Source organism: Bidens hawaiensis, unplaced genomic scaffold (assembly GCF_021521415.1).
Source record: "Bidens hawaiensis isolate Kalapana, Puna unplaced genomic scaffold, B.hawaiensis_p1.1 tig00002343_1, whole genome shotgun sequence".
Taxonomy (NCBI): Eukaryota; Viridiplantae; Streptophyta; class Magnoliopsida; order Asterales; family Asteraceae; genus Bidens; species Bidens hawaiensis.
In genome coordinates this window covers 2,036,686-2,108,774 of record NW_027491127.1, presented here as the reverse complement: position 1 = coordinate 2,108,774, position 72,089 = coordinate 2,036,686, and the positions used below count along the sequence as shown (strand labels likewise).

At 37.7% G+C, this 72,089-nt stretch overlaps 2 protein-coding genes and 1 pseudogene across 5 annotated transcripts; 2 read left to right on the top strand and 1 right to left on the bottom strand.

Moving 5' to 3' along the window:
- Positions 1 to 13,548: 13,548 nt before the first annotated feature.
- On the bottom strand, positions 13,549 to 18,823 carry LOC143618884 (serine/threonine-protein kinase PCRK1-like). Of its 2 annotated transcripts, none has more exons than XM_077090940.1 (5): positions 18,723 to 18,823; positions 16,581 to 16,986; positions 15,554 to 15,817; positions 15,354 to 15,476; positions 13,549 to 14,134 (listed from the first exon to the last, which is right to left on the bottom strand). In XM_077090940.1, exons 2-5 carry the CDS (start codon positions 16,923 to 16,925, stop codon positions 13,769 to 13,771), a joined length of 1,098 nt encoding a protein of 365 aa, XP_076947055.1. In that variant the 5' UTR covers positions 16,926 to 16,986; positions 18,723 to 18,823; the 3' UTR covers positions 13,549 to 13,768. The 2 variants fall into 2 exon arrangements, with proteins under 2 accessions (XP_076947055.1, XP_076947056.1); XM_077090941.1 differs by lacking the exon at positions 18,723 to 18,823 and adding an exon at positions 17,106 to 17,179 and having other exon boundaries at positions 16,581 to 17,002.
- Positions 18,824 to 22,629: 3,806 nt separating this feature from the next.
- On the top strand, positions 22,630 to 46,924 carry LOC143618945 (increased DNA methylation 1-like). 3 transcript variants are annotated; one of them, XM_077090996.1, is made up of 21 exons: positions 22,630 to 22,752; positions 26,275 to 26,384; positions 28,316 to 28,487; positions 30,040 to 30,119; positions 30,886 to 30,959; positions 31,090 to 31,179; positions 31,269 to 31,340; positions 35,740 to 35,829; positions 35,937 to 36,018; positions 36,105 to 36,164; positions 36,232 to 36,284; positions 36,369 to 36,538; positions 36,621 to 37,017; positions 37,103 to 37,166; positions 37,254 to 37,310; positions 37,397 to 37,642; positions 37,759 to 37,823; positions 37,915 to 37,971; positions 38,059 to 38,152; positions 46,402 to 46,542; positions 46,631 to 46,924. In XM_077090996.1, exons 3-21 carry the CDS (start codon positions 28,397 to 28,399, stop codon positions 46,727 to 46,729), a joined length of 2,082 nt encoding a protein of 693 aa, XP_076947111.1. In that variant the 5' UTR covers positions 22,630 to 22,752; positions 26,275 to 26,384; positions 28,316 to 28,396; the 3' UTR covers positions 46,730 to 46,924. The 3 variants fall into 3 exon arrangements, with proteins under 3 accessions (XP_076947111.1, XP_076947113.1, XP_076947112.1); XM_077090997.1 differs by lacking the exons at positions 22,630 to 22,752; positions 26,275 to 26,384 and adding an exon at positions 27,385 to 27,990; XM_077090998.1 differs by lacking the exons at positions 26,275 to 26,384; positions 31,269 to 31,340; positions 35,740 to 35,829.
- Positions 46,925 to 52,270: 5,346 nt separating this feature from the next.
- LOC143618882 (UDP-glycosyltransferase 73C4 pseudogene) lies at positions 52,271 to 53,765 on the top strand (annotated as a pseudogene).
- The last annotated feature ends 18,324 nt before the right edge of the window (positions 53,766 to 72,089 follow it).

Genomic DNA, 72,089 nt, shown 5'->3' with positions numbered 1-72,089 from the left:
TGTGGATTCAGCAACAATTGCGCGACTATGGTCTGAATTTCTTACTCACTCCTATTTTAATTGATAACACTGCAGCCATCTCAGTAATTAACAATCCCGTGAAACATAGTAAAACCAAACATATTGACATTCGTCATCATTTCATACGGGATTGTGCTGAGAAGAAACAGATTAAGATCGAAAAAGTCGCTACGCTCGTATCTACCTACGCAGGGATTCCGCACCTGCGCAGATAGCGACATCCCGTGTACGATCCGTCCAGGAACCTACAATTGGTATCAAAGCGTTTGATAAATCCAGATTTCAAAACCTAATTGAGCTAAACGGGATGATCAATCCCTAGTAACCATGCTTTTCTTTTGTGTCTTAAAAAAAAAAAAAAAAAAAAACGTCAAGTCCCGTGTAGATTTTGACGATACGCTCGAGAATTTCGCTGATTTATTTACAAAAGCGTTTGATAAATCCAGATTTCAAAACCTAATTGAGCTAAACGGGATGATCAATCCCTAGTAACCATGCTTTTCTTTTGTGTCTTAAAAAAAAAAAAAAAAAAAAAAAAAAAAAAAAAAAAACGTCACTAATCGCTTAAAATTATGTCGGTTATCTCAGTTGGAAGGACATGTCTTAGGATATGTTTTGGTCCTCATCTTCTACTTGTAGATTTTGAGGATAGCCATTAACCAGATGACTGAAAGTGACCGGGGCGATTTATGATGTGTTTTCTTTCTATCGCTGAAAATTAGTCGTTCATACTTAGTTAGAAGAACACATACCTGTATGTGGTCGGTCCAGTTGATCCATTGGATCTTCAGGATTGCCGTTTACCTGAAAACTTTGACGTGAACGGGGCGATTGAAGTCAAAAATTTTTTAGGGAAATGAAATTACTTTTCAAGTCTATTACTTCGTATGAAGTAAATGTGCTATGTTTAACAGAAAGTTGATCCAACCTTGGAAAATGATATATATACTGATTGTGTGTGCTTAACTAGTGAAGTTATTAGGCTTAAAAGACTTTAGGACAGTCATTGTATGTCATGGTAATTTTTTATGGTGCGTAAAAGTGTATGTGATATTAACTTAAATTACTCGATTTTACGTGGAAACTCCTTAAGAGTTTTGAATGTCTTCATGCATTTCTTTCCGAATGATAGGCAGAAAAGCGACTACCCAGTCATACACGAGCCCGTAAGTGTTCTGATTCCCGTGAAGAAAGCATTTCAAGACACTGCAGTGATCCAGATTCGGGACTTGCAGTGGTTTAGTACTCCGAAGTCTATAAGTATGTGTGGATAAAAAAAAAAAAAAATTTAAAGTACTTATGAGTTATTGTAACAATCAAGACTTCTCAATTCTGTAGTAAGAAGAGAACGGGAAGCAGACAACGAGTATCTACAAGTTAATCAGACACTATGGGTCGAAGTCAATTCGGGGTGACTTGGGTATAGCCAAATACGCTTTGAGAATAGATAGAAGGCTTCATTATCTCTGAGTTGTTGCCCACTTAAATTTTGAGCTAAATTGAACCTTAATCCGTATCACAGAAACGATGAAAACCATTTAAGTTATTTACATGCTTACAACCTGTTTCTCTATGTCATAATACGGCTAAACACGGATCTATATGACAGTCACGTAGTGAGTATGATTCCTGTTAGGATCTTTTCTAAAAACATAGTGGTCCCTGACTAGACTGAAATTTGATCCCTTATTTCGTTAAATTTTTATAAGTTTTTCTATTTTTGTAGTTGTATTATTTTATATCTGGTTACTTAGACTTGATCATTTTTGTTTAACTCTTTATGAAACTTTCAGATGTTAATTGCAAAATGTTCAAACTTAAAGGGTTGATTCTGAAAATATAGGCGAAGTTGTTGAATCAGGCGAACTTGTGCTTAACTTCGCCTAGGCGAAGTTATCCTTAACTTCGCCTGACCAACACTGACCCTATATAAGGATTATTAAACAGTGATATCATTATTTTCACAACTCTCAGCGAACTTGAGCTCCGATTTTCCAGCGAACTTGATTTCTTTTCGTTTTCGATCTTTGCTTCTAGTTTCTATTATCATTGAGGGTATGTGTTGTCGATATCTCTCACAAACTTGTTCGTTCTTGATCGTTTTTACCCGGTTCGAGACCTCGGGTCGTCGGACCTTCAAAACCGAAATCTTAAAAACTTGTGTTAACGTGTGCATGGACATCCTTTTCAACTTCACATCCTTAATATCATGTGTATTGATGTCCTTGATCGTCGAACTTAGCCGAAAACACCGGATTTCCGGTGTTGGAATCCTAACAGTCGCCGATTAAGTTCAGGCGAAGTTAGGGTTTAGGCGAAGTTATCCACAACTTCGCCTGGGGCTTAATTTCGCCTAAGGCGAAGTTATCCACAACTTCGCCTGAAGCTTAATTTCGCCTAACACTTATCTTCGCCTGAGGCGATGTTGTGATAAGGCGAAGTTATCTTCAACTTCGCCTAAACCAATTTGTTTAACAGTTATTTAGACGAACTTACAGATGAAGCGAAGTTGTTCCCAACTTCGCCTCACCTTTAAGTTCGCCTATACAGTTTTAATCACAACTTCGCTCATGGTATAACGCGAACTTGTGAGTTGCTTAACAGTTATCTAACTTTGTTCGTTTAGTGCAGATATGGCTGCTGTTGGCGGTGCCGGTGGTGATGACGGTAATGATCAAAGACAGTTCTTTCCAGCGCATAACCAGTACATCATGTTAGACCCAGACGCAAGTGGCGTGGAGGACTACAAGGAATAATCACATTTCTCCTGCGCTCAAGGATCTTCCATGCGATCACGAATACCCTGCCTATTTCACTACCTAACATTGAAGACTTTTGGCAGTCGGTAGAGTATGATTGCCGGGTTGATCCCCCGGTGATGCGAGCAACCGTAAATGGTCATGTTGTGCAGTTCTCTTCAGAAGATATACGGTTGGCTTTGCAGTTTGGAGAAGAAACGAGGGATGACCCAACGGAGTTCGTCGCTCCTTTTCGTGATGGGGCATATCTCAGGATGGGTTATTCAGGTCCGTTGGGGGACACGCAGAGGAGAAAAGGATTTTTGTTAGATCAGTGGCGCTTCCTAATGCACGTCTTGATCGTGTGCATGTCTGGGAGGAAGGCAGGAACTGATGGAATGGGCGCGACGATGCAGTCTGCCATGACTGCCCTGACTTACAACAGAAGATATTCATTTAGTCAGCTGATATTTTACGAGATTGATCGTCAGAGGAGGGCTGTGGCGCGTGAGCGATTTATTATGTATCCTCGATTCTTACAAATGATTCTCAATCATGTGGCTCCGTTGCTACCTCAGAGACGCCCTATTAGATACGTTGAATGTGTGACGAAGCGTATCTTTGCTCAGTGTCGCACTTCTAGCGCACGAAGCAAGCCTGAGCTGCGTCCCAGGCATACTCCACTGTTCGGGTATCTTGTCAACCCGGAGTATGTTCCTGCTGGTGGGGACGAGTTCAGAGACCCAAGACCACAACAGGCGGCAGCACCTCATGCTGTATCAGCTGCGCCTGCTGTGCCTAATGCTGAAGACGTCGACCTTGATGCCGCTTTTAGCGGCCAAGGATTGTTTGATATGGATGTCTCGGGTTCTCAGGCCATGGATGTTACTAGAGCAGTTACTTCGGTAGCTGACTCCGATCTTGATGAGACATTTGCTGAAGCTAGACGATTGATGGTGTCTAGGGAGAGAACGATTGGGAAGAGGATGAGAACGGTTGACGACGATGACGAGGAAGATGATGAAGAAGAAGCAGTTCAGCTAGTGCTCAGACGTTCAAGAAGAGAACGGACAGGTATGGGTTCGGGAGCTGGAGAAACTTCAAGGCTGGTACGTTTTGCTCCACCTGCCTTGTCTGGTATGTCTCTTATTCCTTCTACAGCACAGGTTACTGCCGTCCAGACGTCGACTCCAACAATTGTGTCTCTACCACCTCAATCGCTTACTCCATCGGTGGTAGTAGCACGATTTGTTGAGTCCACGGTCACTACTACTGCAGGGTTACCAAGTGTACCACCTGCGGTCACTTCTGCTGCTGATGTCCCGCCAACTCCAACGCCTACTTCAGACTCCGAAAGGATAGCTTCACTAGAGCGGATCGTAGCTGAGCAGTCCAAGACAATTCAAAGCCTAGTGGAAGCAAACCAACTACAGGCCTCCCTCCTGGTCGAGCATGGGAAGATCATAGACGCTATGAAAGCGTTCTTGGCATCTCAGGGGGAGATGAGCTGTAGGGGAGATGAGTTGAGGACAAAACGGAGAGAAGATCATGACGATGATCCCAATGCACCGGAAGGTGCAGGTGGTGAGCTGCCAAGAACTTCTATAGCTCTTGGTACTTCCACAGCTGAGGGGGAGTCTACAAGCGCAGCTGGTGATGATGATGATGTTGATGATGTAATCGACGCGTTGAAAGAGCTAGATGATGATGATGATTTTATGCTTGAAGAAGATGTGCTGCCGAGTGATGAGATTGAGAAGATCGGTGAGCAAATTATTGTTGAAAATGTGATAGAAGAAGGGGAGATAGTAGATGAAGATATTGAACACGAGATTCCAGAGGTTGAGATGCCCGATATGGATGATGAGACAGTTGTGGAAGATACTGAATGGGAAGAGCAGCCGAATTGGAAGGAAGGTTGTGCTCAATGGTTCGTAAAGACGAAGAAACCGGCGGTCCCTAAAATGTTCAAAAAGAGTTACAATATTAAGGGATACGCTGAAGCAAAGAAAGGTATTATCTGCTGGATATATGATGAGCAGCTGCGGCTCTTCGTGATCAAAAGATATGACGGGATTCAGTACTTCAGGAGAACTTTGAGATCATTAAACACACTGCCTGAATGTGAGGTTAAAGACTTAGCCAGATTGGGGTTGATAAATCGAAGTGACAATAACATGGCTAGAGTCATCGGAAAGATCGTATGGAAAGAGAGCATTAAGGAGAAGAAGTTTGAGCTGCTGAAACCACAAAAGGGGAAACTTGTCGAAGACAAGGATAGAGGTTTGAGAGCTGATGGAAAGCCTTGGATGGTTATGAAGTATAAACCGATCCGGTGCCTTAAAGAAGTACCAATGAAGCTTATGCCCAAGGACGTGCTCAAAGACCTAAAATGGTGGTTCGTGGATTGTGAAACAGCGGAGGCGGTAATGGAAGATGAGGATGAACAAGAAGTGCTTAGGGTTTACGACCCGATGCATCTTGTTAATCTATCGCAAGCTGATCTGAAGATGCTCAACGAAAAGAAGATCTTCTACATTCCTGCTTGGAAGGATCAAGCAAGGAAATATCAAAGGGTGGTGTCGGTATGTGTTAGAGAAGGAGTGCACGCGTAAAGATACAAGATTACAAGACTCAAGCTTTGAAGATCAAGATATGAAGCTACTGCCAAGGGGGAGTCTGTTGGTACATGTATGTCAGTAGTTCATAGTCTAACGTTTGTAATCGAGTCTGTAATGTAATTATGTTTTTGATTATGTTTATGTTTATGTAACGAGCGAAGTTGTCAACAAGTTCGCTTAGGCGAACTTGTTGAACAAGCGAAGCTGTTAACAAGTTCGCTCAGGCGAACTTGTTGAACAAGCGAAGTTATGGACAACTTCGCCTGAGGCGAAGTTGTCGTGTTTATATATACTGTTCACCGTAACAGTTATAGAGAGTTCGCGAGGTTGGTTAGGTTTCGTTTCAGTGAGAGTTACGAGTTTACAAGTCAGAGTCTGTAATAGTGACCTCGTGTCACGTGTTCGGGTTATCAATATAACGTGTTTCGGTTATTGCTAGTGTGTTTGTTTTATACGTATTCTACGCTCGTATCTACCTACGCAGGGATTCCGCACCTGCGCAGATAGCGACATCCCGTGTACGATCCGTCCAGGAACCTACAACGGGACGACACTTTCGTCTTCCGTAGTAATGTTGGCTTCCTCTTCTTCTTCAAGATCTAGCAACTCCTTTAGTTGCTCGATGGCATCGTCCTTATCCGCATGATCCGATATATGAGCGGAAAGAGAAAACTTCAGATTATCAAAATGTTTGGTTTTCTCAATAAGGATAGACGCGGTATCTTTTCCAGCCAACACATATTCCTCCGGAAGCTTGCCTTCGGAAGCAAAATCATAACCTTCCTTAAAGCCAATTTCTTGGCCCGCCTGCTCGGAAGCACGAAGAAGTATTGCGACGCAATTCCCAAGATCATCACTATTCCGAACATCGACGATAACCTGTTAAGACAAAAGTTTATACGTAAGCATACATATAACCGGACTAATCATGTTAACTAATGACTTGATACCTTGGGAATCGCCGTCGATAAAAGCCACTTCTTATCCGCCTGAGCCCGGATAAGATCCATCTTATGGCCGGCACATTCCAAGGCTTGGTCCCGGCTCTTGGAATTCAGATATGACAAACGCTTGTCCTTAGCCGCTGAGTCAGCTTGAAGGGTTTTTACCAATTCAGCTTGTTCATCCAACTGCTTCTGGAGAACAGTCTTCGCTTCCTCAGCGGCAAGGCATTTGGCTTTCTCCACTTCCATGGCTCGATGGTTATCCTGAGCATCAGTTAGCACCTTGAGAGCCTCTTTCTTGGCATCCAACAAATTGCGCTCAGTCTCCTCCAACTCCCCGTTCATGGCCAACCAATCGCGAAGTATTTCCTGATTGGTGGATACAGCGTTCGCCATATGATAAGAGTTGGAGTTCAAAAGCTCTTGGCGAATGCGACGACGTTGTCGCTCCCTCTCAGCAGGAGGAAGACTTTCAAAAAGGTATTCTTGACAAACGTCCGCATCATTGAACACCGAATTCCGGCGCAATGACCAATGGGGATTATGGGGAGTAGTATCTTCCTCCGCTTGAGACGAAGAAGCCTGCCCTCCATATTTGAACGCACTAACCCCCCCACCCTTGATCCCGGAAGTGGTACTCGTGGCGAGGGGGAGATGTGGGAAGTTTCTCGAACTCATTAACCTCCTTCTCCTTCGGAGGAGAAGTGTCTGATAAATTGATAGGATCTTGAATAGTGTTTCGTGGTGAGGTCGGAGGAGTCAGAGGACGTGAATCCTTAAAACCTAAAAACCCCAAACAGAAAAACCTATTAAGTCCCCAGGAAGCAAAAAATCCAATTACAATCATAAAGGTTCAAAGCTTACCCTTGGAAACATCCCGGGCAGAAAGTTCTCAAAGGCACCTAGGTCCAGAACCTTGGTTTTCTTTTCCTTCTTCTTCTTCTTCTTCTTCTTCTTTTTAGGAGGCGCGGTGTCGGAAGGCTGCGCCTTTCTCTTGCCGATGGCCTTAGAGTCATCCGCCTCCGTTACCTGAGGTTCGCCCTCAACGGACTGAGGACCACCTTCCTCACCAGTTGTTGGGTCGGCGGTGGTCTTCAAATCTGGTTTGCGGGTCAAACCTGCAGAAGAGGGAGAAGGATTAGTAGCACTAAGTGACAACCCTCCTTCACAGAGTGACGACTCTTCGCTAGATGAAAAAAGTACGATCACTCCTCTTGAGGTAACGGAGGTTACAGGGCGGGGTTGAGAAATACCTTCGCACTTTTTGACAAATTCCTCACCTTGTGCATACATTGCCTCAGAGACAACGGGCTCCGGGGTGAGGGTGGTGGAAAACAGGAAGTTGTCCCGCGTGCGCTCTAAAAATGGCACGTCATGTTGGGCAAATGGGGCGGCGCACCATCATGCCTCCCACCTTGTCCAACAAAGTAGACAAAACTATGCCTTCACCTGCAACCAGTGGAAAAGTTTGAATAACAGAACGAAAAAGCTCCGATTTGTACAAGTAACAACTTAACTCTGGCAGTGTTCTCATAGTAGGGTTTCAAAGCAGGAAATGGCCACAACCGACTCATCCTCGCATAAACCATCGCCCCTTCATGAATAGGGCGCATGGGCGTCGGCGTCTTAGTCAAAGTGTCAAACCATTTATGACCCTCATATTCAATAGCCGGAATCTCAGGGGCCACATCCTCCGTCTTCCGCCGGGTCATGGCAAAGGGAATGGTGTCCTCGCGAACCCAAAAGAACTTGGACTTCCACCCGTGAAGGCTCCGGAGCCACTCAAAGCCAACGGAACCTTTACCGGTGGTAGAGAAACTATACCATCCTTCACGATAAGTCATTTTGTAGAAAATGGCGAACATATTGACGGATGGGTCATAGTTGTGAGATTGACAACAGAACTCGAAATGACGAATCCTCAACATCCCAAACGGGTGAATCTGAGACAGATGGAGCCCATAGGCCCTCATTACAGAGCGAACGAACTTTGTCACAGGCAATCGGAAGTTACCTGTGGTAAAATGGTCCACATAGACGGCCATTTTCTTCGCCGGGGGCGCCGTTGCAATAGCTCCCATTGACGGACGTTCGGCTTCCCATTCCGGAGGGAAGCCATACACGTTTTTAACGTCATCAAAATCTTTCTCTTTAATTCACATCCAACCTCATCAATAGCAGGAGGATTCTTCTTCTGGGCAGCCATGAGGATCAAATACAGATGATGGATGTATGAAAAGAAAAGTTCTTTGGTATGAGTAAAAGAGAGAAATATGTAAGCAATAAGAAAGGATTGAAGACATCAAGGCCTATTTATACTCATCGCAATTAATGCGACCGTCTGACTAACAGAGGCGAGAGAAAAATACGGACCATAGGATGATCGACACGTCACGCGGGAGATTCGAAAAAAGTGTTTACAGGCTGTCAAACAGGCGTGTAACACGTCTTGTCAGCCACCGCCTAAAATTCTCTCTCCGTCACGTCATCAGTACCATCTATCCAAACTTACACAAGTTCAAAGATTCAAGAAAAGATATTTCACAAAGATGTTATTAACAAAAAGTTCCCTTCATTAATATTCAAAAGTGATAATTACAAACACAAGGTAATTACAAAAGCCAAATCCTAAACCTATCTATAAGGTAGGGGCGGATGTGCCTTCCGGAGCATTTGGAGAATCATCTTCAGATTCATCATCCTCAGATTCATCATCGATATAGACTCTTAACTGCTTCACACCATCTTCAGTCGAAGCAAACTCCGGAAGCATGTGTTGCAGCGGGAAGGTCAGATCATCATACTCCTTCACCCGCATATCCAACTCCTGCTTCGCGTCAAGGCCATAGAGTGGATGACTCTCAATAGGTTGTCCGGATCGGGCAAATGCCAATCCTTCATCAAAACCTTTCACTCGGCCAAAACCTTCCGAAGCAGTGGTCAAATTTACGAAGCAATCAGTAAGCTTCGTACTCCTCTTGATATGGCGAATGACCTATGAATGAAACTCGTTAACATGATAAGATCGAGTACACAAAAAATAAAAAGTACACGAAGAACACTTACAGAATCAATGCCACGATCAAGGAAATATTGCTTTTCTCGTTCCGCACGCTACGCTCTGGCGCGAAGTTTTTGTAACTCGGCGGAGGCACTGTTGCTTGCTTCGGTGTGAGACTGCAGGAGGGAGTCATATGCAGACTGCATTTCCACAACAATCTTGTCTTTCAGCTCGGCCTGCTCCCCCTGCAACCTTAATGCTTCCTCGAGCTCTTGAATTCGAGCGTTCTGGCGAGACACCTCGTCCTGTTCCCTCGCCAACTCGTCCTTCTTCTTTTGAGTCTCAGCTCGAGAAGCCTCAAGAGTGGCATTAGACCTCTCACATGCCTCCTTCCAACTCTTGGCGGCAGTGGCACTTCGGTCTTGTTCTAGCTTAAGTGCAGCTTCGACATCGACCTGCTTCCATTTCGCCGCAACAGCTGCCCTACGATGTTTCTCAGCTTCCCTCTCCACAACCTTTACGGCCTCAGAAGCCGCACCAAGCTTCCCACCCATCGTTCGCCACTCCCACAAGATTTCCTGACTACATGCTAAACTGTTAGTCAAGGAAATAGCTAGATCAGTATGAAGTTCTTGACGGGAGCGAGTTTGTTGATGCGCTATTTCAGCGGGTGGCATACAGTGTTCAACAAAACTCATACAGGTCTTAGGGTTGGAAACCCGAGACCCGTTGACGATGTCCCAAGGCGGAACAAACAAGTCAAAGTCCCCTCCCAACTGTACATTCGTGAAAAATTGTGACCTTAAAGGTCCAAGGCGAACGGGAGTGGAAGAGGACTGCTGAGGACCGCCCTGTGAAGAACCTCCCCCAACCTCATGGGCGGACGGCTCAAAGAAAAATTCACCTTCCCCGCCCGATGTGAATGGCGAGGAAGTAAATTCATGAACCCTGAAGTCTTCAGCAGTAACTTCAAGGTTATCGTGCGGAAACCAGCGACATTTCCACCCTGAAAAAGATAATCTAGAGGCCCAGAAGCCACCGATTGAACGTTTGACCCCTCCACAATCGTCTCAACAGGAGGGGTAACAGGGTTATTCGCCTCCTTCTCCGTAGGAGGCGAAGGTTGCTTCTCAACACGCGGCGTCGGTGTTGGTAACTTACCAGCCACATGACCTTCAACAATGGAAGGATCCGCATAAGGAATTTATACTCAGATCATTTTATCAAGGAAAGTAAATGAATAAGCAAAACTTACCAGCTACCATCCCTAGACGTTCCGCAAGGCTGGGCGGTGGAGGCTTTCTCGAACGATGTGTCCAGCGTTTCTTAGTCTTTGGTCCCTTCTCGACGTCCGCAGCACTAGTGCCTGCGTTACTCGCCCGTGATACGTGGAAGGGCCTCTTCCGATAAAGTTCTGCCAACAAGTGAGAGACAGATGAAACTTCAGTGGCATCGTCTGAACTCTCCACCTTAAGGATGGCAGAATCGTCACTTAAAATGACGATTGTCCCGTCGGAGGTAAGCGCATTAAGAGGCGGAGGGTTTAAAATATACGCACCTGTTTCAAAAATAGCCTCCGAGACAACCGGTTCAGCACGAACTTTAACCGGAAAAAGGAAATACTGTGCAGTCTTCTCAAGGATAGGAGTATCTTTCACATCACAGATATTCCTACCCACACAGCCCTTATCATCATCAAGGACGTTCAGCATTGACCCAAAACCTGAATATGAATGCAAACGTCAAAATAACTCAAACATGGAAAGGTAGAGAAACAAGGTATTAAGACTCACGGCCGTCTAGCCCAATAAAAACGGGCTCCATGAAAGGAGAGGGCCACAAGCGGCTCATGCCCGCCCACATGAGGGCTTCTTCGGGAAGAACCCGCATAGGGGTTGGCGGAGTAGTAAGTTTACGATACCAATCACGCTTCTCATGAGCAGCGGGCGTGATGTCAATAAGAGCGTCATTCGGAGAACGACGAACCATGGCCCCCGGTACCACATCTTCGGAAATCCAGAAGAACTTTTTCTTCCAATCCTTGGAGGTCTCTTCAACAACGTCGCCGATAATTTGATCCGGCAAGCTATGGCAAGTATACCACCCATTCCGGTTCGCCATCTTGTAAAATACGACGAAACGGTCTAACCGAGGTACTATATCATGCGCCATACACACAAATTCGAAGTGACGAATTCGCATGACGGCACGAGGGTGGAGTTGAGATAGATGAATCCCAAACGCCTTGACTACTCGTTGAAAAAACTTTGTGACAGGAAGACGGAAATTTCCATGGACAAAGTAATCAGCATACAAAGCCATCTTCTCGGGATGTGGTAAGCTGGTTATAGATCCAGCAGAAGGGAACTCCGGTCCCCATTCTGGTGGAATACCATAGGTCGTGATGAGTTTCTGATACTCATCCAAGTCCCATTGGACTTCTATCTCGTCAACTTCATATTGTGCAGACGCCATATGTAAACGATCGATGAGAAATATTCAGACTATTTCAAAGGAATCAAACGACAGGATTAAAGAAAGAAAGCAAGTTCGTATTTAGAATTCAAAGACGATAAAATTTCAAAAAGAAGTTAACTCCCTCTATTTATACCCACCGCAATTAATGCGATGGGATACGAACAGTAGAGAGAGAAAAATCGCCCAGTGAACAATTGCCACGTCACGCGGGAAATTCGAAAAAGAGAAAAAGTTGTACAGTCGGGTACAGTGACAGCTGTCATAAACGTCCTGTCACCTGCACACGCGCCTGCGAGTGGTCAACTTGTCCTTCTGTCATGATTATCCACAACAAAAGAAGATATTTCTCACCAACTGGCAAAGTCAAAAAACCCCCAAAATACGCATTAAGTCCAGAATTTCACCCGCACAAAATACTTCATATGGAAGAAACATTGGACTGGGGGGACTTATAGAGGTAGGGTACCAAAAAGACCCAAATACCCTTAAGGACTTCCCGCGGGTCAATCAGAAGTCCCCCATAAGGCACCCACAGGAGACATAAACCATCCGCATAATCATTTGAGGAAGAAACACCCTTAGAGCACATGCGGAAGCATCATAGCACCCTCAAAAGTCATCCGCAAGAAGGAATACCCTTCCGCATAAATGACCACGAGATAATGCTCCGGGACAGCTGTCAATAACCAATTATCTTCTAGAAGACGGCCCAAGATGCTTTCTTGGGAAATACGTGATCTTTCGGGCAATCAACCAGTGACATCTGGCAAATTCGTTATAACCGTGCACATGGCCAATATTCCCCCGTTGGCCAATAATAAAGAGACACGTGTCCAGGTTGTTATACATGCACATGCAACATATAAACTGAACCAATCACATAAGGACACGCGTCCAGGCGGTTATGCAGGTATCTTCTTAAGGGACAGCTGGCCCAATTACCTTCTCACACCCTTCGGCTATAAATACCCTCTCGATCTTAATGAGGTATTCATTTACTCCCACTGTACTCTCTCAATTTACTTAAGTACTTTTACTCTCAGAATTGTACTTATTCTCACGCCAGAGGGTGGTTACGGGAAGAACCCCCCCCTCTTGTCATTCCCGTAACGAGCTCACGGTGTCTGTTTTGCAGGTTCACGTCACTGGACTTTGGGAAGTTGTACTCATATATTGTTAGTAGTTACCGTATTCTACCATGTGGACTCATTGGATCCAGGACCCTTACTCGGGGATTGGATCCGTGTTTCTTCAGAAACCATTTGTCACGTTGTTTTTGCATTGTTTCTATTTCCTTTCTCATTATTCACATTGATAAATATATCGATCTTAATCTCTAGGCTCCGCTGATTTTATTTGTGTTTGTTGTGTTCGTGAACCGTTCATGAACACGTTCATTTCCATAATGAACGAACACGAACATAAAATCTCGTTCCGCAAGCGTTCGTGAACACATTATTTCCTTAACAAACAAACACGAACAAGACTTTTTCATGTTCGGTTCGTTTACAAGCCTAATATTAAACTATTAATAGGACCCTGATTTTTTCCAAACAGTTTCTCATGAAAAATAAAATTAAATGAAACTACCATACACTTGGACAGGGCACACTCACAAAAAGTGAGCCAAAAATGAGATAATATGGTAAACATATCAAATAACTTTTTTACCATAATATGCTAATCTCACATGATTTTATATGTTCAAAACTGGAAAACAAAACCATTACCACCATGTAAACATCATGAAAAGAAGCCTTTACACTCAAATGTCAAGACAATACAAATCCTATAGATACACAACAATTTCTATACATATAGAAAACAAGCCCGGTTTTGATAAGTCAAAAAAATAATCGACACGACCTTAGCACGATCGCGCAACAAGAAAGTATGAAACAGTCCAATAAAAAAATTACAATATTTAACAACAAAAAATCTTTTAATTTCATTCAAATAAAAGATCTACAAAGGCTGCTGAGTTTGCAATTCGATAGCCTCGTTAACCACTGCCAGTACCTCACTCATCGTCGGTCTTAACTTGTGATTCGTGACCAAGCATTTATCGGCAATAAAAAGTATCTTTCGCACTGAGCTATCAGAATACACGTTTCCAAGCCTCGGGTCAACTGCTGGATTTGAATTTCCTGCACCCGCGCAGCAGCATAACCACCTCGTGCATGCAGACTTCATTTCAGTGTTTTGGACCACGGGGCGTTGACCCGTGACCAGTTGCTTAAGAAAGACGCCATAACTCCACACGTCGATCTTGGATGTTATTCGCCCGGTTGAAACGTATTCGGGAGCTGCATACCCATTTGTTCCCACTACCTGAATAATATACGCTTTACCGTATTAGAAGAATTTATAAAAATAAATAAAAATATATTTTAGACAAGAACAAAAAGTTTATGCCTTTTTAGGAGATAGAAAATTAGGGTTGTCAATTTATGGCACGGACTTGTTAACACGACACGACTCGGGTTTTAACGGGTTTGGGTTTGAGCTTAGCAGGTTTCGTGTCTTGTTTAAATTTGTGTCTTAACAGGTTAAAAGACTTGTTAACCTGTGTAGATTTCTATTTTAAAAAAGTAAATAAATATACACTCCTAAAGTTGTATACCTAAAGTCGTACTTACATACGACATTTTACTCACGCCCATCATAACCTGGTATTATATTTTTAATGGATGTTTTGCTTCTATGGTTTTTTGTTTCAAGTATGTTATGGATTTGCGGTTTTTTGTTCCAAATATGTTATGGATTATCTATTAATTAAAACTCTTATGCTCGTTTTTAAAACTTTTGCTTCGTTACACACATGTATTATTCATTGTCTTTAAACAAGTACCTTAACAGGTTAACCTATTACTAAACAGGTTCGTGTTTGGAAAAAATGACACGATTAGTTATCGTGTCGTGTTCGTGTTTAGTACCACAAGGTCATCGTGTCGTGTCCGACATATTATGACAACCCTATAGAAAATATACTATATAACTTAGAATAATATTATGAGGAAATTTGGTTATACAATAATAACCAAGTCACAAGTTTTTTTCCCTCGTCACTCAACTTTCATTAGGTGTTCCATTCTTATATAATTTTTTTATATATACGAATCTTGGTTACTATTTACTTAAATTGAACAATTGTAAAACGCGGTTATCATTATGTAAAATCTTTCTTCACTGTTTACCTTCTATTTCAAGTTCATTTGAGAAAAAATAATCACTAAAAAGTAACAAAGATTCATATATGTTTCATTCTCCTAATTTATTTATAAAAAAACATTAACAATTTTAAAAGAATTTTATAAGACGGAAACATCTAACGAAAGTTGAGTAACTTTAAAGAAACACAAAAACTAAGTGATTTTAGTGCAACACTTAAAAAACTTGGTTACTATTTATCAGAAGTTTCCAATTTCATTTCCCGAGCATGAATAGGGTACAGATAATGCGGTAATGGTAAGCAGAGAACTGCAAGAATTGCATAAACACTTGTACTTATTGCTTTAAATGTGATACAAAAAAGAATTAAAAATAATACCAATGTTGAGACATGAGTCTGCCCGTCTGGAGGACCTTCCCTCACAAATCCAAAATCGGAAAGCTTTGCGTTCCAATCTCTATCCAGAAGAACATTTGAGGGTTTAAAATCCCTAAAGATAATCTGCAACATTAAAGATCAAGATAATTTTAAACCAAGAAAACACTTTAAAAAACATGACAAATGTTGTTTCCGAATACCTCGTTGTTCGGTCCACGTCCCTCGTGTAGATATGTCAAACCAACAGCTGCATCGCGGGCTATCTTTAGTCTCGTGGACCAAAAAAGAGACGCGTTTGTGCTCGATAAGTGATAATCTAAGATTCTGTTGGGCATATATTCATACACTAAAAGCCACTCACTTTCGTTTTCGTGTTCTTCATGACAGTAACCGATTAGCTTCACGAGGTTTTGGTGTTCAATCTTCCCGAGAACATCTACTTCTGTCTGCCATTGCCTTTGTACCTGTCGTCCAAAACATTACATTATAACTTTAAAATGTTTCTTTTAAGAAAGGGTAGGCATGTAAACGAACACGAACAGAGCATGTTAGTGTTTGTTTCCTGTGTTCGTTTAGCTTTAACCTAAGAAACGATAACAGTTAAACAAACGGAACTTTCTTGTTTGTGTTCGTTCGTTAAGAAAAATGAATGTGTCCGTGTTCATTTGTGTGTGTTCGTTAACAGTATAAACGAAGTGTTCACGAGCGAACATAACTGAGTTAAAACCGATTAATATCAAATGTCAACAACAATGTGTTGGGCCTGAAAATTTAAATGAATATTAACAAAGTAAACGGACAAGCGCGTAACTAAACAAGCATAAACGAACAAACATAAACAGTTTAAATGAAGGAATGTTTACGAATGTTGACGAAGATAAATGAACAAACGAGACATGTTAACTAAATGGACACATTTTTTTGTTAATGTTCGTTCAATAAATGAAGATCATAAAACTTCTCGCGGAACGGTTCACTGAACGTTCGATTCATTTACAAGTCTGGGAAAGAGTATGGTTCACGTAAAAACGGAACTTAAGGTAAAACGTGTACCACACGTTTCCTAATGCCCCATTTCTACACTGTAAAAATGGTGTAGCGGAACACGTGCAATGGCGTAAAATTGATGTCATGACACGACATGTCATGAAATTGAAACTTAGGTTACAATTTAGTGACATTTGACTTTCTTTTTAGTTTTTTACCAAAAGGTTAACGAAGAGTTACCTTTTGACCTTTTTTACCGCGCTTCACAGCCACACGGACATCATCAAACGGGTGTTCTGACCTCTTAACTATCGCCATATGCACACTCCCGAATCCACCCTCTCCAAGCTTGGTAGACTGGTCAAAGTTTTTAGTGGCTTTATTAAGCTCAGCAAGTTTGAATTCCCTAAGAGGACTGGATCTTGATCCGCCATTTAGATTTGGAACACCAGAAGTTATATAATCTGCATTTCGAGACATGGTTGCAGACCCCTGTGGTTGCGAAAACTGCGAACGGGCTGTGACAAACTTATCATCAGGTTCTTGTACATCACCAGTAGTGAAACATGTAAAATGGAAAACCATTATTCAATGCTTCAATGGCATGAGAAGAAGGTGAATCACTTCAAGATTCAAGAATCAAAATCTGCAGTTAAGAAACACTATTTACATTTGTATCATCAGGACTGTGAATGGAGTTTCTACAACAACTGTTAGGATCTACACACACACACGAACCGAACACAAACGCGAAAGCAATTAAACGTAGTTCGGTTTAGACAGACATACATCCACGGGTGGCAACTAGTTATTCTTTATTAAGTGACAAACGATTACAAGTACGTATGCATCTATATATAGAGATTACAAAATTAACTAACACGCGTTTAAGATAAACGAGCTGAGAATGGGATAGGGCCGGCTGCCCGTAGACCCGCGCGCCTTCTTTTTTTACGAGTCTCAACCAAAACCGACCCAAAGGCCTATGAACCCAACAACAACAACAACAAACGTGCCCAGTAAATCCCACCCATAGCGAAGCTATTGGAAGGGTATGGGGAGGGAAAGATGTGGACAAACCTTACCTCAATCCTCGAGGATAGAGAGGCTGCTTCTAGAGAGACCCTCAGGTCCATGCAAACGGACAAACAACAAAAATAAAAAATATAGAAAATATGAGGCTACCAATAACCGAAGAAAAGGTAGTAAAGTAACAAACATATGTACATAAATATAGGTAAGCAATAACACGCACGGTAACCTAAAAATATAATTGTACATTTGTACCATTCTCCCTTAATCATACGTCTCCACGAAGTCTACCACATCCTCAGAGAGGTGCAATATTTTAATCAACTCCTACCTAATCCGCTCATCCCAAGTCAGTTTGGGCCTGCCTCTACTCTAACTGGCGATGTCACGTGCCTCCTAATCACATGCCCGAACCATCTCAACTCTTAATCTTTACAAAAAAAAAAAACTCATTTTGTGAATAGATCTTCTCAAAATTTGAAATTTAAAGCAATTTAGTTTCATACTAAAAGTTTTCCCCAAATAGAAATGATTTTCAATCAGTCAAACAGAAACCAAGTCCACGGGTTAATATCAACCAAAAGAACCCAACCTTAATCATACGTCTCCACAAACTCCTATCATGTACCACATCCTCAGGAGGTGCAATTCCATCAACTCCTACCTAATCCGCTCATCCCAACTCAGTTTGTGCCCGCCTTTACTCTAACCGGCAATGTTGCACGCCTCCTATTCACATTCCCAAACCATCTCAAACTTCCCTCCATTACTTTATCCGATATATTAGTCACCCACAATTTTACCCTAAAAACATCATATTGTGTAGGGGTGCAAGCGAGCCTCGCTATACGCGAGCTCGGATCGATAAAAAGCTCGAAAACAAGCCAAGCTTTTTCAAGCTCGAGCTGAGCCCAAGCCTCAAATAAAGCTCGTTTGGTTATCGAGCCCAGGCTCGATCCTTGTGTATTTTTAAGTATGACCTCTTTTGAACTTCTATGTATTCGGCTCATTTAAGGTACTAAACAAGCTCGAGCCAAGCTTAGGCTCGTTCTCGTGAGTCAAAACGAGCCAAACTCAGCTCGTTTACACCCCTAAATTTTTGTGAATAGATTTTCTCAAAAGTTTACCCCTAATTGGAAAGACTTTTGGCCTTGTGTAATCTATCTAACAGCAACAAGATCCACAAGCTTAAATAGTCAATGAGAAATGAAGTCAACGGATGGTAATATCAACATATCAAGTTATCAATCCCTAAAACTGGAATAAATAAATAAAGACAAAGCATATATACTCATTTCCACAAAAAACCCATACATATATGATTTTGAACAAAAGATCGGATATGCTCACATGAAAGTGCAGGTTTCAGCTCAGAATAAGCATGAATATTATTGATATTCAGACCACATCCATAATATTAATGCCAAGAAAGAAAGGATGAGACTTTTGCAAATAAAAACGAACATTTTTTGATGAGTTACCATAATGCATACACAAAAGAAAGAAAGTCTTTATCGCGTTACCCGCGTACAACTCAGATTGTCCCAACAATAAAAACATAAAAACAAAATACAATGGAAAAGACTTAGCTGGTAATATCCGAGACTGTCAATGTGTCAATCTATTTTCATGGGTGCTCTCTTCACCGACCGCTCAACATAAAATGGTAACTCATGCTCTCTTTCTGAACGGTCTCCTCTCGATAAACCTAAGTAACATCAAAAAGAAAATCTAAAAATAAAGGTTACTTATAAGTTTCAAACGTCCACCACTTCCAACCCGAACCCAACCAAAAAGTCTAAAACAATAATCCGTACAGACCAAATAAAAACAAAAACATCATAAAAATAAAATAAAAACATCACAAAACAAGAACTCCCATGTCAGCTCGTCAACTCAATCCTCGTCTTCTTACTCCTCCGACTCCGACTCCGACTCCTGGTGTGAATGAATTCACCTACACCTTTTATTGTTATTATTGTTTTCTCTCCTTATTATTATTATTATTATTATTATTATTATTTCATGTCTTGTCTCATCCACTTTAGCTCAAAAATGTTTTATGGATACTCTCTATGAATTGTGATGACTTTTAGACTTGATAGTGTTACCATTAGAATTTAAAATAATATTATTTAGTTGTATATGAAACGTTTTCATTTAAAGTAGGGCTGATTAGGGGTGCAAACGAGCCGAGTTGCTCGAGATTGGCTCGTTAAAATACTCGATCGAGCTGAGCTTAATCGAGCCTGAGCATGAGCATAAAATTAAGCTCGTTTAATAAACGAGCCCGAGCCCGAGCTTCACTTATCGAGCTCGAGCCGGCTCGCGAGCCTAAACGAGCCTGCCATTTATATAATTTTTCTAAAATATATATTTAATAATTATTAATTAATATATTTAATGTTATGAAAAATTAAATAAATATAACTAAATAATATATATTATCTTATACATAAAATATTATAATAAAAAATATATATAAAAATAATTATAATTATATAAAAACTAATTGATAAATAGTAAGCGAGCTGAGCTCGAGCTTGAAAATCTACTCACGAGCTGAGCTCGAGCTTTGAAAATAGAGCTCGAAACGAGTCGAACTCGAGCTTGAGCTCTGTGTAAATTAAATGAGCCGACGTTGAGCCTATTCGAGCTCGGGCTCTGCTCGGCTCGTTTGCAACCCTAGGGCTAATATAACATGTCAACACCAAATTGAATTCCATTATTAATGAATTAATAAAAAACAGTAGAATAAGTAAATGTAGATAAGATGTCATGAGGTAACATTGTCATCATATTTTTTCATACAACAATGAATAATTATTTACATACTCGTAGGTGTCTTTTAAGTTCATATTCAATTCTTAAGTGAATTGTGCTGAAGTGTTAGATTATGTCACGTGTCGGGGCGACAAATCTATGCCCCCCTCCCACTCATCACCCATTCGTAGCCCAGGACTCCAGGAGGCGGTGTTGTAGCCCTTTATCTCCCAAAAAGCCCTAACTTGTTGTCCTACTACACACGCTCTTAAAAATCATTAGACTCGCATGATCTATTTATACAATCATAGAACAACTGATGAGCTAGAGAATGAAAAAGAGACATGCAAGCCTTGATTCTTAATAGTTGAAAAACTATTGATAATCTTACATGACCACACTACCGATTACAAATACAAATAAGTAAGCTACCGACTAATAATGTAAACAACTATTATGATGTACATTAGTTTTATCTTCAGAGCAATAAATATTTATCTACATCAGCAATTATTTTATATTCCTAGGTTTAAGCAACAGTTGTTTTTAAGCATGAGACAGTCTTTTTGTAAACACATTATTTCTTTAATTGTGAAGAACTACTAATTTTACATATATGTTGTTTAATTCTTTTAAGATTCAACATTAATTTTAAATTTTGATGTTATCTAATGATAAACGTTGTGTATATGTGATAAATGAAATTATACCGTGTTATTTGTCCATATCTGAAATGACATATGATTATAAAAATAGGTTAATGTAGACTTGGTGTCATTTTAATATGAGTGCTAAAACATGTGTTCGTAAATCCAGTTTGTCTATTAAAATTGGTCTTAAATTAACACTAAATTTTATGTGTAGAATTATTAAAGATGGCTTCTTAACGTTTTGAATAGGATACGAAGACAATAGTCATATGATTAAAAGGATATCTATGCTTTGCAACATGGTTCAAATTTCTATGAACACGCTTACACATAAAAAAAAGCTTTTTTGAAAAACAAAAACATAGCATATGGAAATTAAGGAAAACACAAATGGTTGAAATTACTAGATATCCGAACCTTTAAGATTTAAAATAAAATATCAGAAAAATAAAATAAACAAATACATCAACCATATCAAGTTACGGAAAACTCTTAGCCACGCGTATCAAGTTGTTATATGAAAACGACTAAAAAATATAAACAATAACTACAAGCTCGTTATGAAAACCTTATGACCGTCAAAAGATGGACTCAAAACCGACTTACTACAAAACAATTACATACTTTGAAAATTCTTTATGACGCATATTATGTTGTTGTTATCTCCTATATTGCCAAAGAAGAACGCCGTGCATCGCGAAGATGTCGACCGTTCTCATAAACAATATATTCAAGATAGTAATCTCAAAACTTCTATGTATAACATATCAAACTAAGTACTAACCTTAAATGTTTCTCTCTCTTCACACGCACAAGATTTAGTATACAAAGGAAAATCTCAAGTCTGATCCAGTCTTGTTACTTTGTAAACAATTATAACAGTTACAAAGAAAATTTATGAAAGAAAGTTTATTCATAAACACAAAGCACATAGATAAGTAACCATAGATATGATTTGCTAGTATATACATTCCATATTTCACCATCCTGAAAGTTATATGATACTCATGTTCAATTAGTTAACGCCATGTCTATCTCGTTACTTTGTAAACAACTATGGCGGTTACAAAGAAAATCACAACATAAATTTTATTTATAAACACAAAACACAAAGGTAAGTAAGTAACCTATCATACGATTTGTTTGTATACATGTTACATATTTCACCATCCGGAAATAAAGCTATCTGATACTCATGTTTCATTAGTTAAGTCATGTACGACCGGAATACTAATTTTACAAGACAAAACTTACAACCAACTTTTTATAGACTATCAATAAATTTGTCATAACCTTTCAATAGATTCAATCAGGGATGAGCTCGGTAGTCGGTACCATACCAGCACCAATCCTGAATTTCCTAATAACTTGGTACCGAAAAATGCTCGGTTTGGTACTAATACCATAACCAAAAAATTCTGTAAATACCGGTATCGAACTGAATAGGACTGATCTCGAAACCTCAAAAGTTGGTACATGTCTTTTGATACAGTACCCGATACTAGAGGTGGGCAAAATAACCGGTTAACCAAATCGACCGACCCGGAAATCAAACCGAAACCGAACCAGCTTGAAACCGATTATGTAGAAACTGGTTTGAAACCGATTGAAACCGTAAGTTCAAAACCGGCGCTGACACCAGTTCCAAACCGTTTAACCGAACCGAAACTAAACAAAAACTGAAAAAAACCAAATCAAAACCGATCGTAATAGGGTAAAAAAAAACCGGTGGTTTTGACCCAAAACTTATAAAATATATAATAAAAAATTGAAATGAAATGGAAGGGAATAATAACCTAACCCCCAAATTCAAATTCAATCCATGTGTCGTGTTCATAATATTATCAATCATCATCTTCATGTAACTGAATTAATTCTTCATCATGATTTTCGAACGAAGAAGAAGAAGAATCATTTGCTTTCGAACGCTATGGCGGTTCAAACAGCCAACAATTTGGAACTCAAAGGTATCTGCTGCCTACTAACTGTTATTATTATTATTATTATTATTATTATTATTATCTGTTGTTGTTTCTATTAGTTTTACTTATTATTATTATTATTATTATTATTATTATTATTATGATGATGATGATGATGATGATGATTATGATGATGATGATGATCATGTGTTGTTTCTATAGTTTACCTGTTATTATTATTATTATTATTATTATTATTTGTTGTTTCTTTATGAATTGAATTAAACACAGAAATATGCCAATTCATGTCCTTTTGTGAACGTTTGTTGTCATTTGCACCTTAAATTTAGGGCTGTAAACGAACCGAACAACACTTTGTTCATGTTCGTTTGTTAAGGAAATAATGTGTACACGAACACTTACCGAACGAGATTTTATGCTCGTGGAGAGAAATAAATTCGGCAGAGCCTAGAGATTGAGACCGATGTATTCATCAATGTGAAAATTGAAAGCCTGTAAACGAATAAGGGCATGTTCGTGTTCGTGTTCGTTCATTTAACTTTAAACGGACACGAACACTTAAATGAACAAATATTTATGTTCATGTTCGTTTATTTAAAATCTAACGGATATAACTGAACAAAGATAAATGAACGTAAATGAACAAATGTAAATGAACACAAACAAACATAAACGAACATAAATGAACACACTTAAATAAACACAAATATAACAAATATAAAACCTTTTAAGTAGATGACTCATGCAGATAATATTTAACTATTTTCTATTATTAGATAAACGAACATAGATAAACGAACATAAATGAATGTTCATGAACATAAATGAACGAATGGAACATGTGTTCATGTTTGTTCGTGTATTAAATAAACGAACATAAATGAACTTCCCGCCGAATTGTTCATGAACAGTTCACCGAACGTTCGTTTCGTTTACATGCCTACACTTTATATATCTGATCATAGTCTGTATATATACATATTTTCATTGATCCAAAAACCTTAAATCTTAACCTTTTCTCTACCGCCAACACCCACCGCAGCCGCCCCGTGAATTTGCCGGAAACTGTACCACCACCTCCACTGCCGAGTACGTGTCAGTTGTCATCATCGTCTAGTTGCCGGAGCTAGCCATCACCACTGCTTGTCGGAGAACTACCGCAAGTTTTTCCGAGTTACACCACCTACACCGGAATCACGAGTGTCGCCGCAGCCACCGCTACACGAGCTTTCGCCGACGCCGCTGGTAGCCACGCACCACCGCTCGCCTCCACTTTTCTATATTAAGTCGCTGTCACCGGGAACTCGTTGAGTGTCACCGCCATGAATCCACGTCGTTGTAGCCACCATCGAAGGTAACAGCCTAACACGCGATTGATTTATGTTCTCTGTTTTGTTTCTACCGTTTTGAACGAATTACCCAAAATATAAAATTAATGTGTTAAAAGATGCATGGAGCAAGGTTTAATAATTTTTGGAAACAGTTTTCACCCTATGATCATTTGTTAATTCAATTGTTTTCAAACTGAATGTTACATGTTAAAACCACACTTTGCGAACCAAACTGATTGTCTTTTTTTTTTTAAAGGAATAAATAAATAAAGTGTCTTGGACTCTATAACCAACCTTAAAAGTGTTTTGGAAAAGTTGACAAAGCACTGGTGATAATATACTGCTTAATATTATGTAAAAATATGCAAATGGGGTATTTAAATAAACTACTTTATAAAATATCTTTTGAAAACTCAAAGAGATGCAATCCCAGTTAAACTTTATAACATAACTACTGGATTGATTAGCTATAGTGTAAATCGATACATATACAGTAAACAACACCAAATATTTAATTAGTACATGAATACCAAAATATTGTAGGATCGCGTGTCGGTTAAGAAGTACTTATTCACTGTGTTTGTACTCATCGTATAAGGTACGGATTCCGTGTTTCTCTTCTTTTAGCTTTATATTGTTTTCACCGTTCTCGTAGTGTACGGTTTCTGTTTTTGTTACTCTTAGTATTAATTATAGTCCGTTACTTTGTTGTACGGTTTCTGGTTTCGTTCACTCTTAGTATTAATTATATCCCGTCACGTCGTTTTCGTTTACTCATAAGTATAAATTCTAATCCGTTACTTTGTAGTACGGACTTTCGGTATTTCATATTTTAGTACCACCAAGTTGTCTCTATCGATATGATCCGTTGGGTCTTTGGACATTTTATATGTTGTCAACTTTTATATAGTTTTGCTTAACTATCCGTTTTGGTTACTAGTTCATTATTGCATGTTCCTATGAATAATAATATGAATTTTCGTTAATATGTTATATGTCAGGTAGTTATACTGCCTTTCAGTTTTAGTACTCTGTTACCCGAGCAACACTTTTCGTGACAGTGTGTTTTAAAAGTTCACGGCGTCTCTAACTAGTACTTTGGTAGTACTTTGGCCGTTTAAGGGCGTATGGATCGATCCTAGTTCAGTTATATGTTACACGTCACACGTTATATGTTACAAGTTATATGTTATATGTTTCTGGCTCTGGGTGTTTCTGTTATAGTTCTGATATGTTTTCGTATGCGTTTGATTATGTTCTGGCCAAGTGTCGGATCATACCTCCGAATTTTATTAAGTATATGTTTTCGGTAAAAAGGTTGGTTTTGAGTTTGAATTGAAGTCCGTATATTTATTTTCTTACGTCTGTCCTTACCTATACTATTGTTCTTTCCGTTACCGGGCAATTTTTGGCTCATTCGTATTTCTTTTGTTTTGTGTTTCCTTTAAATTGTTACAGGTACTCAAGGGAATCCGGGGAACGTGTGATAAGAGAGTAAAAGTAAAAGTCTTAAGTTGGAAAATGAGGAACTTAAATAATTTCTTTTGAGTGAAACAACTTATTTATTTTCGTTGTCAATGATTTTGAACCTTTTTGGGTTTTGAATGATTTTAAACTTTTGAATTTGGATTTTTATATATCGTATCGAGTGACACGTCAGCCCTAACCGGGCTGGGGTGTTACAGTCTGTGTTTCAATATGTTCAAGATTTACTTTTGAAATGCGCACATCGTTATACCAAAGAGTGGGGAGAGAGAAATAAAGCATTCTTTTCAATTTTACCCTTTTAATTCAAGCACTATGTACATGTGTTTATGCGGTTCTTAACATAGTATTGGTTATTAAATAAATGCATTACGCATCACTATATATACACGCGTGCAATTCTTTCTAAATGCACAATATTATGTAAAAAAAAAGTCCTTTAGCTTGCTTTTCTTTATGGGAGGTGATTTATACACAACTTTTTTAGGTCCATAAAACATGTTTTTATTTTTTTTATTTTTTTATGACCATAATACCATCACCTTTTGACAGTGGTGTACCATGCACATGATTTTGGTGGTGTGAGGGTATTATGGTAAAATGCAAAAGGTTGGTGGTGTGTATGCTTGTATGGATCAAAGAGAGGTACATACAATTATGGAGACTTTTAAGTCTTTATACCACAATTATTTTAATAGATCACATAACTTATCCTCTTGATTTATTCAAGGTTCTAAAGTTAGGAAGCAAGGGGTAATGTTGCTCGAGGGGATCAGTATACGATGCAACGTTGTGAATGCAATGCCAAAACACCACTTGCCTTGCAGTTGTGCTAATGAGGTATTGTTGCTTAAACCTTTTAGCACTGCAACTTTTTTGGGACATTTTGTTGTGTTGAGATTCTAGTATGGTGATTTATGTTTTATATACTCAGGGGTATGGTCAATATATAACCAATTTTAAGTAGAGACAGATGAAAATTGCATAGATATTTATGCCTATTGCTTTAAACGTGATACATAAAACGTCTTATTAACCACCTCTTTAGTCTCCCACTACATGCTATTATCTTCAATAGTTCAATGTACAACCTACAAGTGTTTCTTTTGTGCTTAAAATTGATTACGTGTTGAAAATATATGCTTAAAATTGGGTTCTCGCAGTTTTTCGCTAAAATATTTTGCTTAATTTCATTAAAGATAATGCAGTTGATCGTTTCTCTCTAAATTTATAAGAGCATGATAATTGATGAACAAGTCAGCCATTATTTGCGTGCCATCACTTGGTAAATGACTTGTTAAATCTACATAGTATTTGCTTTTTTTACTTAATATCCCGCATTTCTCTATTTTCATGTAACACGCTACATGCACATTATGCACTTACTGAGAAGTATACACACTGTTACATACATCTAGCTATTGAAAGATTTAGTGGAATTGGAATATGAATTTGAAGTCCATTCCTTAACCTGTTTTGTTGAGAAATGGATGGCATTGAAAAGAATTGATTCCTTCATTTTCCTCAGCTCAAGGAATTGTCCATAACATTCATTTCTTCCGCGGGCTCTTTTCGTAATAGGCACAGAAAGTAATACTAGTCCCTAAATTTAATTAAAAACCTAATATAATTAGCAATTAAAATCATCCACCTAACATTAAAAATTTTTAAAACCTTTTAATACGGTATACCATCAAAAAATCAATTATAATTAGTTGTATATTATAGTAATTCTACTTGATTAAATAAGCTCAACAGTAAAACAGAGTCCAAATAGGAAAATACAGCCCAAAACAAAAGAGAAAAGAAAGCCTGACAATAAGGAAAAGAAAGCCCAACAATAAGGAAAAGAAGCCCAGAGCAAAAAAATCGACACCTTTCCACATACTTTTTTTTTGCACTCTAGTTTCATCAGTTATTCTTCTGGAATACCCAAAAATTTACTTTCTTACGTGTTGATGTATGATTTAGGAGGTAATTTATTATATCAGTATAAACATCAAATCAGGCACGTAAATTCTCTTCCATGCATTTAATGGTATGCTTTAAAAGCATGATTGTTTAAACTTTAGATCATTTTTAATGTTTAGTTCTTATATTTTCTATGCATCTCGAAAAGAGGCACATTTAGCTCCATTGTTTATTTATCTCAGTCCTAAATCAAATTTTGATGACACTAATAAGACTAAAGATTATAGCAGTTTCATGGAAATGATGATTCAAGTCCAACAACATTGTAGGCGCTGACTATTTTATAAAGTCATGTAGGAGTTTAATATACAGGACTATGTTGTCAAAAGCATTCGGGTGTGCGCCTAATCATGCAGTAGTTAAATTTAGGGGACTATGTCATCAAAAGCTCTTTGGGGCCTAGGCCTTCATGCGATGGCGAGGCGATGCGTGGGGAAACGCCTTGCTGCCATTCAGGCGCTCTGGCGACATTCGGGTAAAATTTTGGCCAAATCTTGAAGTTTTGTTAAAATTATGCAAAATTTTGGGCAAGCCAGCTTGAAACATCCAAAAATTACTTGGAATCAACCAAAACTAGCCCTAACAAGCCTAAAACATGCCAAAACCCCCAAAAATGGAATGTTTATGTTATGCGCCTTGCTTATCTTGGGCCCTTGCTTTTTAAGAGCCTTGCGCCTAGGCCCAAGGCTAACCATTTTTATCTTGAGTTATGGGACAAAAATGTTTATTTGGAATACAATTTGATATTTTTAGAAGAAAAGGTACCAATCTTTTGATATTTTATGTTTTGTATTTTGTAGTGACAACCTGCAACTCCTTTTGGGATTTGGAGATGGATTGATCTTAGCGGATTTTAAACTCCATAAAAATGAGAGATGTAGATGAAGGAAGCTATCTCTTCTTTCATGCTTGCGACATTAAAATGCATAACAAATTCTACTATGGCATCCAATATTCTTTACAAGTTATTAGGTACCAAATTACAACTTGTTCTTTATAACGATCGCACTCCTGAATATCTTGTTAGTATAGATTTGACATTGAATAAGTACACGTAACTAAGGCCCTTTCATAGAAGTTTAGGGTATTATTGTCCATTTTGTGGTTACATATTGGCTTGAAGTGTGGATGAAATTTCATGGTATATAAATTGGCAATTGTAGGTTGCAAAGATTCTATCCACTGATTGATAGATTAATTTAAAGTAAAACAATATGTAAGCATACTGTTTAAGACCTCTCAACTTCACTCCCTTAAGAATACTTTTCAATTTTCTTGAAATAGCAAGCTTGCATCTATACTTCACACTCATAAGTATGCTATTTTTTATTTCTAGTGTAGCCAGAGTCATTGGTTCAAATACAATAGTAGGTAGAACTTATGAGATACCTCGGTCAATGTTATCTAATAAGTTTTTATACCCATTATTTTAGTAGTATTTATTTTGTATGTTTTCTATTTATTTTTCGTTGCATAAAAATATGATTCGCCACGTTAGCTGGATTACTATTTTATATTGTACATGTTAAAAATGGTTTTAGTTGGGGTCTCAATCGGAGCACCTCTTTATCCCCTGGCATAGAGGAAAAGTTTGCCTTCATCCCACCCGCCCCAAACTCTATAAATAGCTCTGCTATGAGTGAGATTTTACTGGGTATGCTTGTTTGTTTGCAAGTTCATAGGTCTTGCCTTACCTCCTTTTCAAATAACATAAGACCATTTATGTAACGCCCTGTTTGCGGTGTGCACATATAATGTATGTATGTGTGGGTCCGCGGGGGGGGGGGGGATGAAATTGCACTACTTTTGACGTTTTTTTTTACTATCATCATCATCATCATCATCATCGTACTCAGTATATCCCACCAATAGCAATGCTATGGTAGGGTGTTTTTTTTTACTAATTTAGTGAAAATAAAGTTAAAAGTGACGGAAGGTTAATCATGCATCATGTGGTGGCGTTGATAGCCGATAGACAAGGGTGCATGCACTAATCGACCGATGGTTGAGTGTTATGTGCTTTATGCCTAAGGCTTGATGCAAAACTACTATCGAGCTGTGGGTCTCACCGGAAGCAGCCTCTCTATTCCTACTGGGTAGATCTAAGGCTGTCTACATCTTACCCTCCTCAGAACCTACCATAGCTTTGCTATTGGTGGGATTTACTGAGTACGATGATGATGATGATAAGACCATATATGTAATAAATTTTGGGTATAAGTTTTATGCATTGATTGTAATGAACAATTTCTCATTTTGAAACATTTTTATTGCTTATAGTTGACCCTCTACAATAAGAAATTTTATATTCTTGTGTATTATAAAAAATGAGATTTCAAATTTGAAAATAAAAATTTTACATTTTAAGTCTTTTGTAAACATGTTTACACTTAAAAACCTGTGTTTGGGTTTATGATTTGACAATGTGGTTGGGTGTTCGAGTCCTTTAAAGACAAAATTTCATTTTAGTGAGTGCTTTAAATAGCCCCCCGTCACACAGTCGACTTTATTCCTGCCTTTTTAGGGTTTGTATTTCATCAGCCCCTTCTCATCGCAGCGGTGCCACCGATGACCGATCGTCTCTCTCTTCCATCTGCATCCAAGGTATACCGATTCTCCACTCTATGCATCTGTTGTCTGCGTTTATTTCATTCTCTATTGGGATCGTGTATATACTACATGATCCGATTTTTCTGAATCTATAAGCCAATAATTTTCTATAATTGAAGCTATCGTTGAAATCGGATGTAGGGATGGAAGTTTACTTATCGATCTGGTTTATTGGATATTTATCCGCAAACAAGTGTTCAATTACACCTCATAAAGGAGTGCTTATATGGATTTGTTGCTAATTTAGTGTCAACATTTTTCAGTGTGTATTGATTGTTGTAAAGATCTAGTGTAATTGTCAATTTTAATGAAATCGAATCAGTATTGATGTCAATCGCTTAATGTTTGAAGCGTAGTTCTTTTTAAAAACGGAGTCCTTATTTCTCGTAAAGCTTTCATCTTTGGTAAATATCTCTTTCTTTTCTTGCTCTACCAAATTAAAGTTTTCAGTCATGTTGTAATTTAACTTTGAAGCTAGAGTTTTTATTTAATACATCAGCATATGTAGTTCATTTAAGGTTTAGATTTGAAGTAAATTGATTAAAGGTTGGCATATCTGCAAATTTTGGTCCCCAAAACAAGTTTGCAGTTACTAACCCGTCAATTTCATTTTGTAAACAGTTGATAAAAGAGAAATTGAAAATTTTATTATATTTAGGCAACTACTTGTCTATTTCTATTCTTTATTTATAGAAGACAATATCAAGTTTATGGCCTTTCTAATACCTCTTTTCCTTGTCATCCTTTGATGTTTACACAGTTTTATGACTTTGGTATTATGGATACTGATGTGCTTGAGCTTGAAGATCAGAGTCTCACGAATGTGATGAAAATGTGAGTTTTTTTTAAACTCAACAAGATAGACCAGACCTCATAATGTCCATCTCTGTTTTGACATTTTTATGGCGTGAGTCCGTTAAAGACAATACTCATATAAATTAATCTTTGTTTTTTGTTGGTTCAGATCATCAGAGTCTACTTCCAAAAAGAGATCACACAAGAACTCAGCTAAAAAGACCTCAAATGAAAAGAATGATCCAAGAATGACATCCAAGTTGGTTTTTGATGATAATCAGTTACCTCATTAATCATACATCATCGTTCAGGAAATTAACTTTTTGTCATCCTTTGATGTTTACACAGTTTTAACTTGGGTATTATGGATATTGATATGCTTGAGCTTGAAGATCAGAGTCTCACGAATGTGATGAAAATGTGAGTTTTCTTTTAAACTCAACAAGATAGGCCAGACCTCATAATGTCCATCTCTGTTTTGACATTTTTATGGCGTGAGTCCGTTAAAGACTGTTAGTTGTATTTAGTTATAATTAGGGTTTTAGCCCATATAGTTGGCTAAAGCCCATGGGCCTTTTATGGGTTGATAGCTAGGGTTTATTTGTGTATAAATAGATGTAGTTTATGTATTTTACACACCTTCAAGTAATAAACATTACTTTCACTATAACCATCTTCTTTACATGGTATCAGAGCTACGGCTCTCGATCCAAACCCTAGCCGCGATCTGACCCGAACCTGAGTCTGACCAGCCGTCACCAGCAGCCTTCAGATCTGAAACAAGCTCCTGCCTTGTTGTTCTGTCCTGTCACGAAATCTTTTTTTTTCTTTTCGACCGTGAAACTATTGTTCACTGACAAACACTGTTCACGCCGGAAAACACTGTTCACGCCGGAAAATACGGTTCACGACGGAAAACACTGTTCACGCCGGAAATTACTGTTTAACGCCGGAAGTCACTGTTCACTGCCGGAAGTCACTGTTCACTGCCGGAATTTCTGTTCACTGCCGGAAGTTACTGTTCGCTGCCGGAATTACTGTTCGCTGCCGAAATTACTGTTCGCTGCCGGGATTAACTGTTCACGACGAGTAACTGTTTACGCCGGAATCTGTTCCCGCCCTCCACCCGCACTTGTTACTACTGTTCACAGTCAATTTTCAGTTTCGTGTATCACTATGGGCGAAAATACATACATGTATACATTTACTAAAGAGGAGCATGATCTTATTCAACGGTTTCTTACCTCCCAGTTGCCTCATCCTCAAACCAGCTCGGCACATTCAGGTAAACCTTCTAGCCTTGACTTATCATGGGTGATTGATTCTGGAGCCACACATCACATGACTGGGAATCGGGGTATTTTTTCTAGTCTTCAAAATGTTTCCCATGCACCGGTACGTGTTGCCGATGGATCTTCATGTCCCGTTCTCGGCATAGGATCCATCAGTAACTCGGAAAACCTAAAACTGTCTTCTATCCTATTTGTTCCTAAATTTCCTACCCGTCTTTGTTCAGTGAGTCAGATTACCAAACAAAACAACTGTTCTGTGACCTTTTACCCAACTCACTGCGTTTTTCATGAACTAGGAACAAATTGGGTAATTGGTACTGGTTTTGAATCAGGTCTCTATCGTATATCCCCGTTTTCGCATCCTGTAGCAAACTTATGTGATTCCGCTGTCAGGGAGGCTCATTGTCGGTTAGGTCATCCCTCTACAGCGGTTCTGAGGCAAATGCGACCAGATTTACCACTTTCGTCTTTTAATTTTCATTGTGAGTCTTGTCAACTTGGTAAACATACCAGGCGTCCCTATCCCCCTAGGGTGCCCAATCGAGTCAGTTCTTGTTTTGAACTGTTGCATTCTGATGTATGGGGTCCTTGCCCTATCAAATCTACGTTGGGTTTTGAATATTTTATTACCTTTATTGATGACTATTCTCGCACTACTTGGGTTTATTTGTTGAAATCTCGTAGTGAGGTATTTTCCATATTTCGAAAATTTAATGCTTATGTTCAAAACCAATTTAACACCACCATTAAAACTTTACGATCTGATAATGCTAAAGAATATTTTTCCACCGACTTTTCTTCATACTTAAAAACCAACGGCATTATTCATGAATCATCGTGTGCTTATACATCTCAACAAAATGGTGTGTCCGAACGCAAAAATCGTCACATATTGGATGTTGCTCGCACAATCATGATCCAATCACGTGTTCCTCATCGTTTTTGGGGAGATGCCGTTCTCACTGCCACATATCTGATTAACCGCATGCCCTCAACCGTTCTTCATGGTAAAACACCGTTTTCTGTACTATTTCCCAACGATGATCCATTTCCTCTCGCACCTAAAGTATTTGGTTGCGTCGCCTATGTTCATGACCATAGTCCAAAAACCATCAAACTTGATCCTCGAGCCATTCGTTGTGTCTTTCTTGGTTACTCACGGGTTCAAAAAGGGTATCGATGCTATAGCCCATCACTTCACCGATACTTTACCAGTGCCGATGTCACTTTTCACGAGTCTCCTTACTTTCCCGAGTGTTCCACTCCTGTTTCTGACCTGTTTCCCGACCTCGATATACCCACATCTCCCTTCATCCCCACCATTCCTGTGTCAATTCCTTTTACCGATCCAATCTCTACTGATTCCGACCCACCGACAGAATCTCCGCCACTGCTTTTCACATATGCTAGGCGGGGTAGGGGTCAAACATCAGCGACTCTTGATTCACACCCTGGCCACAACCCCGAAATACCCTCTGATACTCCGTTACATATGAGCAATCCACACCTCTCACTAATACATCCTTACCCGATCCAACAACCTCTGATACTCCCGTTTATGATCCTCCTGGTGCCCCACTTCCCGATATACCTATTTCCTTTCGCAAGGAACCCCGGAAATGTACTCGTTACCCAATTCAGGACTATGTTGCCTACACCCACCTATCTCCTGAATCTCATGCGTACACCACTACCCTTGATTCCTACCCGATTCCCAATAATGTGACGAGCGCTCTCGCTCACCCAGGATGGAGACAGGCTATGGAAGATGAAATTGGGGCTCTAAAGTCCAATCATACCTGGGATCTTGAAACACTTCCTAAAGGGAAGCGTATTGTTGGTTGTCGTTGGGTGTTTACGGTTAAACTACACCCGGATGGCTCCTTACACCGCTTAAAGGCTCGGTTGGTTGCAAAAGGGTATTCTCAGGCATATGGCATTGATTACGATGAAACCTTCTCTCCGGTTGCTAAAATGCCATCTGTCTGTATTTGTATTGCTCTTGCTGCCATTAATCATTGGCCGCTCCACCAGCTTGATGTCAAGAACGCCTTTCTTAGTGGTGTTCTTGAGGAGGAGGTATATATGGAGCAGCCCCCAGGGTTCGTTGTTGAGGAGGAGGCCTCGAAAGTTTGCAGGCTACGTCGTTCTCTATATGGTCTTAAACAGTCTCCCAGGGTATGGTTTGGTCGATTCTCTAGTGTTATGGGACAGTTTGGGATGACTCGGAGTGCCTACGATCACTCTGTCTTCTTTAGACACCAGAAAGGAAAGAGGATTATCGTAGTTGTTTATGTGGATGACATTATAATCACAGGTGATGACGAGGTCGGGATTATCGAACTCAAGCAGTTTCTTCAGTCTCAGTTTCAGGTCAGCGACTTAGGTCGATTGAGGTATTTCCTTGGCATAGAAGTATCCCGCTCTCCACAAGGAATACTTCTCTCCCAACGAAAGTATGTTCTTGATATGTTAACTGAATGTGGCTTACTGGGTTGTAAACCTGTTGATACCCCAATGCTTCCTACAAAGAAACTCCTCCCAAAGGAAGGAGATCCAATGAAAGATCCTGAGCAATACAGACGGTTGGTTGGTAAACTTAATTATTTAACCGTCACACGACCGGATATCTCCTTTACTGTCAGTGTTCTGAGCCAATTTATGGCTACACCATACACCGGTCACTGGGATGCTGCCCTTCGTGTCTTAAGATATCTTAAGACCTCACCTGGCTTGGGTATATTATACTCCGATCAGGGTCATTGTCGTGTAGGTGCCTTCACGGAAGAAGGAGATGGTCGGATATCAGGGTTCTCAGATGCAGATTGGGCAGGTTGTCCGATTTCTCGACGATCTACCACCGGATATTGTGTGTTTGTTGGAGGAAATCTTGTATCATGGAAGAGTAAGAAGCAACACATGGTTTCCCGGTCGAGTGCCGAATCGGAGTATAGAGCCATGGCAGATGTAACATCAGAGATGACATGGGTTCGTCGTCTTCTCAGAGAGCTCGGGGTTGTTTCTAATGACTTGATGAGGTTATACTGTGATAGTCAGTCAGCCATTCACATAGCCAAGAATCAAGTATTTCATGAGAGGACAAAACATATTGAGGTCGACTGCCACCTTATCAGAGATCGAGTAGTAGGCACACAAACTGATCCTCCTTCCATTCAACCAGTTCATGTGAAGACAAATTTTCAGCTAGCAGACATTCTAACTAAACCGCTCCGGAAAGCTCAGATAGATTTTATTTGTAACAAGTTGGGCATGATTAACATCTATGCTCCAACTTGAGGAGGAGTGTTAGTTGTATTTAGTTATAATTAGGGTTTTAGCCCATATAGTTGGCTAAAGCCCATGGGCCTTTTATGGGTTGATAGCTAGGGTTTATTTGTGTATAAATAGATGTAGTTGTTTATGTATTTCACACACCTTCAAGTAATAAACATTACTTTCACTACAACCATCTTCTTTACAAAGACAATGCTCATATAAATTAATCTTTGTTTTTTTTGTTGATTCAGATCATCAGAGTCTACTTCCAAAAAGAGATCACACAAGAACTCAACTAAAAAGACCTCAGAAGAAAAGAATGATCCAAGAATAACATCCAAGTTGGTTTTTGATGATAATCAGTTACCTCATTAATCATACATCATTGTTCAGGAAACAAACTTTTTTTTTTCCGCGTGTCTTTTTTATGATGTTTTCAATTTTCTAGGGATCGAAAGAAGCATAAGTTGGTACTCCAGGATAAAAAATTACCTGATGGACTTGAAGTAATTTATATATCTAAAGGGAAGGTAGTGAATTTCTTTAACACAAGTGCTAATTGTATGCAACTATATTTTATTATAATTTCAATGAACTAATATTCTTTTATTGACAGAAACTGTTAAAGGGTTCTACAAAGGGACGCAAGATATTCTGCTATCACTGCAACGATGCGGTAATTGTGTTTTGAGCTTTTGACTCTTAGCGTATAAGATAAAATAACTTTTATAATTTTTCAATAGGTTAGCCCCACAATGTTTGAAAGTCATGCTGGCAGGGCCGAATGTAAAAAACCGTGAGTTTCTCTACTAAACAAATGAACACGCTTCCTTGAATTTTCAGGATAACTTATTAATCTTTTTTTTCTTAATATTGTCAGATTTCAGCATATCTACCTGGTTGAAAGTAAAATGCGGCTCCTTCAATACGCATCTTATATAAAGCTAACTTCTCAAAAAAGGGTAGAGAACAATGATCTACTGTGCACGGTTTGTCAGAAAAGTGGAGACCTAGTGTTTTGTGATGGATGCCCTAGGTCTTTTCATGAAGGTAGAGTTATTGAATATTGAAATTATTTTAATTGTCATTTCATCATATCTTTAATTGAATGCGTATTCTTTTGCTCACACAGAATGCATGTCTGACGCAATCTTCATAGCCGGGAAACACTTTTGCGAACCATGCCAATTATCTATGAAGTGGTTGGTACCCAAGGCCAATCCTGTTGAAGGTGAAGGTGAAACATTTTATGGGCTGGAGGCAATTACTTTGAAAGATGGAACAGTTTCTAAACCAAAGGGAAAAGCTGTACATCATGGAACGGTTTCTAAACCAAAGGGAAAAGCTGTACATGATGGAACGGTTTCTAAACCAAAGGGAAAAGCTGTACATGATGGGACGGTTTCTAAACCAAAGGGAAAAGCTGTACATGATGGGACGGTTTCTGGATCGAATGGCAAAGAAAAGACTGCAGAACAGGGCATTCAGATTGAGGATGAAGTTGAGCAGATTGCTTGTGTTTTATGCAGGTAACTTTGCTATTCAATAAATACCATTATTATTTGTAGTTTATCAAGTCATGTAATCTTGTTTGAATAACTTTGTTATATACAGAACATATGACTATAATGAAGGTAAAGGTGTTTTTAATGATCTGACGGCTATTGTTTGTGAGCAGGTTTGTGGATCGTTGCAACTTTAGTTTAATTTTATACTTATTATTATTATTAAAGTTATCCTTTATAACCTTTTTCATGCCTCACAGTGTGAAAAGGAATTTCATATTGGCTGTCTAAAGAAAGACAGGAATGTTGTTCTCTCGGTTAGTGAATATGCATAAATTACTTTCCTTTCATATAGTAATAATGAATTTTTGTTATATCTGATATGTATGTTCATGTGATGTAGAAACTGCCAGCTGGCGCGTGGTACTGCAATAAGGATTGTGAGAGCCTTCATTCACTTATTGAGTTGGTGGTAGAATCTGGACCGCTGAAGGCTAAGGATATGTATATGAAAATAGCCAGTGAGAAGTTGAAGGGTAGTGAAGCTGACAATATGAAACGTGCTGATATGAGTTGGTTAGCTTTTACTGGCAAGGATGCTCGTGCAGAGTATAAGGAGTGGATTCCAAAAGCAATTGATATACTTCGTGTCAGTTTTTATTATTGTATATTATTATTATTATTATTATTATTATCATTCTACAAATTCATTGTAAAGGATGATTTTTTACAATTTATCCTGTGGTTACAAATTCATGTTAACAGGAGTGCTTCGGTCCGATCACTGATATTGAGACTCAAGAAGATTTCATCAAGACAATGGCAAACGGGTATGTATTCAAACTCAAAATACTTGCTATTTTTTATTCGGAATTTTAGATGCAAGTGTTTTTATGTTACTTTTAACTCTCCAACTAACAGGGGGGAGATAGGCTCGTCCGACTTCTTTGGAGTATATAATGCGTTGTTGACAGTAGAGTAAAGCCACACTTCTCATAGTTCTATATATTTATGTCCTTATTGGCTTCTTTGAATTGTAATGCATATATTATTCTGATTTGGCAGTCAAGAAGTGGTTACAGCTGGCTTGTTCCGCGTATATGGGCGTGAATTTGCAGAACTTTCCCTCGTTGGAACCAGAGAATGTGACCGACGGAAGGTGCGTTAATATTTAATTTGAGTTGTTGAATCTGTTGGGTTTTAACAAGATTATCAAAGTGATAAAATCCCTATTTTACCAAAAACGCAGCAGATATAAAAGTTTTAAATCTTGTTAATACGATATGTATAAAACCAATTTTAAACATGCAAAACTCAAACCCGGATCCAAATACGAATTACACACTATCAAATACATGCATGTCACTATAAGTCCATGCATGTTACTACTACCTTTCAATATGACAAAACCGGGTGAAAGAGATGATGATTGAAAGGTAAGAACTTGAATATGGAAGCTCCTCAAGCTAGCATACCCCAAGCTTCAACAACACACCACTTCTAGCTAGGATTTGCACTTGAAATTTTCTTCTTCTTTTCTTATGTTGGATGAAAATACCCAAGAGAGGAAGAGAGAAAAGTTTACTTGGAAATTATGTGTGTTATGAAGGAATGAAAGAGAAAGACTTGGTTTTATTTAAAGGCATCTTTCTCTCCACCAATAATAACCATTGCATGTCTCCACTCACATTGCATGTCTCCACTCAAACATATAATAATATTACATTTGAAAGAGTTATTATCTTTTTCTTTTATAAAACTTTAAACATATATATATATATATATCCATACATATATACTTTTATAAGTTTATAACTTATAACTTATAAAACCTATTATATGTTAAGAGACATGCTTGGTTATTATTATTCACATATTGTTATTTAACCAACTTAAATAACACTATGTAATGTTCTTTCATAAAACATAAATCATCCATATGATTTGTTTATTACACAAGTACATTTTATTTAGAAACCCCTTTCCAAATAACTCAAGTGTTAATATTCATTTGTTATGATTACATCATATATGAACGAATATTATCGGTGTTTGTCTAGCTTGTTATTGGGTATGACCCGACTTGGATCATAACGTACTAGCCACATCAATTTAATATGTCTCTTGGGCAGACCGAGTCCAACAATCTTCCACTTGCACAAGATACATAGAAGATTGATGCAAGTAGCAAATACCGCCTAACTACGGTTTACTACCCCTAATACGTATGACGAAGTGCCATTCAATAACATCATCCCTTTCAAGTCCCATACTTGAAAATGATTTTGGTGAAACTATCATTTATCCTTTTGCCACAAATGTCATGTTAAATCCAGAGACACAGAGTGATCATTCTCTGTTGTTTTAACTTGTCAGGCCTTAGACATTTAACTCTCAACGAATAAGAGGGACAAATCCCATATTGACTACATACGTCTCTCACTATCACCTTGTACTATGCTTGAGCTTAGCCTTATGTACTGACATATTTCAGAGCAGCGAAGAACTAAGTCAAAGCATAATAGTCGATGAATATCAAGACCCAATATGTATCTCAGGTTCGAGGATACTATGAAGTTCGCCTTTACTCAAATTTACTTATGATCACAAATCCCAAGGATTCCATGCAGTAAAATTGAGAGCGGGTCAGTCCAATATTTATCCCATAAATATCTATGAACCTTGGCAGCAACCCTTTGCTATATTCATACCTCATGAATATCTACAAATCCAAGTTCATAATAGTCTTACTTTCACATTTGTTCCTACAAATATAAACGACTACGGACGTTTAGAATAATTCAAATTATTCACGGATTTAAACATACTAAATGGAACATGACCATAACCAAAACCATATGATTGAGTTAAAATAAAATTGTTTCAATATCCAAATACAAATTTTGATCAAATCCAATCACTAGAATATCGAAGTCCTAAGGCGCAAGTATGACTCTCATGCTTCGGCCTTTCAAGGAGTTTCGTGAGTGGGTCCGCAATGTTTTGATCAGTGTGAACTTTGCGAATACATATCTTTCCCTTTTCAACTTCATCCCTTATGTAGTTGAATCTCCGCTCAATGTGCCTAGTCTTTTGATGTGCGCGGGGTTCCTTGATTTGAGCAATCGCACCCTCGTTGTCACAAAAGATCTCTAGAGGGTCCTGAATGGTACGAACCACTTCTAGATCGGCAATGAACTTTCTAATCCATGCAGCTTCTTGAGCTGCCAGGGAGGCGGCGATGTATTCAGATTCAGTGGTGGATAAAGCTACCACGTCTTGTTTTGCACTCTTCCATGAGACAGCACCACCATTGAGAACGAAAACGTATCCCGATTGTGATCGAGAATCATCTCGATCAGTTTGGAAACTCGCATCAGTGTAACCCTTTACAACGAGTTCCTCTTCACCAGAGCCATATATTAGAAACATATCCTTAGTCCTTCTAAGGTATTTCAATATGCTCTTAACAGCCATCCAATGGCTAGTTCCCGGATTTTGTTGGTATCGACTTGTCATGCTCAAGGCGCATGACACATCCGGTCTAGTGCAAATCATGGCATACATGATGGATCCTATAGCAGATGCATATGGGATACCACTCATTTTGTCTTGCTCATCCTTTGAGCTTGGACATTGAGAAGCACTCAACATCGTTCCTCTTTGAATAGGTACCAAACCTTTCTTAGAGTTTTCCATCTTGAACCTTTTCAAGATCTTGTCAATGTATGCACTTTGATTCAAACCTATCAACCGCCTTGATCTATCCCTATAGATTCTTATTCCCAGAATATAGGCGGCTTCACCAAGATCCTTTATGGAAAAACAGCTTCCAAGCCAGGCTTTCACACCTTCCAAGGTTGGAATGTCATTTTCAAATAGTAATATGTCATCGACATATAATACCAGAAAGGTTATGATGCTCCCACTAGCTTTCTTATACACACAAGCTTCATCAGCGTTTTTGATGAATCCAAATTTCTTAACTTCATCATCAAAACGGTGATTCCAACTTCTGGATGCTTGTTTCAATCCATAGATTGATTTCTTCAACTTGCATACTTTGTTAGGATGTTGTGGATCGACAAAACCTTCAGGCTGAACCATATAAACATCTTCATTAAGATGCCCATTTAGAAAAGCAGTTTTGACATCCATTTGCCATATCTCATAGTCATAATATGCGGCTATGGCAAACAATATCCTTATAGACTTTAGCATCGCCACGGGCGAGAAAGTTTAATCATAATCAACCCCTTGAGTTTGAGTGAAACCCTTTGCTACAAGTCTAGCTTTATAAGTATCCAAGTTTCCATGCATATCAGTTTTCTTCTTGAAAACCCACTTACTTCCAACCAGCTTGGAATTTAGAGGTGGAGCAACCTAGTCCCATACTTGATTGTCATGCATGGATTGCATCTCAACATTCATGGCTTCTAGCCATTTGTCACAATCAGATTGCGACATTGCATCTCGGTATGTGGTGGGTTCATCCGAATCAACCACGTAGCATCCATCCATGAAAAATCCATATCTCTCAGGTGGGGTGCTAACTCTACCAGATTTGCGAATGTTTTGTGTGTTTTGATCAACCATTTGATCATCCTCAACAACCTCTTGTTGATTGCTAGTGTCAACCAAACGTGTATCGGCTTGTAGTTCTCGATCCTCTTCGAGTTCTACAGTTCTATCAGTTCCTTCCATAAGGAACCTTCTTTCCAAGAACTTAGCCTTTCGAGCTATAAACACTTTATGCTCGCTTGGATTGTAGAAATAATATCCCATCGAATCCGTAGGATATCCTACAAATATACACTTAGTGGATCGACATTCAAGTTTGTCAGGGGTGTAGATCTTAACATAAGCCTCACAACCCCATGCCTTTAAATATGAAAATTTTGGAGCCTTTCCATGCCATATTTCAAAAGGTGTCCTATCCATTTTCTTGGTTGGTGCCATATTTAAAATACGGGCAGCAGAGATCACAGCGAAACCCCAAAATGATAGAGGTAATGAGCATCTAGCCATCATGGATCGAACCATGTCCAATAAAGTTCGATTCCTCCTTTCGGACACACCATTATGTTGTGGTGTTCCAGGTGTAGTAAGTTGTGAGACAATCCCACAACTCCTTAGATGTTCTAGAAACGCATCATTGAGGTATTCACCTCCTCTATCGGAACGTAGTACTTTGATTGTTTTGTTGAGTTGATTTTGTACTTCATTTTGGAAGACTTTGAACATTTCAAAGGCCTCATTTTTGTGTCTTAACAAGAACACATACCCATAGCGATTATAATCGTCGGTAACGGTAATGAAGTATCTTTCACCATTTCTTGTCATTGTCCTAAAAGGTCCACATACATCCGAATGTATGATACCTAATAAGTCTTTCGCCCTTTCATTTGTTCCATTAAAGGGTTCTTTGGTCATCTTTCCCAATAAACAAGATTCACATTCATCAAATGAATCAACATTTGATTTCAAAAGACCATTCTTTCGAAGTATATGAATACGATTCTTGTTTATGTGACCAAGACGACAATGCCAAAGAAAAGTATTACTCAAATCCATTTTGAGTCTTTTGGTGTTAGCTTGGTACAACGAGTTATCAATGCATGAGTCATCATGAATTAATTCATAAATGCCATAAAACGGCATCGCTTTAAAATAAAAGACATTATCCATGAAAACATAAATACCATTATCAATAAACTTAAAGTCATAACCAGATTGTCTTAATACAGAAACAGAGATAATATTCCTAGTCAAACTAGGGGAATATAAAATGTTTTTCAAAACAATTTCCAAACCATTTGGAAGCTTTAAAACATAATCTCCTCGGGCTTGGACGTCAACCTTTGCTCCATTGCCCATGAAGAGACTTATATCTCATTTCTTCACCTCATTTCTTCTTTTGAACCCCTGCAATGAATTGCATATGTGAGTTCCACATCCGGTATCCAATACCCATGTGTTAGAAGAAATAATATTAAGATCAATGTGAATCATGAAAGTTGTACCTAAGGTTTCCCCCGCATCCCTCTTAGCTTTCAACTCCTTGAGATAGGTCGGACAGTTTCTCATCCAATGACCTATCTCACCACAACCAAAGCACGGATCCTCAGCGCTAACCTTTAGCTTCTTTGGCTTTGGCTCCGCCTTTGCCTTTCCCTTGAACCCCTTCTTGACTTGCCCCTTACCAACGGCAACCTTTGCTTTTGGTTCCGGGTGATGCCTTTTATTTGAGCCACTCTCATTGATCGCAAGAACGGGTAAAACCTTTTTACCCATGCCGGCCTCGGCTGTCTTAAGCATTGCGTGAAGCTCACCAATGCTTTTGTCCCATCCATTCATGTTGTAGTTCATGACGAATGTCTCAAACCTTTTAATTAAGCCATTTAGGATTAAATCCATGGCTAACTCTTTTGAGACGTGACAGTTAAGCCGTTCAAGCCGATCAATGTGGCTCTTCATCTTAAGCACATAAGATGAAACAGATTGGGTTTCTTCCATATGACATGCATGAAGCGCTCGAACCGTTTCGAATCGCTCAACCTGAGCTTGAGTAAGGAACATTTCCTTAAGTTGGGTTATCATGTCATACGCCCCATGATTCTCGAAATCCTTTTGGATCTCGGGAATCATTGTTCCCAACATGAGGCAAGAAACTTGCACCGAATCCTCGGTGTATTTTAACCAATCCGCATAGGCATCCAAGTTATTGACATCGGGTTCATCGGGAATAGGATCGTCTAAAATATAAGACTTCTTTTCTTGCTTGAGAACAATTCTCAAGTTTCGATACCAATCCATGAAGTTGTTAAAGTTTAGACGATCCTTATCCAGAATGGATCTTAGTGATAGATTATGCACGTGTGGGATAATTGAGTTCGGTGCGTTGTTTGCGGCCATCTAAAAGAATTTTAACAAAGTTCAAATTAGTATTTTCGATATTAATAAAATTTTAATCTTTAATACCCTTTAAATGTCTCCAAGACAATTATTGATTAAAATCTAGAACCCAACGTTTCATTCAAATAGTAGTTAGGTGACCTTTATCCTACTATTCGAATTAACAAGGTAGTCAACGTTTGACAATTGCAATCCTTTGCAACTTCTAGTTTTATGGGATCGGTTAAACATCATATGTTTAGTTGGTATGTTAAATCCCATCAACACCTTTGAACGCCATGTTAAGGTGATCCTATAGTCACGGTTTCAAATCAAGTCGTCCTACTTATACACACGTGTGAGTTTACTCATACAAGTGGTTAGGTGATCCTAATGCCAAAAGTACTTGTAAAATCACCTCAAGATCACAAGTTTTCTTAAAAGTGCTTAGGTGATCCCAACTCACTTTCAAGTCTACAAGTGACTTAAGTGTCGTATAAAAGGATGGTGTTTAACTTGTTTTTAAAAAGGGATTTTAGTTTTCTAAATTCTAGATTGGAAAACTATTTATTGTACCTTTCATTTGCATGCATTAAAATGTATGGTACTTAGTTGAAAAACCCATTTTCAAAGTTCCAATTAATAAAACCCATTTTTATTATGAAATCATTAGTTATTAATAAAACCAATTTTTATTACCTAACGATTTCTAAGGAACCAATTTTATGCTAGTTGATTTTAAGTTGTTAAGCAAACCATATTGCAAATAATAAGTAAATCAACCATGCAAGCACAAAATATACACAACCACAAGTTCATAACCATAGCCTCCTAATATTGACCACACTTGTTGACCGAAGACAAGTGTGTCAAAAAGTCTCTCCTAAGGGACCCAAAAGAACATGCACTTGTGTCGGTGAACTCCCACTTGATTCCGCATCCATATGCTCCAAGTGTTTACTCCCGGTGTTGTGGTCTTCATCATTTTATTTGGGCTTCCATCCATGCATCTTCTTTTACAAAATATATCCTAATACATTTTTCTAGTAAAAGAAATACATCTAATCTACTTATTATTACAAGCCATATGAATGAATAAATAGATTACAAACCCAAATAAATATTACAACCAAATCGAATGAACAAACAACCAACACAATCATTCAACCAAACACAAGGCCATGGCTAGGTTATGAACATCTATTACACATCCAAATATGCAATAATACAAGACCAAAATGGTTCCCCTTTTTGCCTCAAAACTTTCAGCCAAAGCTTAAGCAAACCGAAAGTTTCGGGTTTTGTCCAAACAAACTAAACAATCATCCAAATGACTTGGTTTTTCAAGATTACCACATGCATGTAAAGTATAACCTTGAAAAACCATGGGGTAACCAAAACCCCAAAAAGTTTCGGCCAAATGGTGAAACCCACCATAAACCCGAAAAATTTTGGGTCTAATGAAGCATGCATTCGTATAAGCGGCTCTTGATGCCATTGTTGGGTTTTAACAAGATTATCAAAGCGATAAAATCCCTATTTTACCAAAAACGCAGCAGATATAAAAGTTTTAAATCTTGTTAATATGATATGTATAAAACCAATTTTAAACATGCAAAACCCAAACCCGGATCCAAATACGAATTACACACTATCAAATACATGCATGTCACTATAAGTCCATGCATGTTACTACTACCTTTCAATATGACAAAACCGGGTGAAAGAGATGATGATTGAAATGTAAGAACTTGAATATGGAAGCTCCTCAAGCTAGCATACCCCAAGCTTCAACAACACACCACTTCTAGCTAGGATTTGCACTTGAAATTTTCTTCTTTTCTTATGTTGGATGAAAATACCCAAGAGAGGAAGAGAGAAAAGTTTACTTGGAAATTATGTGTGTTATGAAGGAATGAAAGAGAAAGACTTGGTTTTATTTAAAGGCATCTTTCTCTCCACCAATAATAACCATTGCATGTCTCCACTCACCTTGCATGTCTCCACTCAAACATATAATAATATTACATTTGAAAGAGTTATTATCTTTTTCTTTTATAAAACTTTAAACATATATATATATATATCCATACATATATACTTTTATAAGTTTATAACTTATAACTTATAAAACCTATTATATGTTAAGAGACATGCTTGGTTATTATTATTCACATATTGTTATTTAACCAACTTAAATAACACTATGTAATGTTCTTTTATAAAACATAAATCATCCATATGATTTGTTTATTACACAAGTACATTTTATTTAGAAACCCCTTTCCAAATAACTCAAGTGTTAATATTCATTTGTTATGATTACATCATATATGAACGAATATTATCGGTGTTTGTCTAGCTTGTTATTGGGTATGACCCGACTTGGATCATAACGTACTAGCCACATCAATTTAATATGTCTCTTGGGCAGACCGAGTCCAACAGAATCAACTCGCGTACAAAATAAATCAACAAACACTTTGTGAAAAATGTTAAACTAAATTTTTCCAGGGCTACTTCCAAGTTTTCATGGCGTGTTTCGAGAGTATGCTTTCTCTGCTACGAGTTAAGAAGATCGTGATTCCGGCCGCCATCGATGCCAAGAGCATGTGGATAAAAAGTTTTGGTTTTACCGAAATACCCCTGAAAACAGTATGTTGTTTTCTTATGTGTTTTGCTTGAAATTTTCTTCATTTGAAAGATGTACAACTCACGTGTGTGTGGTTTGGTCGGGTTTTAGCTAGAGAATTATAGGGATACATACACATCGATGGTGGCGTTTCAGGACACAATCTTGCTACAAAGGGACGTCCCGCAAGGTATCGTGTCTAGTATGTGAAGCTGTCAGTCGTTTTCTAGTCTCTAAATGATGTTGACTTTTTAAGATATGTTTAATGGCTTTGATTTGGATCAAGATTTGAATGTTTGCTGTTTGAATGTTTATCAAGATCTGGATCTTTTGGTTTGCATCCTACTTTTTTATTTTTGATAACTTTGATATCCTCACTCGAAAACTCACCCTGCTAACTGCTGGGACCGGTAAGATACTGTTGGGTTCGTAGGCCTTGTTGGCCCGGTTTATTATATGAAGTCAAAAGAGGAGACGGGTGTGGGCGGTCGGGCCCAAGCCCGGCCCGGTTTAGATTTCTTGCATAATAATTTACTAACCCTAGTTCAGTCTCTATATAAATAACATTATGTACTTGTAATATTTGTCACTCAATAAAGATATACCTAGTTGCCACCCGTGAACGTAGGTCAGTTTAGACCGAACCACGTTAAATCCTCGTGTTCGTTTATCGGTTTCGTGTGTGTGTTCGGTTTCGTGTGTGCGTTTAATCCTAACAAGTGGTATCTAGAGCTTAGGTTCAGATCACGCGAAGAACACGTTGAACCAGCCGAGTCGCCGCCAAACCATCCAGCCGCCGCCACCTTACTGCGCTAGGGTTCCGCCGCCGCCTACGGTTTTCCGATCGCCGTTAGGGTTTCCGCCGTCGTTTCGCCGCTACTAAACCCAGCCCGCGCGATCTGCGTTTTTTTGTTGGTTCCGTTTGAAAGCTGTAAGCATTGTATTGTTCGATTCCAGGTTGTCTCTTTTGTTTCCGCTAGTGGCGTTTGAACAGAGAAGAAAAGAAGGGTTTGTATTATTATTTTTCTCTTGAGATTCATGCCAGACTAGAAAAAGACAAGGAAAAACAATATTATTTTGTTGACAAGGGAGTTCAATGGCCACCAACTTTATCCAGATTGTTTAATTTTTTGAGAGGGCCTAGCACTTTAGACAATAAACAATTATTTGGGTAAAATTCATATATTTTCTTTGGGACGAGATCATATTTTGCAAAGTACGAGCCAGGAACGCGTTAATCAAGATCCTATTTTAGTTGAATAATCGTTGTCAAGTCAGAAGAAGCGTTAAAGAAACGGAGAACCAGTGCCAACCGCGTTTGTCAGGTTTTATCGTTTCAGTTTAAAGTTTCAGTTTCTGATTTTCAGTTCGATATTCCGCTGCGTATAAATAGGTTGATTTTTTAACAGAGTTCAGTAGAACAATCGTTAAGTTCAGGCTCGTGTTGCTGTGTCTGTCTCTGTTTTATCCAGTTTTTCGTTTTAGTCATTGCCATGGCAGAAGACGGAAAGGTTTCGATACAGAAGTTTGACGGACAGAAGTTCGGTTGGTGGAAGATGCAGATTGAGGCACTACTTTGTCAGAAAGACTTGGATGTAGTACTTGAGGATGAAAAACCAGAAAAGTTGTCAGAAGCAGATTGGAAGAAGTTAGACAAGAAAGCTAGGGCTTGTATTACATTGTCGTTGTCGGAAGATGTGGCGTTTAACGTCATGAAAGAAACCACAGCCCGTGGTATGATGGACGCACTATCCAACATGTATGAGAAGCCTTCGGCAGCGAATAAAGTCTATCTTATCCGAGAGCTAGTGACAACAAGAATGAAAGAGGGTGGGTCAGTTACAACTCATATCAATAATCTTAATTCGATCTTGTCCCGCTTAGTGTCAGTTGACATTAAGTTTGATGATGAAGTTCAAGGCCTCTTGTTATTATCCTCTTTGCCCGACAGTTGGTCGCAAACAGTGACTGCAGTTTGTAGTTCGTCTACAAATATTACTTTCGATGGGATTCGAGATCTGATTCTGGGAGAAGATTCAAGACGCAGAAGTTCAGGTGAATCATCAGGCAATATGCTAGTCACAGAAGGTAGAGGTAGGGGAAAACAGCGAGGCAGTGGGAGCAGGAAGAGGAGTCAGTCTAAGACTCGTAAGGATATTGAATGTTGGGGTTGTAAAGAGAAAGGACACTTCAGGAATCAGTGTCCGAATGGTAAGAAAGAGGTGAACGTTACAGAAGACGACACAGATGACGGGGTCAGTAGTGATGAGGCTTTGGTTTGTAGTGTTGAGAGTAGCGTTGATGCTTGGGTGATGGATTCTGGTGCATCGTTTCATGCTACTCACTGTAGTGAAACGATGAAGAATCTTAAATTTGGGGATTTTGGAAAGGTTCGACTAGCGAATGATGATATTTTAGAGGTTACGGGTATGGGAGACGTTGATTTGATAACTTCAGCCGGTACTTCTTGGACTTTGAAAGACGTGAGGGTTATTCCAAGTTTGAAGAAACGTTTGATATCAGTTGGGCAGTTGGATGACCAAGGGCACGATGTTAAGTTCGGGAATGGGCAGTGGAAAGTAGTCAAAGGGAATCTCGTGGTTGCTCGTGGCAAGAAAATGGGTTCGTTGTATATGGTCGATATGTCACCGAAAGGAGTGGATCCAGTTTTGGTGAAAGACAAAGTCCGGTTCACAGAATCTCGTGGGCAGAAGAAGGTTCGTTTTGCAAGTAACAAACCCAGAGCCAAAGTGAAGATTCAGGATGAACGAGCTAGGAAGGTTAAATCAGTTGGGGGACATCGTGACAGTGGGAGCACAGGTCGTGTTTCAGTTACAGTTCCAGGTCGACAGTGGATTAAGAAAACCAGTATTCCAGCTGTAAAAGTCTCTCCAATGAATTACTTGCTGAATATGGAGAGTGTTTGTTCTCAGGTTATCTCAGGATCCGGTAGTTCGTTACAGTGGGAGCCGGTAGGGACAGAGAATGGGTCAGGGGCAGTTTCAGCCGTGACTGACGTGTTGGAACTCCGGGGAGCTTCAACGGGCCTTCAGGTTAATTGATGAGAAGGCGGTGGCAACTAGAAGAAGTTTAATGTTCAGATTACAGAAGTACTATCAGGAGTGCAGACGAGAGTACTCAAGGCCTCCGAGTGGGAGATTGTTGGGTTCGTAGGCCTTGTTGGCCCGGTTTATTATATGAAGTCAAAAGAGGAGACGGGTGTGGGCGGTCGGGCCCAAGCCCGGCCCGGTTTAGATTTCTTGCATAATAATTTACTAACCCTAGTTCAGTCTCTATATAAACAACATTATGTACTTGTAATATTTGTCACTCAATAAAGATATACCTAGTTGCCACCCGTGGACGTAGGTCAGTTTAGACCGAACCACGTTAAATCCTCGTGTTCGTTTATTGCTTTCGTGTGTGTTCGGTTTCGTGTGTGCGTTTAATCCTAACAGATACAACTTATATTCACAGGTGGATTCAAATCTAATTTGTGACAGTTGATGCGTCAAAAAAGATTTTGAGGCATTTTTTTTGGATAATTTTAGTGAAAACTCACGAGACTCGCTAATATCTTGCTAACCATTCGGACTAGTAAAATGTTGTTTATACCGGTCGCCTTTTTAGGGGTGAAAGGCGTAAAGCAGTGAGGGTTGGGTTTGAACCAAATTTGTGACACGGTTGATATGATTTTATACTTTGTGCCGAATGAGGAAGATTTTTAGCTGTGGGTTGAATTTTGTTACAATTTCAATGATTTTCAAACTGTTTTATCTTCGTTTTTGTTAAATATCCAGCACAGTAAGGTTAAACCCATTTACCAGTCGGTGGTTAAAAATTACGATTGCCTTCTTATTCAACGGGTGTAAAATGTCTGTTGCTGTTTAAATCAATGAATATCATTCATTCAATCATTCATAAATGGTTGTAAGGACGAGTTTGTCTCCCGCTTCATTGATTTAAACAGACTTTTTACGCCCGTTGGATAAGATGGCAATTGGAACTTTGAACCATTGATAGATAAATGGGCTTTAGCTCAATGTACTTGATACTTAAAATATAAAATTCTAAGATTAGAAGTATTTAGATAAGAAAGATAAAACAGTCTGAAAATCGTAAAAAATACAAGCGGCGCCTCCAAAAAAGGGGTTGAAGGGCTGTTGAAAACTTGAAGGTTAACCGTAATTTAAGAGGAGATGAGTCGTTGGAGAAGAAATTGTAAGAGGAATTTAGGATACGATTCAAGTTTGTTCCTTGGTTTTTTCACTTGTTCCTCACCAGTCACCAATGTGGGACGATTTCTCACTTGTTCCTTGGTTCTTTTCATTTAATTTTCATAGCTTTCACAGCTTCAAACACACAACTTTGAGCACCAATGTCTCATTCATGTTAGCTCCTTTTCGAACACCATTAGGCTCGATGCTAAGCACTCACAACACAAAACCCAAACCAGATACTTAGCACTTATATTAACTGCAAATCTGCAATTACATATAAATATCTATATTCGATCATTACAAAAATCCTATGTGTCGCTGCTCTCTGGTTGTTCCTTACTCTCTCTCAGTTTCAATCCACAAGATTGCTTGGTTTGTGATTTGAGACTTCTCATGCGTTTGACCCGAATTTGCGGGTATGGGTCTCACGAAACCCAGATAGTCCTTAAATGAGTTATAACATTTCATTTATTTGTGAAATCCTTTCATAATCAAACAATAATTTTCGCGGGTCATGGGTCTTTACCAAACCCGGATAACCCTTAAACAGGTATAAATCTCATCTATTTGTGAAACTTTTTCATTATCAATGCCTAATTTAATTTCTCTTTTCTACATGTTCTGTCGTTCTCTGTCGCTAGTTTATCCTTTTCATTTACCGGTTATTTCCGATTACCACGCACCGTCGTCAACCTCCCCTCTCATGCATCAACAACCGTCGTCACATACATCAACCGCCCTTTTTTAATAAGACAAATATTTGTAATCATGTTTGTTCGTTTAAAAAAATTAACATGTTCGTTTTCGTTTATATTAGTTCGTTAAAAATTTAATAAGCATACATCTCAATTGAAAGAGCCCAAGTGTTAAAAAATATAATGAACCTAACAAACACAAACACACAAACACACGTATTTAATCATTATAATCATTACAAAGTATAAAATAGAAAAACAATTAAAAACAAAAACCTAAATAAACTCGCATAACTAAAATTCTAACAGTAATAATAATATATAATGAAATACAATTAAAAACACAAGAGAAAGGCCTACTTTTATAGTTTCGTATTTCATATTTATGATTTTATCTATAAGTTTTTTTTATACATTTGTGTACTTTTCAATTCCCTTTATTGATAAGAAAAAAAAAACAAAATGTACTCTTTTAGCCTCCATTCCCTTTATACATAAAAAAATACAAAATGAATTTTATTATACCCAAACATAAATCATTAAACAATAATAATAATTCATGGTCTAGTCTCTTTTAACCACTTTGACCTTTCTATGTTAGTTACGTGTTGTGTTGACTTTTACTTCTCTTTTACCACGTGATTATATCCTGACCATGAAAGACCAAGGAAGCAAACCTTTCACGATCTTGACTCATACTTTTCAAAACATATATCACGTTCCAAGATATTATTATTATTGTTATTATTATTATTATTATTATTAATAAATGATCCATAATTTCTCTTCTATAAATATACCAAATCTTACCAAACAAAACTCACACAACAATCAATCATGGCCACCAACAAACTTCACTTCCTTCTAGTTCCTCACATAGCCCCTGGCCACAGCATTCCCATGATAGACATGGCCAAACTCCTAGCAAAACAACCCAACGTTACGGTCACAATCGCCACCACGCCTCTCAACGTCACTCGTTATAGCGCCACACTAACCGAAGCCATCAAATCCGGACTACCCGTCCGTTTCCTTGAGCTCCCATTTCCAGCAGCAGAGGCTGGCTTACCCGAAGGATGTGAAAGCACGGATAAGATCCCGAGTATGGATTTTGTCCCAAACTTCTTGTCTGCCATTGGCATGCTACAACAAAAGTTGGAAGAACGTTGGGAAACGCTAAACCCTCGTCCGAATTGTGTAATTTCGGATAAGTACATGTCTTGGACGGGTGATTTTGCGGATAAGCATCATGTTCCTAGAATCATGTTTGATGGGATGAGCTGTTTTAATGAGTTATGTTGCAATAATTTGTATGTTTCCGAGGTGTTTAAAGGTTTGCCTGACTCACAACCATTTGTTGTCCCGGGTTTGCCTGATAGGATTGAGTTCACAAGAAGCCAGCTCCCAGCCGAGTTTAACCCGAGCTCAGTTGACACGAGTGAGTTTCGTCAGCGTGCTAGGGATTCCGAAGTGAGGGCTTATGGTGTGGTGATTAATAGTTTTGAGGAGCTAGAACAAGAATATGTTAATGAGTATAAGAAGCTAAGAGGGGGTAAAGTTTGGTGTATCGGACCGTTATCATTATGTGATAGTGACAATTCGGCTCAATCTCAAAGAGGAAACATAGCCTCGATCGATGGACAAGAGTGCTTAAACTGGCTTGATTCTCACAAACCCAACTCGGTAATCTATGCTTCTTTTGGCAGCCTTGTGAGGATTAACACCCCTCAACTTATTGAGCTTGGGTTAGGCCTAGAAGCGTCAAACCACCCGTTCATTTGGGTGATTAAATCGGTTCATAGAGAGAAAGAGGTCGAGGAATGGTTAACGGAAAGTGGGTTCGAGGAGAGGGTTAAAAGTAGGGGGTTTATAATCCGAGGGTGGGCCCCACAAGTGGTAATATTGTCCCACCCTTCAGTTGGAGCGTTTTTAACACATTGTGGTTGGAACTCGACTCTAGAGTCAGTTTCTGCGGGTGTTCCCATGATCACATGGCCGCAGTTTGCAGAGCAGTTTATTAATGAGAAGCTTGTAGTGCAAGTACTTGGGATTGGTGTTAGTGTTGGAGCTGATTCTGTTGTTCACGTGGGCGAAGAAGATCGGTTTGGAGTAAAAGTTAAGAGTGAGAGTGTTAAGAAGGCTATTGAGAAGGTTATGGACGACGGGATTGAAGGAAACGAGAGACGGAAGAGAGCTAAAGAACTTGGAATAATAGCTAATAACGCGATACAAGAGGGAGGGTCTTCGCACTTGAACTTGACCTTGTTGATTCAAGACATAAGGCATCATGCAAACAGTTTAAGTTAAGGATTGTTGATCTAACCAATGGGCCAGGTTGAAATATATCATGTTGGGTTGAGTTAACACATACCTACAGGCTACAAGTGTGTAACTTTTTTTTTGTAAAATATTTTTTAGTTATATACGTGATTAATCTATTCAAATGTTTGAAATAACAATACATTCAATTGATAAACCTCGGTTTAGATAACTTGAGTTGGGTTACAAATCCATATGGTTTGGGCCGAACACAATAACATAAATGGGTTAGGTTATCGTAAATGAGCCACAACACTTTGATTGCGCAGAATACTTCTTAATGTGTTACACAAGTAAGAGCAGAGGTGCACAAAAAACCCGAACCTGGAACCGGACCAAAAAAAAAAACCGGAACCGGTTTTTCTAAAACCCGGGTTTTTAATACCCGAACCCGACCCTATCCGTAGGGTACTGATAGCTACGGGTACTGATAGGGTATGACTTTTAATGTTGAAACCCGAACCCGAACCCGTACCCGATCTAAACCCGATAATACCCGAAACCCGGTTCTAGGTATACCCGAAACCCGGTTTAAACTACACCCGAAACCCGGTTCTAGTTATACCCGAAACCCGGGTTTTTTGCATACCCGAATCGGATTTTTTGCATGCTAGGATATTAGTGCTTGTTCACATGTTTTTGTGTGGCTGTCCACAGATCTATAGTCGTTTTCCGACGGATCTTTTTTGAAGCACGTATATGATATAAATACTTGTTTAGAGCAACACCTTTTAATATACCAAATAACAACTGAAAACACATAAAATATATGTTTTTTTGTATCATTGTTTAGTTGTTTATGTATGTTTGAATGAACCTTGAAGTTTGTATGCAAAAAAATGGAGTTAGGATAACAAAATGAGGCAGACCCGTTAATAGAAGAAAACTGTAGAAAATAGGTTTTTTTTTTAATACCCGGAAAATAGGGTATTCAAAACCCATAAAACGGGTTTTTTTCAGTACCCGAAAATAGGGTCTTCAAATACCCGGGTATTGAAGACCCGGTTCAATACCCTACCCGAACCCGGTACACAGGGTATGGTTTTTCAAGCCAATACCCGACCCGAACCCGACCCGATTGTTACTAATACCAGATTTTTCAATACCCGGTCATACCTGAACCCGGTTTTTATAATACCCGATTTGTGCACCTCTAAGTAAGAGTCTAAAACATGAACTTGGACTTTTAACTAGTGTAAACTAGTTGGGAGGTAACTATATGGTTAAACGAGTTGGGCTTAGTTTACTAACTAAGGTGAATGGGCTGAGTCATTATTATTAGTTAATATCGTTTTTTTACGACAACCTAAACTACTTCTAAACTATAAACCTTTTTTCTAAACCAACTCCATACTCAAGGATTGAAGTGGGACTCCCCACCAAACTGGCATAATCCTCTACCATTATTGGATAAGATTCTCTAATGATTATGACCAAGTAAAAGTATTGAGAAATCGTGTAAAGAATGTTATCTCTTAAATTTAAATCGTGTAAAATATTGGGAAGCACCGGTAGGGTTTGGTTTGCTGGTTTTACCCAACAACTTTACCTATCCATTGTTTCAAGAAAAATTGAAATATGATTTAAATTAAAGAAGATGAAGGTAAAAGAATAGTTAATTTTGTTTAAGTTTGCTGCAAGACAATTAAATATATTTCAGTTTTTGTTTAAACAATGGACATATAATGTTGTTGGGTTATGTTGGCTTTACAATAATGATATATGCATTTATTAATGTTGGTTTTCTTTTAGATTGGTAGAAATTAATTGTGTTACCATGATTTTATTGGGATACAAAATGGATGAGGTTGTTAGTTTAATTTGGTTTAGTTTGCTCGATTTATCCAAGGGAAGGGAAACATTATTGGATAAGATTCTCTGATGATTGTGACTACGTAAAAGCATTAGGAAATCGTGTAAAGAATGTTATCTCTTGAATTTAAATCGTGTAAAGCATTGGGAAGCACTGGTTGGGTTTAGTTTTTTGGTTTACCCAACAACATTACCTATTCATTGTTTCAGGACAAACTAAAAATGATTTAAATTAAAGAATATGAAGATAAAAGAGTTAATTTTGTTTAAGTGTACTTTGCTGCAAGACAAAGAGTAGTTAATTTTGTTTCAGTGTACTTTGCTTCAAGACATTTAAATACATTTCAGTTCTTGTTGAAACAATGGACATTAATGTTGTTGGGTTTGATTGGCTTCACAATAATGATATATGCATTTATAAATGTTGGTTTTCTTTTAGATTGGTAGAAATCAATTGTGTTTTCAAGATTTCATTGGGATGCAAAATGTGTGGGATTGTTAGTTAAACTGGGTTTAGTTTGCTGGTTAAGGGAATGAAAGCATTATTGGATAAGATTCTTTGATGATTGTGACTAAGTAAAAGCATTGCGAAATCATGTAAAGAATGTTATCTCTTGAATTTAAATCGTGTAAAGCATTGGGAAACACTATTTGGGTTTAGTTTGCTGGTTTTACCCAACAACTTTACCTATCCATTGTTTCAAGAAAAACTGAAATATGATTTAAATTAAAGAAGATGAAGGTAAAAGAATAATTAATTTTGTTTTAGTGTGCTTTGCTGCAAGACAAAGAATAGTTAATTTTGTTTCAGGGTTCTTTGCTACAAGTCATTTAAATATATTTGAGTTTTTGTTTCAACAATGGACATGCAATGTTGTTGGGTTTGATTGGCTTTACAATAATGATATATGCATTTATTAATGCTGGTTTTATTTTATATGGATAGAAATCAATTGTGTTTCCATGATTTTGTTGGGATGCAAAATGGGTGGGGTTGTTAGTATAATTGGGTTTAGTTTGCTCGGTTAATCCAAGGGAAGGGAACCATTATCGGATAAGATTCTCTGATGATTGTGAATACGTAAAAGCATTGGGAAATCGTGTAAAGAGTGCTATCTCATGAATTTGATTCATGTAAATAATTGGGAAGCACTAGTTGGGTTTAGTTTGCTGGTTTTACCCAAAGAATAGTTAATTTCGTTTAAGTGCACATTGCTGCAAGTCATTTAATATATTTTAGTATTTGTTGAAACAATGAATAGGTAATGTTGTTGGGTTTGGTTGGCTTTACAAGAATGATATATGCATTTATTAATGTTGGTTTTCTTTTCTATGATTATATTGGGATGCAAAATGGGCGGGGTTGATAGTTTAACTGGGTTTTGTTTGCTGGTTTTATGCAAGGGAAGGGAAGCATTATTGGGTAAGATTCTCTGATGATTGTGTCTAAGTAAAAGCATTGGGAAATCGTGTAAAGAATGTTATCTCTTGAATTTAATCGTGTAAAGCATTGGGAAGCAATAAATAGGTTTAGTTTGCTACCCAACTACATTACCTATCCATTGTTTCAACAAAATCTAAATATGACTTAAATTTAAGGAGATGAAGGTTAAAGAATAGTTAATTTTGCTTTAGTGTACTTGCTGCAAGACAAAGAATAGTTAATTTTGTTTCAGCGTACTTTATTGCAAGACATTTAAATATATTTTAATTTTTGTTGAAACAACAGATTTATAATGTTGTTGGGTTTGATTGGCTTTACAAGAATGATATATGCATTTATTAGTGTTGGTTTTCTTTTAGACTGATAGAAATAATTGTTTCTCCATGATTTTATTAGGATGCAAAATTGGTGCGGTTGTTAATTTAATTGGGTTTAGTTTGCTGGTTTTATCCAAGGGAAAGGAAGCATTATTGGATAAGATTTTCTGATGATTGTGACTAAGTAAAAACATTGGGAAATCGTGTAAAGAACGTTATCTCTTGCATTTAAATCGTGTAAAGCATTGGGAAGTGTTAACTGGGTTTAGTTTTCTGGTTTTACCGAACATTACCTATCCATTGTTTCAACACTAACTGAAATATGATTAAAACTAAAGAAAATGAAGGTAAAAGAGTCAATGTTGTTTCAGTGTACTATGTCACACCCCATTTTAAACTTAGGCGTGTGACTCATAGTTGGTACCGTTTTTATAATTAAATCAGAGTTTTGGTTTATTAGCGGAATGGCGTGGATATAATATTAACGTATTTATATATACTCAAAACACGGGATTATAAAAATACACGTTTAAAGTTTACAAAAGATATATTGTTCCTTAAAACCACCATTTACATTTAATAAAACAAAAGATTTATCTGAGCCATCAGATCGCCTAATGGCTACTTCGTTCCCAAGAACCTAATCTTCATTACCTGTAAAACAGTGAATAAGTTGACGCAAAAATATTTTATCTACTTAATTACCCCTCGAGACATAACTTGGGTCTCGGCCCATCATGGATTTGGAATAATCAAGTTAAAAAAACTAAATCACAATTATAAACTTAAGCTTAACTCGAAACCGCTCAGCAAACACTGCATCGTTCGAGATTACTTAGCTACCATCAGTATACATATGATTCCACTCTATCGGATATTACTTAGGTCCGGCTCGTCATGGCGAAGGCATAACCAGATGTGGCGCGGTGTCACCACCGTATAATCACATATGAAAGGATCCAGACAAAAGTACACGATAGCTTGAGGGCTAGAGATTAGTTTTGTTTATAACGTTTTAGAGATACATAATCTCATGTAATCAACTTAATTGACTCGATTAAACTAGTTATAAAAGTTTGGGGCGTATTCACATTTTGTTTGATCAACTTCACTTCGCTGATTGAGTTTGTCTTTCTTGTTTTCTCGGACCTATAGTACGAGTATAACCATTTTTATTACTAGATCAACGATCTAGCTTAAGACCTTTAGTCTTATTCGCATATTCTTTTACCTTGATTATCTTTTCTTTTTGAACCTTAGTTCAAATCATCTTTTTCTTAACACTACGTTTCTTCTTCTCGAAGAAATGTATATTTTCTTTATTTAAGAAATTAAATAATATTTTCATTATTAACACATAATTATTTATTATTCATATCTCTTATTATATTTTTGTTTGTTTATTCTTTTGAGGTATCGAGTATACTCTCGACTAGTGTCTAAGCTTAATTTAATATTATAATAATATTTTATTCGGGCAGAACCCTTACCTTGAATTGCTTAGTAATCACCTAGATTCTTGGGCAACACTTCCGCACACGCACGCTTTTCGAGGTAATTTTGACCAACTCTTTTGGCATGCAAATCGAGGCGAAGTTGGCGGTCGCCGGGTCGTGCACGTACTTCGAGATAGAATGCCGGGTTACTTTTCGGTGGCACAAACTTCGAGGTATCGTCGGTGTTGGGCACGGATAATGAGGCAGTGAGAGAGAATTATAGAGTGAGAGTAAGGATGGATGATGAAAAATGAAGGTTGGTCGCCCTATTTATAGGGTTGATCAGTTGACCCGTCGTGGTACGCGATGGGTCTTGAAAATGATCCATCATGTATCGTGATGGATCAGGCGGCCGATTTTTCAATATAATAATCCATCGCGGTACGCGATTGACCTTTGGTAGGCCATTGCGTATCGCGACTAGCCTCGTCGCGTCACCAGTAGCCTTGCCACGTATGCTACGTGGCCTGACACTTGGTGCCATGTGGGGACACGTGGTGGAACACGTGTCTCGGTCTATCAGACCACCGCGATGACGGGTTGATTTTGGCTGATCGCGTATCGTGACGGGCATGCGAAGTGCAATGTGCGCCATAAAAGCGCTACATTGCGCCCATCGCCCGAGCGCATGTGTGTTGGGTGCTTCGCACCCTCCGCTAGGACCACTGGTGCATGCATATCATATAAAAATATTACTATGAAAACTCTTCTCCTTATAAAAAGCTTCCAAAAGTTTTCCACTTTCAATGCAAGATGAACTTTATTATCCTTATTTAAACCTATGTGAAGTAGTTCCATTTTCTTCCTTTCTATGTGGGATGGATTTCATTCCCCCCATTTCCTTAATTATGGAATTCTTCCAATTTAATATAATCTATATGTAAGGCCAAAAAGTGTGGTTTGCAATATCAAATTACGAAAACCGTTAATTATATTATGGTCAAGAAAATAATTAAAGCCATCGAGGAAACCGGACACGAAACGAGTGCTTCAACATGCGTTTAACTTCAACGGGAGGGGATCTTCTAGAATATGTTTAGCTATAAATAGGAAACTTGTTTTCTTCTATAGTGTGTGTTTTGTAAGATGTAAATCACCACCCAAGGGGAGCTCACCTTGGGTGGGTCGGTTCTAGTTTAATGTTATTAATTTTTTACCCATTACGGAGTCGTTCACTATACTTATTATCTTTATATTTTTGTCCGATCGTTTGATTTACCACACCCGTCTCGACACGCTTATCGAGAGCAAAACCGTTCGGTGGTCGTTTTGGGACATACACTATATATATTATTCATTTACCATATTTATTATTAAAATATTTTTAGGTCTTTCTATTTTCAAAGTTGACATTTTTAACCCAAAATAAATATTGTATTTTTTTGAGATATTACATACTTTGCTACAAGACATTTAAATATATTTCAGTTTTTGTTGAAATAATGGATAGGTGACGTTGTTGGGTTTGGCTGGCTTTAGAGTAATGATGTAGGCATTTATTAATGCTGGTTTTCTTTTAAATTGGTAGAAATCAACTGTGTTTCCAAGATTTAATTGCGATGAATAATTGGTGGGATTGTTAGTTTAATTGGGTTTAGTTTGTTGGTTTTATCCAAGGGAAGGGAAGAATTATTGGCTAAGATTCTCTGATGATTGTGACTAAGTAAAAGAATGGGAAATCGTGTAGAGAATGTTATCTCTTGAATTTAAATCGTGTAAATCAATGGGAAGCATTAATTGGGTGTAGTTTGCTGGTTTTACCCAACAACATTACCTCTCCATTGTTTCAACAAAAATTGAAATATGATTTAAATTAAAGAAGATGATAGGAAAAGAGTTAATTTTGTTTCAATGTATTTTGCTGCAAGACAAAGAATAGTTAATTTTTTTCAGTGTACTTTCCTGTAAGATATTTAAATATATTTCAGTTTTTATTGAAACAATGGATAAGTAATGTTGTTGGGTGTGTTGGCTTTACAAGAATGATATATGCGTTTATTAATGTTGGTTTTCTTTTAGATTGGTAAAAAACAATTGGGTTTCCAAGATTTTATTGGGATGGAAAATGGGTGGGGTTGTTAGTTTAATTGGGTTTAGTTTGCTGGTTTTATCTAAGGGAAGGGAAGCTTTATTGGATAAAATGTTATGATGATTGTGACTAGGTAAAAGCTTTGGGAAATCATGTAAAGAATATTATCTCTTGAATTTAAATCGTGTAAAGCATTGGGAAGCATTAACTGGGTTTAGTTTGCTATTTTTACCCAACAACATTACCTATCCATTGTTTCAATAAAAACTGAAATATGATTTAAATAACAGAATAGTTAATTTTGTTTCAGTGTACTTTGGTGCAAGACATTTAAATATATTTCAATTTTTGTTGAAAAAATGGATTGGTAATGTTGTTGGGCATGGTTGGCTTTACGAGAATGATATATGCATTTATTAATGTTGGTTTTCTTTTAGATTGGTAGAAATCAATTGTGCTTCCAATATTTTATTGGGATGCAAAATGGGTGAGGTTGTTAGTTTGATTGGGTTTAGTTTGCTGGTTTTATCAAAGGAAAGGGAAGCATTATTGGATAATATTCTCTAGTGATAGTGACTAAGTAAAAGCATTGGGAAATTGTGTAAAGGATGTTATCTTTTGAATTTAATCGTGTTAAGCATTGAGAATCATTAAATGAGTTTAGTTTGCCGCCCAACAACATTACATATCCATTGTTTCAACAAAAACTAAATATGATTAAATTAAAGAAAATGAAATTAAAAGAATAGTAAATTTTTTTAGTGTACTTTGCTGCAAGACATTTAAATATATTTCAGTTTTTGTTGAAAAAATGGATAAGTAATGTTGTTAGGTTTGATTGGCTTTACAAAGAATGCTATATGCGTTTATTAATGTAGGTTTTATTTTAGACTGGTAAAAATCAATTATGTTTCCAAGATTTTATTGGGATGAAAATTGGGTGGGGTGTTAGTTTAATTGGGTTTAGTTTGTTGGTTTTATCCAATGGTAGGGAAACAATATTGGATAAGATTATCTAGTGATTGCTACTGTGTAAAAGGATTGAGAAACCGTGTAAAGAATGTTATCTCTTGATTTTGAATCGTGTAAAGCATTAGGAAGCATTAAATGGGTTTAATTTGCTGCCCAAGAACATTACTTATCCAATGTTTCATCAAAAACTAAACATGATTTAAATTAAAGAAGATGAAGGTAAAAGAATAGTTAATTTTGTTTTAGTGTACTTTGCTGCAAGACATTTAAATATATCTCAGTTTTTGTTGAAACAATGGATAGGTAATGTTGCTAGGTTTGGTTGGCCTACTAGTGTCACACCCCACTTTAGAGTCTAGGCGTGTGACCAATAGTTGATACCTGTTTTGTAAATAAATCAGAGTTGTGGTTTATAGCGGAAGTCTTTAAATATTTATATTGAAAACTTATTAAAATCTCGGGTTTAAATACCCGCTTGATTTTTTAAATACATTTATAAAACATAACTCTTTCATAATATTTTCAAATAAAATATCTAAGCCATCAGATAGCATCTAATGACTATAACTCCAATCTTCTATTCCTTCCTGCTTTTCTGTTCTAACCTTTCTTGTTTCCCTGTAACATGGGTGGGAAATACGTCAGCACAAAGCTGGTGAATAACGCTGACTCTAAAATCTCTTTTCAACACCTTTGTGAAAACAACAATAATACCTTTGTGACTACTCATTAGGCACCCAACTAAATTGGGATCAAATTACCCTAAGTACCATGTACAATTAATTATATACACAATATCATTTCTCTGAACAGTCCCGTAGACCTTCAGAGGCATGTTGATGATATGCATGGCCTCGGGAAAATGCCGAGTCACCATGTATGTTTGGATCCAGACACATGTATACTTTTAATCAGAGTGTCCGTTTCTTATTATTGTAACACAAAGTTTTAAGGATTCGTAAATCCTATGCAAACATTCAGACTCATTATAAAAGGTTTGGGGCGTATTCACCTTTTCTGTTTATAATCAGTTTCTGTTACTGATTCCTGTTTTCTGATTCTGCTTCTTGTTTTGTTACCTCGGACCTATAGTACGAGAATAACCGTTTGTATAAATATTTAGATCATCGATCTAGCTTTAGACCTTTAGTCCGTTTTGTATAGCTTTAACCTTGATAAAAACATTTGTTTATATAAAGCATTTGGACCTTTAGTTCTCTTGTTTATTTATCAATTATATGTTACGTTTCTTCTTCAAGAAGAAACGTCTATACTGAGTTTCTTCTTCAAAAAGAAACATTAATTTAACTATACTCTTGAATATTATATTTATTAATAATAAATAAATACTATTTTAATTATAAGTTTCGCTTAAGAAAAATTATATGATTCTGAATAGTAATCAAGGTTCGGGCTATACCCCGACTATGGTCTAAGCCATTTATAATAATAATATGATAACTTAGACACAACTCCTACATCACACGGGTACTTGAAGTTAAATGCCTAAGCTTGAATGAATATTATATTTATTAATAATAAATAAATACTATTTTAATTATAAGTTTCGCTTAAGAAAAATTATATGATTCTGAATAGTAATCAAGGTTCGGGCTATACCCCGACTATGGTCTAAGCCATTTATAATAATAATATAATAACTTAGACACAACTCCTACATCACACGGGTACTTGAAGTTAAATGCCTAAGCTTGAATGAATCGGACAACAATTCTACTACACTTCAGGTGTGGGGGCGTGGAATGTCAAAACCCCGAAGTGACGTCGGGATGGCGCGGACTTCGAGCCTCGGGATTCCCCGGCTTGTCGGGATGTCAGGACACATTAATCAAAGCAGAGCGAAAAGTTGTGATGGCGAATTTATTTATAAATGAGCCTCGACATACCTTCATAAATTTGGCGGCGGTCCGTTGAGCCGCCCATTATTTTGAGTCATAGTAACGCCATAGCACCACCCAACTTTCGGTTTATACTCTAGTTTTCTATTGTTCTATAGATTTTGATGGTGAGAGACTCTTTTATTTCACTCACTAATTCTCTTTGACATCACAATTCCTAATATTAATTATTTCTTCTAATTCTTAGTTTATAAGAAAGCACACACTCATTATATAATGAAGAATGGAATAAGCCGACTTGTTCCCACTTGCTTTCATACGTGGAGATGTGAAAGAAGCTAGTGGCATGTAACCTATATCGTGGCAATTAAAGAATTTTATGTAAATTTTGATTTTTATTATATGTACTTAAATTCAAATGGATGTAGTTATCATAGTAAGACTTATCCATCCATCTTTTTAGCAATACTTAACAATTTTTTTTGTTTGTCATGTTTATATGGTTTCTCAAATAGGAAAACATATATAAAGAGACCCCTAAATATAAGTTCATTACTTATTTAACAAAATATGTATTTATTTAATTGTATTTTAATTTTACGCACATATATATTAATATGTTTTGTATTATTAAAAATAAACTACTATTATATTTATATTGATAGGGATAACAATATATATGATTTGTTTAACTAATAATTATGAATGTTCGTTTACGCATTTAACAACTTGAAAGGTCTCTTTTGTTACCAAACGTTCATTTAATGATACTTCAACATTAAAGTATGTTTGCATTTTTTTTAAACAATGACTATATTACATTTTCACACCGACTTCTTGTGTCGGTTATTACACTTTGCCCTTCAACTTTATAAGTTGAAAATTTTGCAAGAAATTTGACGGGTGTTATAACAAAAATGATATATTCATTTATTAATGATGGGCTTATTTTTAGATTGTGAGAAATCAATTGTGTTTCCATGATTTTATTGGGATGCAAAATGGGTGGGGTTGTTAGTTTAATTGGGTTTAGTATGTTGTATTTATCCAAGGGAAGCGAAGAATTATTGGATAAGATTCTCTGATGATTGTGACTAAGAAAACGCATTAAGAAATCGTGTAAAGAATGTTATCTCTTGAATTTATATCATGTAAAACATTGGAAGCGTTAATTGGGTTTAGTTTGCTGGTTTTACCTAACAACATTACCTATCCATTATTTCAAAACTAACTGAAATATGATTAAAATTAAAGAAAATGAAGGTAAAAGAGTTAATTCTGTTTCAGTGTACTTTGCTGCAAGACATTTAAATATTTTCAGTTTTTGTTGAAACAATGGATAGGTGATGTTGTGTTTGGTTGGCTTTACAAGAATAATACATGCATTTATTAATGTTGGTTTTTCTTTTAAATTGATAGAAATCTACTGTGTTTCCAAGATTTAATTGGGATGCAAAATGGGTGGGGCTGTTAGTTTAATTGGGTTTATTTTGCTGGTTTTATCAAAGGGAAGGGAATAATTATTGGATAAGGTTTTCTGATGATTATGACTAAGTAAAATCATTGTGAAATCTTGTAAAGAATGGTATCTCTTGAATTTAAATCCTGTAAAGCAATGGTAAGCATTAATTGGGTTTAGTTTGTTGGTTTTACCCTACAACATTACCTATCCATTGTTTTATCAAAAACTGAAATATTATTTAAATTAAAGAATATGAAAGTAAAAGAGTCAATTTTGTTTCAGTGTACTTTGCTGCAAGACAAAGAATAGTTAATTTTATTTCGGTGTACTTAGCTGCAAGGCATTTAAATATATTTCAGATTTTGTTGAAATAATGGATACATAATGTTGTTGGGTTTGTTGGCTTTACAAGAATGATATATGCATTTGTTAATGTTGGTTTTCTTTTAGATTGGTAGAAATCAGTTGCGTTTCCAAGATTTTATTGGGATGGAAAATGGGTGGGGTTGTTAGTTTAATTGGGTTTAGTTTGCTGGTTTTATCCAAGGGAAAGGAAGCATTATTGGATAAGATTTTCTGATGATTGTGACTAAGTAAAACATTGGGAAATCGTGTAAAGAACGTTATCTCTTGCATTTAAATCGTGTAAAGCATTGGGAAGCATTAACTGTGTTTATTTTGCTATTTTTACCCAACAACATTACCTATCCATTGTTTCAATAAAAATTGAAATATGATATAAATTAAAGAAGATGAAGGTAAAAGAATAGTTAATTTTTTCAGTGTACTTTGCTTTAAGACATAATCAATCAATTAATCACACACAGTGAAGTTCCACAAACAGCAAAGCTATAAGTAGGGTCTGGGAGGGTGGGATGTAGGCACACCATACCTCTATCCAAAGGGATAAAGAGGTGGCTTCCAGAAAGACTCTCAGCTCTAAAATACATACGTATGAGGCAATATAGAGGAAATCAGTGTTCAACAATAATATAAAAATTAATAATAATAATAATATATGAAAACAAAATACCATTATGGTGTGTGACCAAAATAAGGTAAATAGAAGCCTTAAGGTATTCCTTTCTCCCTAAAAATCCTTAACTTTAATTCTATTTCTCCAAGAATTCCTATCTTTAACCATGTCCTCAGAGAGGTTTAGGTCTATCAAATCATGCATAATCCTCTCATCCCAAGTCAATTTAGGTCGTCCTATACCCCTCCTCCCCTCTATAGTAATGTTTTCTACGGATATAGTAGGATTCGTCGTCTGTCTTCTCTTCACATGTTCAAACCATCTCAATCTCCACTCTCTTATCTTGTCTGATATGTTCGCCACCCCTAATCTCTCCCGAAACACAACGTTTCTTATTCTGTCTAACCTTGTGTGCCCACACATCTAGCGTATCATTCTCATTTCTGCTACCTCCATCTTCCACACTTGTGCGTAGCATTCTTAAGTGTTACAGGTCATTGGACGCTAAAAATGGGAGGGGTTGTTTGTTTAATCCGGTTTAGCTCATTGGTTTTATCCAAGGGAAGGGAAGCGTTATTTGATAAGACAAGTGTGGGGATGTGATGGTCGGGTAAAAGTCGTATATATATTATTATCTAAATTGCTTAGTTTTAGTTTAAATATATTGTGAACGTGGGTACTTCAAGCATGTTTAAGTGTTACAGGTCATTGGACGCTAAAAAGGTTTATCGAGGTGATTTACGGGCTTTGAATGGAGACTTAGAAGTGTGGAATTGTTAGGCACGTATTCCAATGCAAAAATCAAGAAGAAAATGAAATCCCTGTCAAAAGATCCCTTTGCGTGACGCGAAGGGACGTAGTTAGGTTTCTTCGCGCGATGGGAAGAAATTGGAATTGGTTCCCAACTATTTTTCCCTTCGCGCGACGCGAACCAATACAGGACGGAAAATTAAACCTAACTTTATTATAATCAGGTGTCAGCCTGTATTTCCAGATATCTTCTATTCCAACAACCAGAGAGAAGCCCTAGGACAATTTTGCAACATCCGAAGCTTCCGGTTTGTCAGTTCATCACATGTTTCATCCTTTCATTAGATAGCGAGTTATTCGATATGCCGATGTCAGGCTAAAACCATTGTATTGATTTTAGGCTAGGGTTTTGTGCAAACTAAGTTTAATCAGATTCTATGTGTTTCAATGATTAAGAACTTGATTGAGTTTTGTTATTTTATCTTGTTTACTTTGTTAACTGATTTTTGAGTGAACTGCGGTTTTCGTCCATATGTTTTGTCCAAATCTGCGGTTCTAGTCCAATAGTTTCAAATTTGTGATTTTCGTCCACGTGGTTTCATTTCCCTTGCAATTAAACCCGAATTTACTAATCCCGTTACCCATCAGCGTGCTCTTCACGTGTGGGGCTGTATTTTCATGGTTTTTTTTCCCAAATACACCCCAGCCTCTAACGTGATGGGGCTTGTGAATTAAGATTGGGGTTTATTTAGGGAGAAAAGAAACAAAAATGGCCCTCACGTGAGGGGCACTCTGATGGGTTTAACGACCAAACTTGAAGAGTTTAATGAATTCGGGTTTAATTGCAGGTGAAATGAAACCACAGGGATGAGAATCGCAAACTTGAAACTATTGGACCAAAACAACATATTTGGACAAACCACAAGGATGAAAATCGTAATTTACTCTTGATTTTTTAAATAACTATTGTTTTTTATTATCAATCCTTGCATCACTTATCTGGTTGAGTTCATCAACATTTATGGTTAGCTCTTGTGTCATTGAACTAATAATCGTTAGTCATTGCAACTTAGTTGGTTTTCATAATATAAAACTGGTAATTGGGTAGACCGGTTTCAGTTGTGTCAACAATTCGGTTATGGTATCGTTTGTCCTCACAACCCAACTATTAGGTCTAGTAAATACTGCGCATTCAATTTATCTGAATATGTGATTAGTTGGTCATCGCTTTACCTGAACCTGAACTGAATCATTTTCTCATAATTGTTTACAAATAATTCAAAGTAATCGTGTGTATAAATAAGTTTTTCTAAACCGCTTGACATCGAATGCCCGTCTAGTTAATTAGTTAAAGTCATGAGTCTTACTTGCACTTTCCTTTGATTCCCTGAGGAGACGACCTTACTTACATGTACTAGTTATGGGTATTTAAGCTTTTAAAATACTTGTTTTTTATTAGAGCACGACATCTACATTAGAGCCTAAATTTGAAAACTAATCGAAAGAAAATCCCGAACCTGAGCTGCGATGAACAGGTTGTCAATTGCTTACTCTGAAAAGAAGTTTAACAAGAAACTCTAGTCGAAAACAAAGACCCAATAGGCCTTAACGGTCCTGAAATTGAATACCAACCGGAAGAAAATCCCAAACCTGAGCTGCGACGAACTGATCTTCAATCAGTCACTCCGAAAAGATTTGAAGATTATGTAATGTTGACTGAAGAAGAATGTCTTCATCTAGATGAAGAACCGGCTACGTTTGAAGAGACAAAGAATTTTTAAAAATCGGTGAGATGCAATGATATCAGAACTGGTCTCAATCGAACAAAACAAAACATGGGACTTTGTAACCTACCAGTGGACCATAAAGGGATCGTTTTGAAATGGGTGTTTAAAACCAAATGTGATGCATATGGGTCAATAACACAAAGCAAGATTACTCGCGGAGAGGTACGTGCAAGAGAAAGGGTAGACTTTGATGAGATCTTTGCCCCAGTGGAGAGAATGGAAACCGTACGTTTGATTTTAGCTATTGGAGCAAATTATGGTTGGTTCGTTTACCATTTGAGCGTTAAATCGGCGTTTTTAAATGGTAAGTTGACGGAAGAAGTGTACGTGAAGCAGCCTAATGGTTTTAAGTTCCCGGGAAACACAACATGGTTTATAAGTTACGAAAGGCTTTATACGGTCTTCGCCAAGCCCGCCGAGTTTGGAATGAAAAACTCGACGAAACATTGAAAGGTTTGGATTCAATTCGATGTCCGAGAGAACTAGCAGTGTACAAGCAGGATACAAGAACCAACATTCTTATTGTTGGTGTATATATCGATGATCTTATCATGATTGGGTCTAGTTAAATCGAGATTGAGAAATTTAAAAGTCAAATGAAGAATGGCATTCGAGATGCAAGGTCTCGGAATGCTTTCTTACTATTTTGCCATTGAAGTAACACAAAAGAAGCATGAGATAAAATTGAAACAAGAAGCTTATGCTAATAAAATTTTAATGAGTGCAGGTTTAAGTGAACGCAACTTGACTCTATTTCCTATGGAACATCGGTTGCAAGTGACGAAAGATGAAGAAGGTGAAGCCGTTGATGCAACTGAATATCGGAGAATAATTGGTAGTTTAAGGTGCTTAACACACACGAGTCCCAGTTTGAGTTACTTAGTTGGAGTTGCTAATAGGTTCATGCAAGAAACGAAAATCCCCATATGCAGATTCTGAAGTATATATTACGATACGTATAAGGCACGAGTGGATATGGTATAACGTATGTATGTGGTAGTAGAGGGTTGGCTGGTTTTTGTGATAGTAGTTACGGTATGGATCATTCGGATGGACGAGGTACCACCGGAATGACGTTTTATTATGGTAGTGAATTGATCCCATGGATCTCACACAAACATCAAACCATAGCCTTGTCGTCATGTGAATCCGTGTATATGGCAACTTGAACCACGGCTTGTCAAGCTATATGGTTAAGGGGTTTGTTAAGCGAATTGACCGAGCATGAAGAAAAGGCGGTGAGGCTACATGTGGATAATATGTCTGCCATAGATTTGATGAAGAATCCCGTGTTTTATGGGAGAAGTAAGCATATTAATATTAGATTTCATTTAATTCATGAATGTATTGAACATGGTGAAGTCCAAGTTGAGCACATTAGTGGAGAGAAACAATAGACAGATATTTTAACAAAAGAGCTAGCGAAGTTAAAGTTTGAAAATATGAGAAAATTGCTCGAGATTGAAGATCGATCTGAAAGGAACGAATCAAGATTAAGGGAGTGAATGATATATTTAATCCCAATCCGTTAAAGATAAAACCGAGGGGTGGCTAGGTCGATCTTAAGGGGGAGAGAAGGAAGATATTAAATTCAATTATATATTATTATTTAAGTTTTATTTATTTAAAGTTTATGTTTATCTTTTATTAGTTTCTTACTTCTAGTCAAATTGTGATTGTTAGGTCTATACATACTTTAGGATTTTTATAATAACAAAAAGAATAGAAGTTGAATATTTTAGTTTTAAAGTTAATAATAATAATAATAATAATAATAATAATAATAATAATAATAATAATAATAATAATAATAATAATAATAATTTGTTCCTCCCGAAGTTATGTAAGTCAATATTGAAGTTTAATATAATCAATTGTCATTTGAGTTCAGGGGGTGGGTGTTTGGGATTGCTTATTTTCACCAACTTATAACTTATAAATTTTTTGAGAAGTAATAAGGTGTTTGGGATTGTTTATATTGTGAGATGTGAAGTTCCATAAGTTACACTTTTGTAACTTATTAATTTAATAAAAAATTATAAGGAAGTAAATTAAGGAATCCCAAACACCCCCCAAAAGAACTTGCCGATCAAATTAAACAATAATTCTCCACGGCGACATCAAGTATTCCGATCACGTATTCAAGCATCAAGATTCTGTATTAAGTTTCAAGAACATAATTCATAGGTTTGATCCAATTTGTTTCTCCAACCGTTCTTGTCTGAAAGTGCAATAGCCATAGCTCTTTTCCAAGCTCGGAATCCCGTTCCAGCAAATGTCTTAGAAACTAGCATCAATCCAGGATGATTTGATTGTATCTTAGCAGGTGATTGGTGGTATCAAACCCATATTTTAGTGGACCACTTCTAGATCGGCAATGAACTTTCTAATCCATGCAGCTTCTTGAGCTGCCAGGGAGGCGGCGATGTATTCAGATTCAGTGGTGGATAAAGCTACCACGTCTTGTTTTGCACTCTTCCATGAGACAGCACCACCATTGAGAACGAAAACGTATCCCGATTGTGATCGAGAATCATCTCGATCAGTTTGGAAACTCGCATCAGTGTAACCCTTTACAACGAGTTCCTCTTCACCAGAGCCATATATTAGAAACATATCCTTAGTCCTTCTAAGGTATTTCAATATGCTCTTAACAGCCATCCAATGGCTAGTTCCCGGATTTTGTTGGTATCGACTTGTCATGCTCAAGGCGCATGACACATCCGGTCTAGTGCAAATCATGGCATACATGATGGATCCTATAGCAGATGCATATGGGATACCACTCATTTTGTCTTGCTCATCCTTTGAGCTTGGACATTGAGAAGCACTCAACATCGTTCCTCTTTGAATAGGTACCAAACCTTTCTTAGAGTTTTCCATCTTGAACCTTTTCAAGATCTTGTCAATGTATGCACTTTGATTCAAACCTATCAACCGCCTTGATCTATCCCTATAGATTCTTATTCCCAGAATATAGGCGGCTTCACCAAGATCCTTTATGGAAAAACAGCTTCCAAGCCAGGCTTTCACACCTTCCAAGGTTGGAATGTCATTTCCAAACAGTAATATGTCATCGACATATAATACCAGAAAGGTTATGATGCTCCCACTAGCTTTCTTATACACACAAGCTTCATCAGCGTTTTTGATGAATCCAAATTTCTTAACTTCATCATCAAAACGGTGATTCCAACTTCTGGATGCTTGTTTCAATCCATAGATTGATTTCTTCAACTTGCATACTTTGTTAGGATGTTGTGGATCGACAAAACCTTCAGGCTGAACCATATAAACATCTTCATTAAGATGCCCATTTAGAAAAGCAGTTTTGACATCCATTTGCCATATCTCATAGTCATAATATGCGGCTATGGCAAACAATATCCTTATAGACTTTAGCATCGCCACGGGCGAGAAAGTTTCATCATA

Bases quoted from the DNA above. Each gene is read 5' to 3' on its own strand.
- LOC143618884 (XM_077090940.1), bottom strand. From the start codon at position 16,925: ATGGTTTTCCATTTTACATGTTTCACTACTGGTGATGTACAAGAACCT. The intron at 15,818-16,580 runs GTAACTCTTCGT...TTTGGACGACAG, and splicing joins GCGGTAAAAAAGGTCAAAAG to GTACAAAGGCAATGGCAGAC. The intron at 15,477-15,553 runs GTATTCGGAAAC...TTAATGTTGCAG, and splicing joins GACGTGGACCGAACAACGAG to ATTATCTTTAGGGATTTTAA.
- LOC143618945 (XM_077090996.1), top strand. From the start codon at position 28,397: ATGAAGGAAGCTATCTCTTCTTTCATGCTTGCGACATTAAAATGCATA. The intron at 35,830-35,936 runs GTTGGTTTTTGA...TCAATTTTCTAG, and splicing joins GATCCAAGAATAACATCCAA to GGATCGAAAGAAGCATAAGT. The intron at 46,543-46,630 runs GTATGTTGTTTT...GTCGGGTTTTAG, and splicing joins CCGAAATACCCCTGAAAACA to CTAGAGAATTATAGGGATAC.